The sequence below is a fragment of the Cottoperca gobio genome, chromosome 24, assembly GCF_900634415.1.
Source record: "Cottoperca gobio chromosome 24, fCotGob3.1, whole genome shotgun sequence".
NCBI lineage: Eukaryota > Metazoa > Chordata > Actinopteri > Perciformes > Bovichtidae > Cottoperca > Cottoperca gobio.
The window spans coordinates 7,989,118-8,059,647 of record NC_041378.1 but is presented as its reverse complement, the minus strand read 5'-3'; the positions used below and the strand labels follow the sequence as shown (position 1 = coordinate 8,059,647).

General features: G+C 42.2%; 5 protein-coding genes across 8 annotated transcripts in view; all 5 read left to right on the top strand.

Annotated features, from left to right (window-relative positions):
• The window catches only part of LOC115003788 (F-box only protein 30-like), a 5,371-nt gene extending 1,195 nt beyond the window's left edge, over positions 1-4,176 (top strand). The window contains 4 exon segments of the mRNA XM_029425707.1: positions 28-97; positions 931-1,485; positions 1,487-3,061; positions 3,372-4,176. Of these exon segments, the coding sequence (XP_029281567.1) occupies positions 988-1,485; positions 1,487-3,061; positions 3,372-3,566 (2,268 nt within the window). The 5' untranslated portion in view covers positions 28-97; positions 931-987 and the 3' untranslated portion in view covers positions 3,567-4,176.
• Positions 4,177-5,685: 1,509 nt separating this feature from the next.
• Positions 5,686-10,249, top strand: LOC115003520 (hydroperoxide isomerase ALOXE3-like). 3 transcript variants are annotated; one of them, XM_029425342.1, is made up of 15 exons: positions 5,686-5,880; positions 6,042-6,201; positions 6,431-6,635; positions 6,733-6,814; positions 6,926-7,048; positions 7,146-7,249; positions 7,326-7,498; positions 7,593-7,736; positions 7,821-8,024; positions 8,156-8,242; positions 8,512-8,678; positions 8,890-9,011; positions 9,219-9,319; positions 9,730-9,900; positions 10,003-10,249. In XM_029425342.1, the coding sequence occupies exons 1-15, from the start codon at positions 5,873-5,875 to the stop codon at positions 10,180-10,182; spliced, it is 2,031 nt and encodes a 676-aa protein (XP_029281202.1). In that variant the 5' UTR covers positions 5,686-5,872; the 3' UTR covers positions 10,183-10,249. The 3 variants fall into 3 exon arrangements, with proteins under 3 accessions (XP_029281202.1, XP_029281201.1, XP_029281203.1); XM_029425341.1 differs by lacking the exon at positions 5,686-5,880 and having other exon boundaries at positions 5,907-6,201; XM_029425343.1 differs by lacking the exons at positions 5,686-5,880; positions 7,593-7,736; positions 7,821-8,024 and having other exon boundaries at positions 5,907-6,201.
• A 1,473-nt stretch (positions 10,250-11,722) lies between these two features.
• Positions 11,723-23,112, top strand: LOC115003908 (hydroperoxide isomerase ALOXE3-like). The gene is made up of 14 exons (XM_029425849.1): positions 11,723-11,869; positions 12,534-12,738; positions 12,873-12,954; positions 13,028-13,150; positions 13,337-13,440; positions 18,604-18,776; positions 18,938-19,081; positions 19,463-19,666; positions 20,110-20,196; positions 20,365-20,531; positions 20,664-20,785; positions 20,921-21,021; positions 21,872-22,042; positions 22,175-23,112. Exons 1-14 carry the CDS (start codon positions 11,723-11,725, stop codon positions 22,352-22,354), a joined length of 2,010 nt encoding a protein of 669 aa, XP_029281709.1. The 3' UTR covers positions 22,355-23,112.
• A 21,005-nt stretch (positions 23,113-44,117) lies between these two features.
• LOC115003907 (hydroperoxide isomerase ALOXE3-like) lies at positions 44,118-51,704 on the top strand. Its single transcript, XM_029425848.1, has 14 exons — positions 44,118-44,264; positions 45,002-45,206; positions 45,341-45,422; positions 45,496-45,618; positions 45,801-45,904; positions 47,482-47,654; positions 47,816-47,959; positions 48,340-48,543; positions 48,986-49,072; positions 49,240-49,406; positions 49,539-49,660; positions 49,836-49,936; positions 50,742-50,912; positions 51,045-51,704. Exons 1-14 carry the CDS (start codon positions 44,118-44,120, stop codon positions 51,222-51,224), a joined length of 2,010 nt encoding a protein of 669 aa, XP_029281708.1. The 3' UTR covers positions 51,225-51,704.
• A 5,414-nt stretch (positions 51,705-57,118) lies between these two features.
• On the top strand, positions 57,119-65,476 carry epm2a (EPM2A glucan phosphatase, laforin). Of its 2 annotated transcripts, none has more exons than XM_029425962.1 (4): positions 57,119-57,557; positions 59,237-59,411; positions 62,383-62,627; positions 63,549-65,476. In XM_029425962.1, the coding sequence occupies exons 1-4, from the start codon at positions 57,311-57,313 to the stop codon at positions 63,830-63,832; spliced, it is 951 nt and encodes a 316-aa protein (XP_029281822.1). In that variant the 5' UTR covers positions 57,119-57,310; the 3' UTR covers positions 63,833-65,476. The 2 variants fall into 2 exon arrangements, with proteins under 2 accessions (XP_029281822.1, XP_029281823.1); XM_029425963.1 differs by having other exon boundaries at positions 57,322-57,557; positions 59,241-59,411.
• The last annotated feature ends 5,054 nt before the right edge of the window (positions 65,477-70,530 follow it).

Here is a 70,530-nt window from a genome sequence, read left to right as displayed (position 1 = left end):
AATTCACCTAATTGTTTTGTTATTAAGGTCATTCTGGAGGTGTCTCACAACTTACTATTGTAAGAAAGAAAACGTTTTGACCTTCGTGATATCACAGGTATTGGTATGATTCAGCCTTTTAGCACTTTTACTACAAATCACAAAAGATTAATTTCAGTTACATCAGTGTTAACATTTAACGGTTAAATACTAATCACTGTAATGTCATTTAGTCTTTTTCTCCTGGTATCTGAGAACTCAGAATCAGAAATCCTTTATTCGTCTCACAACGGGGACATTTATCTTGTTACAGCAAAAGAACAAGAAGGTAAAGTAGCGAGTACAAGAACATGAAATAGAATAAAATAGAGTAAAGAATAGTATAAGTACAAAGTGGTTGAACTGAACTGAAATGTGTGCTCTTTTTTTATAAATTCATTGGTGGCTAGAAATTTCAGCAATATATTTTATCCCATTTTCTTTTATTTCAACAGGACAGCTTGTGGCGCAAGATGACAATAAATTCTTCCTTGATATTTTTTTCACATTACTCCCTTTGAGCTACCCCTTTTGCTTTCTTATCTAGTCTATCTTTTGGTTGGACAAAGCCTTAAGAAGTTTTGGAGGTTTCTTCCTGCTTGTGGCGAAATAATCTTTGAAGCTTTGGAGTCAGATCTCAGCAAGCACATTGACTGACATCTGGTGGTTTGCAGTAATTATAGCAGCCATTTACAACTGGGCCAGAGCTCTAGTACAACACCCGAGGATTACATAGAAGATCAAACATCAACAAAAATCTAAGAACGCTACTCATCAATCACAGACTTCGGTGCCTCTGAAGTCCGCCCAACACTACTAGTTCCCCCTGGGTATCACAAAAGTTTTGTTTTGTCTTGTCTTATCTCATCTTTAATACACTGACATTATTTGCTCTTTCTGCTTATTTGGCAGGACAGTGGATTTTCTGACAGTCGCCCTCAGAAGCTCTCCACCCCTTGAGGTCTGAACATGGAGGAGGACCATGTTCACTGTATGTCCTGTGTTAATCAGAGATGCATGGTCAAACCTCAACCAGGCATTTCTTGTGATCTTATGACCTGTCCTTTGGTGTGTGGAGCTGTGTTTCACTCCTGCAAAGTCGATGAGCACCACCTTATGTGCCCGCTGCTGAGGGTCCCCTGCCTAAACAGTGGCTATGGCTGCCCCGCCACCCTGGTGCGCAACCAAATGTATGCACACCTTGAAGTGTGTCCAGCTGGAGTGGTGTGCTGCACTATGGAGTGGAACAGATGGCCTGTTAGCTGCCTGGACTATACGTCCTATGAGAGCCTGAGCCGTGGGGTGGAGGAGGTGGAGCAGCTGGACATGGCACTTGCTCTTCAGGACCAGCGAACACTTCTCGAGTCCCTCAAGGTAATTGCTATGGCACCTACTGCAGACGGAGAGCCGGTTGTCACTGTTAGTAAGGAGAACAGGGCAATAGACTCAGTGTTGATGACATCTGCTTCCTGAGGCCTCCACCGCTATTGAGTCACCTTCACAGTCATCGTCCTCACGTCAGCCACAACCTCCCCCACCAGGCTCGGCAAAGGAGAGAATTGTCAGTGGAATTAATGGCTTGAACGAGGAGCACTTCAGTAAACTCTACGAGGCTACAGTGGAGACTGCAAGAAGCTTAGCTGCTGCTTTGGACTTTGTCAGCAATGCCAACTCTGGTGAAAGCAGTACAGAGTGCGTGAACAGAGGAGCTGCTATGCAGCAGATTAGATTGAGCAACAGTGGAGACTTTAAGAATGGACTGGAAGACAAAACACCTGTAGCTGCTGAAGGCTTGAATAAAAGAGAGATGGAGGAGCAAAGTGTTTGTTCTAGCTGTTTGAGAGGAAATGGTGCTCTGAAAGGAACAGATCCAAAGACTTTAAAAACAACAAATAGACCACTGTCTGGAGCAATGGAGGCCGGTCCTGTTGAGGTGCAAGATGACAAGAACGCTGGGGGTTCTCAGGAGCCAGTCACCCCTCCAATGGCATCTCCGGTGCCTGTCAGCCAGGGTGTGGCACAGAGGGCTGGTCATGTGGTCCTGGAAGATAGGGGGCTAGCTCTTTTAGAAAACCATGTGCCTGATCGCAAGTTTCACAACTACCAGTTTTTTAGGGGCCAGGGCCAATGTTCATTACCTAATGGACGGATAGGTTACATCCCCGACAGGTCACTGTACAGATTGCGACCGAAAATGGAGGACAAGGCAGTAGATACCTCAGATTTGGAGCAGGATGAAGACCCCATGGGTCTAGGAGAAATTGATCTGATCACAGCAGCACTGTTCTTCTGTTTAGAGGAGTCCAGAGAGTGTAGAAGGATCTCTGACAAAGTCTATGTTGATGGCTACCGTGTTGACTTTGGCACACAGACTTTCACTTTCCCTGCAGCAATCTTGGTAACCAACACTAGAGTGGGGGAGATTGCCTCTGCATCTGCCTGTGACCATGCTGCCCCCCAGCTCTCCTACCCCAGCCCTTTCCGCACTCTTCGCCTCTGTCTTGTCCTGGAAGCTCTGGAGGTCGAGGCCGTCCCACATAACCGCTACCTCCCTCCCAACCCCCGCTACCAGCACATGTTCCCTTTCGTCTGTGGTCAGTCATTACGCCGGGACCAGTTTTCTTCCCATTTCATAAATGTCCATGGTGACATTCACGCTGGTCTCAATGGTTGGATGGAGCACCGCTGTCCACTGGCATATTATGGCTGCACATTCTCTCAGCGGAGGTTTTACCCATCCACCCAGGGGGCCAAAGTGGTTCATGACAGGCACCTCAGGTCCTTCGGGGTTCAGCCTTGCCCTAGGGCAAAACTTCCAAGTGACTTCCAGTCTGACCAATTTAGTGGGCTTCCCATCGAGATACTGTGGCACATAGCTGGGTTCCTGGACAGTTTCAGCCTGTGCCAGCTGTCACTGGTGTCACGGACTATGAGGGAGGTGTGTGCCAGTCTCCTCCAAACCAGGGGCATAGTGGAGCTGCAGTGGGAGCGAAGACGATGCCCTGGTACCCCTGGCACTGTGTCATGGCAGATAAAAAATAGAGTGAGTAGAAAACCTGTAGTGTAAACTTACTGTATGTAATGGTTACAAAGATGCATGTGCTGATGTAGCTCTACAGTAAACACTACAATATTATTTTTTCATTTAAACTTACGTTTTTGTACATTTTTATAAGCAGTGAGCTAGAAGAACACTTTGGATTTTAGGGTGCTGTAACAAAAGCAGGGAGTGTAGCTTCACACAATGAGTATATGGGAATTGCATTTAACAAATAAACAGGAGCCCTTCTAAAAGTCTTTTTATATGCAATGCCCTTTTCATTCCAATATGTTTTTTTTATTTACTGACGCAGGTGTGGAGATTCAGCACCGCCTTCAGCCCAGTGTTGTCGTGGGGTTTCACTGATCTCCCCAGCATGTCGAACCACCTTAAGAAGTGCCACTTCAACACGGTGGAGCACAAGACAGAGCCAGTACCCCTTCCTGCCATGTGTACTGCACGAGATGGACAGTCGCTGCGTCGCGTCCTGCGTCACGTCAACACCTGACCAAACAAAACTTGACTTCTCGTAGCTGCACGAGAGTCACTGGTATTATGTGGATGTTGCAATTACAGATTTTATGTCTTTAAAACGAATAACTCTTCCTATATTACACTTATGAAGAAGCCTTAATGAAATAACACCCTTCTTGCCATTTTGAAGGTTTGTTGTTGTGGGTGTCCCTATGTGGAGAAAAAAAACGTTTGCATGGATTTGTGCTGAAAATACGTCGTATTCTGGTCAAATGGAATATATTTTCTTGAAGACAAATATGCACAATAGATTTATATTATTCTATGATATCCTGTATAAATGTTTTCACTATTTTTGCCTTTCCGTAGTAGCCATGGGGGGAAATGCAGATTGTTGGGTTATATTGCATTATTTCCGTGTGACAGAAGCTTTGCCAGCACTTTACACAAGATGTGCTAATCCCTCCGATGTTGATCTGTCCAATCTGACCAGTCTTTCTGATCCGTGTAGCGAGTGTCAAAGCAAGTCTGCTGTGTGGGTTTGAAGGATGTCAGGACATGAGTCAAAACAGATAGATTATAATGTGAGGATAGCCCAATAATGCATGCGATTTGCTACCATTTAATAAAGTCTTTACAGCCTTTTATGTATTTGTTTGTCTTTTAAAGCTCTCCTTAGTTATTCAATATGAAACGCCATTGTTGTTCTGCCTGGATAAAAGGAAACTATCTTAACTTACCTTTTTTAAAATGCTTTTTTCTTCTGTTTTGGAAAGACTGAAATAATTAAATATGTATCCTATTCAAATCCAAACCTACATAGAAAAATGTACAGGACCTCCGCAGATGGTCACTTATCATGAAGTCATTCAAGATTTTTTTTAATAATATCCTAAATAGCAGATATTTACAAGTCTCCCAACACTTAATGTTAATCCTTAAATAGCCATCGAAAGTAACCGGTCTGGCATAGGGAAACCCCTATGTTGTTTACAAATATATTTTATTAATTATAAGCATCCTATTCACTAAAGACACAGAGAAAATGGGATATAAGCTGTCCAATGTAGACATTGAACATTTAAAAAGCAAGACAAATATATTTACACTTCATAATTAAGCATAAGTAAGAGAGTTTTTTACAGCCTTGCAAGTCTGACTAAGTTAATGATGGAAAGTTATTGAACTATGATCTCACTGGAATTTATGGTGGCCCAGATCCAGTTATGCAAAAACAATTCTGCAGATAAGAATTATGATACGTAACTTATAACTGCTCCAAGTCTCTGTTAAAAGACGGCTTTGCTGAGTCCTGTCACCATAACAGATGCACAAGTTCTCAGTTGACCGCCACTGGTTAAATAAAGGTTTTAAAACATACATTGGCCACAAGCACTACAGTTTATTCTGTGTCTTCAAAGAAAGGGACATGGGGCTAAAGGAACATCAGTTCTTTGGAACAAAGGATGAATTCGTTCTGAGTTTACCACCACTTTCAATGAACAGGCGACTTGGAGGAGCTGGAACGCCGCACAAATCATTCACCGAAAACATCTGCTACAAGTTTTCTCCTGATAATTTCAATGTTTTATTTGTGAGCAGCCAAGTCAGTTTGGGGCAACTGAAAACAAATAGGAATACACGTCGAACAAATCTACTCACATGTCAGTTTCAATATCAAATGATAAAATACCTGATCTCAGCTGGGCACATAAAGATATGTGCTTCTTCTATAAGTTCTACACAACATCAGTACTATATTCATATATTATCATCCTAAACATGGGTAGTTTTGGTCTACTACATATATTATCAGCCCAAAAGGACAGTGGTTCATAAACCTGGATTCTCTGAAAAGTTATTTTCATTATTTAAAAAAGAAAACACCTCATAACAAATGTGGTAAATGTGAATATTTGCAAGAATAATGCTTAATCCATCATAACTATGTTGCATAGGAGTGTGGGTGTGGAGACAGATCTTGTATCTTTTATTAATGTATCATTCTATTAATCATTTCCAAGCTATGGCAGGTGTGTAGCTGCTGCCTCTGCTGGTCACTTCTACCTGACTTAGGAAACCCCTGGTGCTCTCTTAAATAAATTAGGGGCGTAGACCAAATCTTAACACTTTGGATCATTGATGAATGGCACTTATTCTAAATGTTGAAAATTAGAGCACAGTTACTGTTTTGATGCATTCAAGACCAAAATATTACTCTGGGCCTCTTTCGATGGACTGATCACCTCGTAGAAAAGAACTCTCTCACTCTCAGTCCTTGTAATTAGGGAATGTCAAACACCTGTGATTTCTCTTGGGATTTGGGGTTTGGTGGTTCAAATGAAAAGGTGTGTTCTCTCTCCATGAAGCTTTATCTGTTTTTACCCAGAAGAGAACATGCTTGTGCATGTTTGATGCTATCATATTTAACAGGTTCAGGGTGGAGAAAACTATTTAATGCTTGTAATCAGTGTTGTATTTTTTTATTGTGTGTCTCTACCTGTTGTAGCTTGGCAGGCATTATGGTGGAGTACACGCTGGAAGTGACTACAGGAAGCATGCTGCATGCTGGCACATTTCATAACTTGTATGTTACCCTGATCGGCTCTGAGAGGCAATCTGAACGCACTCAGCTGACCAGTTTTGGATTGGATGATAAAACTGGAAAGGTAATTTTGTAAAACTATACTAATTGTTCATATTTTATTTTATTTTATATAAACATCAATCATTCATTAAGAATTGTGTTTGTCACCACTTGATGGGAATTCAGGACAACTTCAGTGTGGGAATCATTTTGTTTACTTAGGAAAAAAGCTTAATATATACACGCGTATAAAAATTGAGCCATTTGGTCTATGTTAACAATCATGATTGCATCTTCCTCTCCAACCACAGGTGGGAACGTATGCTGTGACTACACTGTTTTCTTTAGGATGTCTTCTCCTCCTCAAGTTGGAGAAAGATCCATTCCATGATTCTCCAGAAAAAGATTGGTTTTGCTCCACAATAGTGGTGAGGACACCTGAAGAGGATGACATTTTTTTTCCCTGTCACAGTTGGCTTTCCAGGGGGGACTCTGTGTTGTTGAGAGGGGGGCGAGGTTAGTGAAGTATTTCCCCACTTGTAAGGAGCGATGTCATGTACATATTTTTTTTTATTTTTTAAGCATTTGATCAGTTTATTTTTAATCCACACAGCGACAAAGGCTTTCGAAGATCTCCATCCTCGACTAGTAAGCCAACGGAAAAAAGAATTGGTCCAACAAAAATTAATGTACAAGTAAGTTTTGGATCAATATCTATTTACAAAGTGTAACAAGGTTCACCTCCCTATAAATGTTAACTGGGATTCATTACTTCTGGATGTCTTATTTCCGGTTTTCCTCCGCAGATGGTATTTGTATGCAGAAGGAATGTCGTACATCTTAAACATCAATGATCCAAAAACTGTTCCTGCAGAAATCCGCTTCTCCTTCTCAAAAGCCTTTGAATTTAGATACAAAGGAGAAGAAACGTTGGTGCTTCAACCTAACATTATTTTAAAAACTAGCGCTGCAACACATATCTAGTGCAATAAACAACTTTTTTTTTTCTCCCCCTGCTTTATCCAGATCAGCTGAGCTCAAACTGAAAGGTCTGACCGGTTCTACTGAGCACTTTGAAAGCTTTGAGGCCATGAAGGCGGTCTCATGGTTTAACAATTCACCCGTCTCAGGTAGGATCTGAGTATAGTGTGTTTTTCTACTCTGTAAAACATCTCTGTAAAAATAAGATCATTTATTATGTCCCAGAGTATGTGGCGGAGCACTGGAAGGACGACGACTTTTTTGGATACCAGTTTCTTAATGGAAACAACCCCTTTATGATCCAACGTTGCTCAAAGCTGCCCACCAACTTCCCTGTAACAGAGGAAATGGTGAAACCTTTTCTGGCCAATGGCAGCTCTTTGACTGCAGAGATGATGGTACGAAATGTGCATTACTTGTGATTTTCGGAAGCCTTTTCACTTGCCACTCATCTGTTTATAATGCCTCACATTAGTCATTTCTATCCTACAGAAGGGCAACATATTCATTGTTGATTATAAGATGATGGAAGATCTACCAACAAGAGTTATTAATGGTAAACCGGTAGCTATGACTGCTGCTCTCTGCCTGCTGTATCTAAATCCAGAGGAGAAACTACTGCCCATCGCAATTCAGGTTTCTCTTTATATCTAGTGAATTAATTCTCATATTTTAGTGTTTTTGATCACCTACTGCAAACTTTAATATGCCTCCTCTCAGCTGGGTCAGCAACCCTCAGAGGACACCCCGATTTTTCTACCTACTGACTTGGAGGCTGACTGGCTGCTGGCCAAGATATTTGTGAGGAATGCAGATGCCCTCTATGCCATAATCCGCAGTCATTTTCAGAAAATTCATCTACTGGCAGAAGTTTTTGCAATGGCGACACTTCGCAACCTCCCGATGAGTCACCCCCTATACAAAGTAGGCCGTTATTTATATTTTGTTCTAAATTGTACTGCAGGTAAAGGGAAGACTTGTGTACAGTTCTGTGCTCAGCTCAATGTTATTTAATTCATGAATGTCACTTGTGTCCCCTTTCGCTTCCTTTACAGCTGCTGATGCCCCATCATCGACATACCCTCCATGTAAACATCCTTGCTCGTACATTACTTCTTGGCCCTGGTAGATTTCTTGCAAATGTATGACTATGTTTCAAAGATTTTATTTTAAAATGGAAATTATACATTTTAACACTTAAATAACATATTAAGATGATAAATTCTACAACTGATCAAATATTGTGATTATGACCATTAACATGTTATCGTGTCATTCAGAGTCAAATTTGTATGTAGTTTGGAAATGTTGTAAATTAACGTAGAGAAGACTAAATTCATATTTGTGTATTTAATGTGTTTGGAAGCCATAAAAAGCCAAAGTAAAAATATACCCGTCATTTACTTTTCAGACTTCACTTGGAGTTGACGGAGTAACAGAACTATTGAGAAGGGGGTTCTCCAAAACGACCTACACCTCCCTCTGCCTGCCTGAAAGCATTGCAGCTAGAGGACTGGAGTCCATCCCCAACTATTATTACAAAGATGATGCACTGAGCCTGTGGAGCATCATCAACAGGTGAACTTCTGCTTGATCACATTCAACCCTGCTTTTATGAGGATTGAATATATAGCATATTGGATGCATGAATTGGGGAACAAACACTAAAACTATATAAGCATTAAGATTCTGGAATATAAATTGTCTTTTTAAGCAAAAATATTTAGTTTCTTATTAGTTATTGTAAATAACAACATTCTGATACTAGTACACTTATTGTTGTCCTCAGCTTTATCAAGGCAATGGTGGCATATTATTATCCATCTGATCGTGAAGTGTCTGCAGATTATGAGCTACAGGAATGGATCAATGAGATCTTTTACTATGGATTTCTGGGAAATGATGACTCGGGTATGTCACTTGTGTCTTTTATATTCTGTTTTTTTTTATTATCTGTATAACTATTCTGTATGGAGTCTCTTTTTCTAAGAGACAGACTATATATATCATATCTTCAAACCTTGACAGTTTTGCACAGGTTTGAAATGCAGAATGGTTTTGTGAAGAATGTGCTCTTATGTGGTGGTAGACTTATTTTCACACAAACATTCTTTACAGGAATCCCTTCAAGCTTTCAAAAGGTGGAGGAACTTATCAAGTTTGTCACAATGGTGGTCTTCACGTCATCAGCTCAGCATGCTGCAGTGAGCGGTGGACAGGTAAACATTTTTCTAATGCTAAGAACTAACATGTCATTTCAATGGTACATTTTAATTTAATTCTTTTTCTTTTTCCTTTTTTATTAAGTTTCAAAAATTATTTTTAAGTTCCTGTGAATTGTAAAACAAAATGTATTTTATTGCCAATAAAAATGTATTGTACATTTATTTTGAAAACTAGACTTGGGGGCGAGGCATACATTCAATGATTATATTAGTTATTCAACATGCGTATTTACCATTATAGAAATTAGTCGTAGCAATCATCTGATCCACTTCTATGCAAGATAACATTAGATACAGCAGATCAGAATAATTGATCAAACTATTCCTGTAATTGTACAACTCGAGGTCAATAGTGCTTGTGCTAATGGCTGCATGTCTTTTTTTTTTTTTTTTTTTTTCTTAAGTTTCACTTTTATGGTTGGATTCCCAATGGTCCACTCGTGCTTCACCAAGATCCTCCAACAACAAAGGGACAGTCGAGCATGGAGGCCATTTTGAAATATCTGCCAAAAAAATCCTTTGCAGGATTTTCGACGTCAACTTTGTGGCGGCTCAGCAGGAAGTACAGTGATTTTGTAAGTTTGATGTGTAGTTTTCTTAATCAAAATGGACCGCAATTCTCCCTTTCATAAATTACCCATTCCCTTACATGACTTTGTGGTTGTTGTCTTTGTCAGGTACCTCTGGGTACTTATCCCGAGCAACGCTTTGATGAGCCTGCAGCCTTACAGATGATCAAGGATTTCCAAGCAGAGCTGTCCTCCATCAGTGTGGCTATTACCAAGAGGAACTCTGAGCTTGAGCTGCCTTTTAATTACTTGAACCCTAAAGTAATAGAAAACAGTGTAACTATTTGACCAAGATTATATTTTCAACAATGGTAAACATTAAACGAGCTGCCCTAACTTTGTTGTCCCATGTACTGCAAATATTGTGTGTCAGTGAGTGCTTCCTGTTAGCCTAAGTATTGCTATGCTTAGGGTACATTCTGACAGTGCAGCTAGCGTGTCTGTGGAATTTTGGGACCTTCCCATTTTATATCCTTTTTTGTAGCCTCTTCTTCTCCTCTCATCTTAATCCCGCCAACGTGAGATGCTAGCAGAGGAGAGGAGGAAGAGGCACTAGGAGTTGAGGCAAAAGGCATTTGACTAAATGAGACATCCTTTTATGATCTGGCAGGTGAGCATAACAGTGTTTATGACAACTGTTATGGCCTAAGTTTACTTTTAAGCCAAATTAGTTGAATCTACAATATGCTGCTTTACAGCTGTGGTTAGTCATTTCTCTTTTTTTCAGAGTGATTTGTGCCACAGACAACTTCCCATAAGCACCATCAAATACATTTTTAGTAAAATACTGTGAAGCACAGAAGCTACCCTGTGATCATGGTTTGGCATGTTAACATGCTTTTGTGTCACATGCTGCACGAGGAGAGGATAAAGTGGGAGAGGTGCTTCTCACCTACGCAGTGGCTCTACAAAAGGTTTTATAGCGTGGAATGGTCATCAGTTGTCATTTGCATTTAAAGTGCATCAGTGTGTTAGTGTTGATGGAAACATAAAATACTTCACATTCCAGCTGAATCTCCAACCTACGGAGCAAAATCCTCTTTCTGCCGAGTGACCCAGAGACGGACTGACTGCGAGATATACTGGAGTCTATCCCCAACTTCTAAGACAAGAGACTGCTGTCATTTTTCAGTTTCCAAAGGAGTCGTTATGTTTATTTTGTAAAGCATGACCACAATCGTTCCGTAACCCTAACCACGTGTTTATTATAGTGACTATAAAGGACTGAGGTCCAACATTTCTATGTATTGTTTTAACAAATGTCAAACATGTTTTGTCATTTAATTTGAAGCTTGTTTGCAAGAGGAAAGCATTTAACACCTATGCCCAAGCACTAGTGAGCCTCTGAATGATAATTATATACAGCTTTTATACTTTAATTCAAACAAGTTTCATAAGCACATTTATAAGGTCCTAAGGTTTTTGTTAGTTTGATGTTCCTGTTTCAGTCTCTCTGCTCTTGTGTCCACACGACAGAATCACATAATCTCAGGTTTACTCCTGCCGGAGAGGAAAAAGATTAAACTTCATGAACGGCAGGATACTTGTATTAAGGCCCAAACACATGTTGACACAAGTTATTACTGTTCATCTGGTTTGGGCTTTTTTTAATGGCCTGGGTCCATAATGGGTGTTATGGCATGTAATGGTATGTAATGGCACTCCTCCCCAGCTGCATGTTCAGAACGATAAAAAACAGAAACGCAACATTCAGTAGTTGTCTCACCTCTTAAGTTTTCTGTAGCAGAGTGTCGGAGCCTTCACTCTGCAGTTTAGAGATTGTGATTTTTAGAGTGTTTATTTTTCTTGACGTTTCCACCCAGTGACCATGTCTGAGTACAAGCTAGAGTTGACAACAGGTGACTGGCATAATGCAGGAACATGGGACCACATATATGTCACCTTATTTGGAACTCAAGGGCAGAGTGAACGAACCGAGTTGGACAACTTTGGCATCGACTTTAAAACTGGGACAGTAAGTTTTTTTTTATCTAATTACTAATTAGAGAAAATTACATTCACCTTGTATTAATTTTTCATTAAAGTTCATTTTGCTGACGCTTTTGTCCAAAGCGACTTACAATAAGTGCAAACAATCATGAGGATACAACTCCGAACAGCAAGAATCTTGCAAGTACATTAGCTTCAAATAGGTGATATCCTGTGCAGAAGTGCAATATACAGAAACAAGAGAATAGAAATTCAACTATTAGCCACAAATAAGCCAAACAAATGTGAGTGCAACATACAAAGAACAGGTTTTCTTTTTTTTTTTTTTTTTCAGCCAAATTCGCAATAGAAACAGGTGAGTTTTCAGTCTGCAACGGGAGGTGTGAAGACTGTCTGCACTGCACTAAATTATAAATAACAGATAGCATCATCAAGTGAACACTTCAAATTTAAATCATAATTTAAGGGCTGTGGAAGCAAAGGCACAGGAGTACGTTTCCTGATTTAATGAGCTTCAGGGTGTGACCAACCTTTAAGTGCCATAACTCTTACACACACTCTCCAACTGCAAGTAAAAGGAAATTAGCTTTGTTTCAACATGCACAAATAGTCTTCGGCTAAACTAAAACAACCTGTTTAACAGATATTTCACTTCTTTGTTTATATTTATAATCATTCTTTTTTCCAAGACAGGGAACTACACCCTGAAATCCAAATCGTCTCTGGGGAAACTTCTGCTGGTCAAGGTGGAGAAAGATCCTTTTTTTGTTCCCCTAGAAGATGAGTGGTACTTCTCCAAAGTAGTGGTGACGACTCCAGAAGGAGACGTCCTTCTTTTCCCCTGTTACAGATGGATCTCCAGGGGAGAACTGGTGGAGCTGAGAGGAGGAAGAGGTCTGCTTTTAATTCCCCAGATAATTGATATATAGATAATTAATATGAATATTTCTGGATATCACATTTCTGACAATTTTTGTTAGTTTTGTCATTTTAAATGTGACAGCTGTAATGCTCTTTTCATGTCTCAGCCTTGAAGGTTTTTGAGGAGGAACTTCCCCTGTTGATTGAGCACCGGAAAAATGAGATGATACTTAAAAAGAGCTTTTACCAGTAAGTTTTCATGCTTGCATTTATCTGGAGAAATGTCTATGTGCTTTTCAATAACTTTGTTTGGTTTTTTTAGATGGAAGAATTTGGCTGAAGGACTACCCCACCACAGCGATTTCAATAAAACGTCTGAGCTTCCAGCTGAAGTCCGTTTCTCAAAGTCCAAATTAACTGAATCAGATGACACAAATAAGATGATGTGGGTCTATATACATATATGCATACATACATACAGTACATATATATATATATACACACACACGATGGACACGGGTTCCAATATAGTTATATTATCTATGTTTTGAGTCAAAAGGTAAATTTGAAGCATTAATATCAGTATGTTGTTTCATCCTGTATTCTGTTTCCCCTTGTTGTCTTACTTCAGTGGTCTTGAACTCAAGTTTAAGGGGCTGCTTGGATCTATTGAAACATGGGAAAGCCTTGAAGAGATGAAAGGAATCTTCTGGTGCAAAAAGACAGCAATGTCAGGTAGATTCTTTTCCCATTTTGCAGCTTAACTCACCACAACAATGTCATTGTCATAGCAACAGATAGATAAATGATTCATTTTCTACAAAGTTCAAATCTTTCAGGAACAAACCAACAATCTCGCTTTTAGTTAAATGACCATCATCATCATGTTGTACTTCAAACCTGAAGAAAGAAAAACATAGGATATTATATTTAAGTCTGTCGAATTAGCGCGTTGATTTCGATTAATTAATCATTAATTAAAAATAACGCGACAAAAATATTAATGCAGATTAATCGCACTCTTAGATGCCCCTGACTTTTGCGCTTTTGAGCTCCGACACCACCCCCAGTGGCGGTTCTGGGGGGGGGGGGGCCAACAGGGGCCAGTGCCCCTGTAACACTGAGCCTGGACCCACCTGTGGCCCCCCCTCCGAACGAAGATTGTACAATATACAAAAAGTACTGATTTTGCGACGGTCCAGGCAGGGACGGGACTTTATTTTGATGGGCACACCATGCGGTCAATCACATGCGAGGACAGACTAGGATCATACGCTCCAAAGACAGCAAGTGTAGTGGTACAGGCCAGATACACACAGAGCGACAGAGAGACGGGGGATTTAAATGCAACAGGTCGGGAGAAAGTGAAGAAATGATCAAAAAACGAAAAAGAAGCACTGCACTAAAGACTTTATTATTATTATTATTATTATAATAATAATAATAATAATAATAATAATACATTAGACTTGTATAGCGCTTTTCTTGTAACTCAAAGATGCTTTTATCTAAAGTGTCAATAATAATAATAATAATAATAATACATTTTATTTATAAGCGCACTTTTCATTTGCGTAAACAAAACTGTGCTAAAAAATGTTAAGACTTTAGCCTTTATTTATTTGATTTGTTTGCTGTGGTTCTGTTAAGTTATTAATTTAAAGGTTTGATTAAATGTTAAACAATAGTAACTGTGTATTTTTTTTGTTACGAAAATAAATTCATATAAATAAGGCTTTTATGAAAACATCCATCCATCCATCCATCGTCTACCGCTTATCCGGGATCGGGTCGCGGGGGCAGCAGCTCCAGTAAGGAACCCCAATCTTCACTTCTCCGGGCCACATCCTCCAGATCCGACTGGGGGATCCTGAGGCGTTCCCAGGCCAGTGAGGAGATATAATCTCTCCACCGAGTCCTGGGTCTTCCCCGGGGTCTCCTCCCAGCTGGACGTGCCCGGAACACCTCCCTAGGGAGGCGCCCAGGTGGCATCCTTACTAGATGCCCGAACCACCTCAACTGGCTCCTTTCAACGTAAAGGAGCAGCGGCTCTACTCCGAGTCTCTCACGGATGGCTGAGCTTCTCACCCTATCTCTAAGGGAGACGCCAGCCACCGGTCTGAGAAAACCCATTTCGGCCGCTTGTACCCGTGATCTCGTTCTTTCGGTCATGACCCAGCCTTCATGACCATAGGTGAGGGTAGGAACGAAGATCGACCGGTATATTGAGAGCTTTGCCTTCTGGCTCAGCTCTCTTTTCGTCACAACGGTGCGGTAAAGTGACTGTAATACCGCCCCCGCTGCTCCGATTCTCCGGCCAATCTCTCGCTCCATTGTCCCCTCACTCGCGAACAAGACCCCGAGGTACTTGAACTCCTTCACTTGGGGTAATGGCTCATTCCCTACCCGGAGTAGGCAATCCACCGGTTTCCTGCTGAGAGCCATGGCCTCAGATTTGGAGGTGCTGATCCTCATCCCAACCGCTGCACACTCGGCTGCGAACCGATCCAGTGACTGTTGAAGGTCACAGACCGATGATGCCATAAGGACCACATCATCTGCAAAGAGCAGCGATGAGATCCTCAGGTCACCGAACTGCAACCCCTCTCCTCCACAACTACGCCTCGATATCCTATCCATAAAAATCACGAACAGGATAGGGGATAAAGCGCAGCCCTGGCGGAGGCCAACATTCACGGGAAACGAGTCCGACTTACTGCCGAGTATCTGGACACAACTCTCGCTTTGGGCGTACAGGGATTGGATGGCCCTCAAAAGTGACCCCCTCACCCCATACTCCCGCAGCACCTCCCACAGTATCACCCGGGGGACCCGGTCATACGCCTTCTCCAGATCCACAAAACACATGTAGACCGGATGGGCGTACTCCCAGGCCCCCTCCAGGATCCTTGCAAGAGTAAAGAGTTGGTCTGTTGTTCCACGACCAGGACGGAATCCGCATTGTTCCTCTTCAATCAGAGGTTCGACTACCGGCCGAACCCTCCTTTCCAGTACCTTGGAGTAGACTTTACCAGGGAGGCTGAGAAGTGTGATACCCCTGTAGTTGGCACACACTCTCTGGTCTCCCTTTTTAAATAGGGGAACCACCACCCCGGTCTGCCAACCCCTAGGCACTGTCCCAGACTTCCAAGTAATGTTGACGAGGCGTGTCAACCAAGACAGCCCCTCAACACCCAAAGCCTTCAGCATTTCTGGACGGATCTCATCAACCCCTGCGGCTTTGCCACTGTGGAGTTGTTTGACTACCTCAGTGACTTCCATCAGGGAAATTGACGATGATCCCCCATCAGCTTCCAGCTCTGCCTCAACCATAGAGGGCGTGTTAGTCGGATTCAGGAGTTCCTCAAAGTGCTCCTTCCAGCGGCCGATAACCTTCTCAGTTGAAGTCAGCAGGGTCCCACCCTTGCTGTACACAGCTTGGATGGTTCCTCGCTTCCCCCTCCTGAGGTGCCGTTTGGGTTTACCAGGTCTGTCCAGAGTCTTCCCCCACCCCTTGATCCAACTCACCACCAGATGGTGATCAGTCGAAAGCTCCGCCCCTCTCTTCACCCGAGTGTCCAAAACATGCGGCCTCAGATCAGATGATACGATTACAAAATCGATCATTGACCTTTGGCCTAGGGTGCTCTGGTACCACGTGCACTTATGAGCATCCTTATGTTCGAACATGGTGTTTGTTATGGCCATTCCATGACTAGCACAGAAGTCCAACAACAAACGACCGTTCGGGTTCAGATCAGGGAGGCCCTTCCTCCCAATCACGCCTCTCCAGGTGTCTCCATCGTTTCCCACGTGTGCGTTGAAGTCTCCCAGCAAGACTATGGAGTCCCCTACTGGAGCCCCCTGCAGGGCTCCATTCAGGGTCTCTAAGAAGGCCGAATACTCAGAACTGCGGTTTGGGGCATAGGCACAAACAACAGTCAGAGTTTTCCCCCCCATAACCAGAAGGCGTAGGGAGGCGATCCTCTCGTCCACCGGGATAAACTCCAACGTAGCGGCGCTCAGCCGGGGGCTAGTGAGTATCCCCACCCCGGCCCGACGCCTCGCACCTTGGGCAACTCCGGAGAAGAATAGAGTCCAACCCCTATCCAGGAGTACGGTTCCAGAGCCAAGACTGTGCGTGGAGGTAAGCCCCACCAGATCCAACTGGTAGCGATCCACCTCCCGTACTAGTTCCGGCTCCTTCCCCCACAGAGAGGTGACGTTCCACGTCCCCAGAGCCAGCCTCTGCTGCCCGGGTCTGGTCCGTCGAGGTCCCTGACCATCACTGCCACCCGTGTGACAGCGCACCCGACCCCAGCGGTTTTTCCCATGAGTGGTGGGCCCACAGGATGGATGGATGGGAGGCACCACGTAGCTTCTTCGGGCTGTGCCCGACCGGGCTCCGTGGCAAACCCGGCCACCAGGCGCTCGCTGTCGGGCTCTCCCTCTGGGCCTGGCTCCAGACGGGGGCCTCGGGCTTCCTCCGGGCAGGGTCTCTCCTTTCCTTTCCCTTTCTTTCATGAAGTCGTTTTTGAACACTGAATGAAAAATTATAATTGTTAATTAGGCTAAAATTAGAAGTCTCTGAGTGATACTAAATGAAGAGCCATTTGACAAAACACTAGTTCAATACCAGGCTGCCACCTGAGCAAGGTACTTAACTCTGAGTTGCTCCAGGGAGACTGTCCCTATACTTAGTTCAATGTAAGTCGCTCTGGATAAGAGCGTCTGCTAAATGACCTGTAATGTAATGTAAAAAAAGGCTTGAACACTGCTTCCTCTTTTGTCCCGAGTTGAATGTAGCTCGGGTTGAATTGGCCCCTCTGACAAAACACTTGGCCCCAGCCAGGCTATGTAACAATCTGCTTGTTCTTTGGTGTCCTGTTTTATGTTGAAGTGGTACTTCCTGTCTGTGTATTTACCCTCCCCTTCTGATTGTTAATGTGTTCTTCCTGTGTCCATTTACTCTGCCCTTGTGTTTCTGACTTTCTCCCCAGCTGTGTCTTGTTCCCTCATTTAGTGTCTGTGTATATATCCCTGTCTGTCTCAGTGTTCTTTGTCGGATTGTTGTTCATGTTACGTGACTGTTATCTGCCCGCTCGTGTCCTGCTCGTCCCCTGATTGGTTAGTGTTGTTTTGTTACTTTGTATTTTGTTTGTTTCGGCTTTGTTTTCAATAAAGCTTGTGTTTTTGTTAACGTCATCGTCCATTGTACTGCATTTGGGTCCTCATCTTCACCCGACCGTGACAGGCCCCCCCAGTGATATTGGTCTAGAACCGCCACTGACCACTGTAGTGATAAAAATGAAGTCGGAGCTTGAATGTCGAATCAATCCAGTATACTTCTAGTTTAAATCAAAAGTGTTTATTAATGTGATGTGACCGCATGGAAAGTACACACAGAGCTGTGGACAATTCAGTTTCACCAATACACAGACAACATTTAAGGAGTTACTGTCTCTCAGCTCTACTAGAATTGTGTCATTTTTCAAGTTTTACATTTCCCTACTCTACTCTCTTCCAGTGGTCGTTGTTCTCTCTTCCGGTTGGCTGGGGTTAGGTCCTGTTAACCCCTTGTTCGTGCATTGAGCTTGTCCTCGCCCCTTAGTGCAGATGCCTTCATTTGGATTTCTTCAGTCGCCCCTTGTGGAGGGGCGTACTTATAACATTCACAGTAACATTTCCTTCCCTTAGAAGTGTATACATTAAGTACGTAGAATACTTTTCCAAAAGTACAACTAATACAATCAGTTGTTAGAAACACAAATTACAGTAAACAAATAGATATTATTACATTCAGGAGTTCATTATTTCATTATTATAATTAGATTCATTTTTTTAATCACTTGACAGCCCTAATTATATTGTTATATGTATCAATTGCTATTCTTCCAGAGTATGTTGCAGAGCACTGGAAGGAAGATGACTTTTATGGATACCAGTTTCTGAACGGAGTCAACCCCAATGGGATCAAGCGCTGCTCAGCGCTTCCCAAAAACTTTCCAGTCACAGAGGTGATGGTGAAGCCGTTCTTGGAAGAGGGAAGCTCTCTGCAGGAGGAAATGAAGGTATGGAAAAAAGAGTAACTTTAAATGTGTGATAATCTTTCCTTCAGGAGACAATTTGTGCTTTTATCATCCCACTATCATAGTGCCTCGTTTTATTACAAATCTGCCATACCTCTTGATGTCTTAAACACTTATTTCTTCTGTCCTACCCTCCCCTACAGAATGGCAACATATTCCTCCTTGACCAGAAGAAGATGGATGGAATAGCCCCGAGAGTCTACAATGGTCAACCTCTGCATGTGACTGCTGGTCTCTGTTTGTTCTACTTGAACCCAGAAAACAAACTGATGCCAATTGCAATACAGGTAATGTAAAACTTAAATTAAAAGCCGAGTCGCAATTAGACGGCGAGTCCACGTTTTGGCAAATAAACGCAGTTCTGAATTAGATGCGGGGTATAACCTCGTCGCTGACAAGCAAGTGGGTTTTAAGAGGATAATGAGAGGTGTTGTGAAAGTTTCTCAGTGAAGCCAAAATCGGTCAACTGCCGATTCCCTGAATAATCCGGTGATCTTCTGCATCTATGGGCCGATAGAGCAATAGTGTTTTCCTATAACTTTTAAGACCTAATCATTTAAATAAGGTCTACATAAGTGTTCGTACTGAGAAGTTGATTTACCTCAAAACTATTTTTTTTTACAGCAGTCTCTTATCCAATGTATAAAATATGTTTTATCACTTTCCAGTTGCATCAACAACCTTCTGAGCAGAACCCCATCTTTCTGCCCAGTGACCCGGAGGTTGACTGGCTGCTAGCCAAGATGTTTATTAAAAATGCAGATGCCATGGATCATCAATCCGTCCATCACCTCATGAACACTCACTTCCTGGCCGAGGCCTATGCTGTTGCCACTCTCCGCAGCTTCTCTGCGATTCATCCTCTTCACAAGGTAAAAGTACAGAGCAGAGGTAGTGCACTTTTTTTCTATTCCCTTGATCTGAACGAATGATCTCACTTCTTATTGATTGATTTTCAGGTATATTTTGTTGCATATGTCTTTATTAGAGTTGATAGTAGAGCAGAGACAGGAAATACAGGGGGGAAAGAGACGAGGAAGTGTGAGATGAGGAATATTTTAGTTTGTTTTGTAACTTATTTTTCATTGATCTACTGTGGCAAGTGGTTTTATGATTTTAAAAAAGTTAATAGAAAACATTTTACAAAAAAGTGACATAACTTGTTAGGAGATCAAGCATTGTCTATCCAAAGAAAGCCTGATAAGCATTTTGTTTGCTTGTGGCTTCTTTTGTTCGACACATCAAAGATGTGCTGCCTGTTTGCTAAAATAAGCATCTTATTTTGACATTTTAAAATTCTTCCCTGTCTGTACAGCTGCTGTTCCCACACTTCCGGTATACTCTCTACGTAAACACTAGAGTCCGCAATGGTCTTTCTGGACCTGATGGGGCTTTAAGTATAGTATGGCTCTTTTTAAAATACATATTTCTGAATATACAGACTATTCCAATTATATTACACCATTGAAAAACTAAGTTTTAGCCTTTGATTTTTTTTTTTTTAATGTGGAGTTTTGTTTTTACTTCAAGAAATGTGTCTGATTGTATTTGTGAATTATTGATTTATCAGAGTTCACTTGGATATGACGGAGTGACAGAGCTCATGAGAAGGACTCTCTCTGAAATTACCTACAGCTCCCTCTGTCTGCCAGAGAACATCACTGCACGAGGACTGGAGTCTATCCCCAACTTCTACTACAGAGATGATGGCCTGAAGCTGTGGGACATCATCAACAGGTTAACTTTGAATAAATAATACAACTATCCACACTTGATTTATGTTACAAGCAACAGCTTAGAGTATTTCTGTCTTTTCCACATACAAAGGTAAATATATATATTTAAATGAAATTGTTTTGTGTTCACCAGCTTTGTGAAGGCAGTAGTGGAGTACTATTATCCCTCAGACAGTGAAGTGTGTAAAGACACAGATCTGCAGGAATGGATCGGTGAGATATTCACACATGGCTTCTTAGGAAACAAAGCCTCAGGTATTAAACCCATGTTCTGAAGTCATTTGTAAACAGTGTGTGTGTGTGTGTGTATAAATGTGTGTGTATGTATATAAATGTGTGTGTGTATATGTATATATTTATATAAAATCTTAATAGTAGCCTATCAAACAGGGTTTCCAGAAGGCTTTCATACTGTCGAGGAAGTGATCAAGTTCATCACCATGGTGATCTTCACAGTGACGGCTCAACATGCTGCAGTGAACAATGGGCAGGTAAATATTTGGGACAATGGAATATGTTGTAGCTCTTTCCAGTTATGAACAGGCCGAGGTCATGTTTTAAAATACGGGGTTTTATTTTCATCCTTAACATCCTAGTCAACCCGTGAGAACTGGGTTAAAACAGAAGTGAACAATAAATAAATATGTGTACATATGAAATGGATATCAATGCCGCTAAATCACACAAACGGCACACATCTAACACTTAGCACAAGCTAACACATACAATCATGTAGCACGTGGCATGTAGCATTCATATACACACATAACATTCAACTCAAACGCAGTTGCCCAAACATCATACAAACATACCTCGTAGGCTGCTTGTCATCTAGAGGGGCTGATGTCTTAAACTGCATTTATTGAGCTTTATACTTGAAGAGATCGCAAACTCACGCTGTGCTGCATTGGTCTGGAGCCGCGATCACCAAGTGCGTCGCTTAAATAAGGCATGTTACACAAACACCGCAGATTAGCTCTGCCTCTATGAACTTGTACTTTAAAGGTAGGAACCAAAATTAAAGTGCAGTGCACTTTAATTTTAATTTAACTTTTTTTATAATAAACATAAACAGGGAAAACGTGAAGACAGTTACATATGTATTGATGTTTGATCAAGTATAAGTTTGTTTCTACACTTCAAATGTATGGAACATTCTGCTTATTTTTCCTTTACAGTAACACTTTAGCAGGGCATTATCTGAACATTACAATGGTGCAAAAGTTGTGTTTCCTATGTAGGTTTACATGCTTTTTTTTTCAATAATGTTCAACATTAGAATCAGTTTATTGAATTTGTTTTTCATCCAAGTTGATTATTGAAGGTTTTTTCATGATTTAGTTTGACTACATGTCCTGGATGCCCAATGGCACGTTGCTGCTGCGCAAACCTCCTCCAACCATTAAGGGGAAGTCGAGCATGGACACAATGTTGGAGGCCCTCCCAAATGTTGACGAGACAATCAAATTTGCAGCACAGTTTTTGGTGCTTTCAGAAAAATACGAAGATACTGTAAGTTTGGTGTTAATGAATACTTACAGTGAGATCATTATGGCCTATCAACATTTTGAAAATGCTTTTATTTTTACCACAAACTTTGCTTTGTCAGTCTAATTTTGTGTCTTGTTTTTGTCCTTTTGGCAGGTTCCCATGGGTACATACCCCGAGGAACGATTCGATGAGCCTGTCTTAAGGCAGATGATTAAGGAATTTCAAGCAGAGTTGTCCCTCCTCAGTGAAGCAATAGCAAAAAGAAACTTGCATCTTGAAATACCTTACCCATACCTGAACCCAGCTGAGATAGAGAACAGTATCACTGTTTAAGCAGGTCTGAGGGATCCATTCTGCACTAGGCGATTGTATCCATGTATTTCTCATCACCTATCTTGCATGCTGGAAGTGTGTTATACTTTTTATTTAGTACATAGAATAGGTGGGGTTATAGGTGAGGTCTTAGAGACAGTTAGTAAGGTGTTGCATGCTTGGGAATTACAGTATATCTTGGTTGTGTCATGATGAGCAGGCCTGGCCATACCAGGAGTGGTATGATAAAATATGGACCAACTGTATACTGAGCAGAAACTTAACTGATTAACACAGGAAGTAGTAATTTAAACATTACTCTGGTCCCTATTGATCAATTAGAGTAGAAACAGCTAAAAACATATTGAAACTATTTTTAAAGTTTTGAATGTTCTCTGCATTAGTTGGGATTTTTCTGTGACTGATTTTGTTCTCTCAGATTTCTACAATTGCATAATCTTAATTTCTACATATCATATATGGGGTGGTGATAGTCTATTGGTCTGGAGGTACGCCTTCCAAACGAGAAGGTCGTGAATTCACCCTGAGCAAGGTACTTAGTCTCCCTGAGTTGCTCCAGGGAGACTGTCCCTGTACTTAGTTCACTGTAAGTCGCTCTGGATAAGAGCGTCCGCTAAATGACCTGTAATGTAATGTAAAAATATAAATTCTGGAAGCAGTTATTGTGTTTTCAACGCCAGTCAAGATGATTTTGAACGAAATGAAGTTCCTCTTTTGATTTTCTATCAGAAATAAAATAAACAGGTTGTGATTCTGTTCTCATGTGTGTCCTACTTCAAATCCGGTAAAGTTATTTAGTTGTCCAGATCTGCAACCTCCATATAGTTTTACTAAATTACTTACCTTAAAAACTGTGAGTTGACATGAAGCCACCAGAGGGTAAATCCCTCAAAATGTAACCACTGGGTGTTAAATTGGATTTTTAAAGAGTAGTTTACCAATTAATCCAATTATGTTTTCACTCCTTTTACCATACTATCAATTGGTCCTAGGCCCATTCCATAGTGTTAATTACAACTAAAGTTGTATTAATATGTCCCCTATAAATCTGTGGACCATCTATTACATCCCTTAGTACACCAAGCCCTAAATTGACAAGGCCACATCACCTAATGTAGTAGTAGAGAGTCTTCTACTAAATTATAGAAACGCCTAACAATATAATGCAATGCAATTCCACAACCCTCTATTGATCTAGGTCTATCTATATCTATCTACCTACTACTAAATAGTCCATTTCATTGATATAACCCAATATGACAAATAATAGAAACATCTGTCAATATAATGCAATGCAGATCCACAGCACTATCTATCTAGATCTGCGGATCTATCTATCTCTATCTGTGTGGCTGATTAGTGCGCAGTAATTCTAACAGAGTGGGACTTCATTCTTTCTAGCTCCTCTTTGCTCCAAACTACACTGTCCAAAAATACGGTCCGATTAATTTTAGACAGTCAATGGGGCACGCGGACTTAATGCACAAGTTATAATAACCCACGCTCGCCACACTTAACGATTGAGGACATGTCATTTAGTTAAGGTTGCACACAATGTTGTTCAGGTTCGGTGTTATTCTCACTCCGGAGTCTTCGGATGTAAAGGTCTTTGTTTTGGGTTCGCGTGCAGAAATGGGCCACTGGGACTTGAGCGGAGCGGTTCAGATGAAAGCCTCACAGAAGCTCCTGTCAACGCACGAACCGGGTCTATGGATCGGCGACGTGCAGTTGGCAGAGCCGTTTAAAGACACACTGTGGTTCAAGTTCCTCAAGAGTCAGCGGCGCTTATATCTGGGAAGGTATACATCCATACTCTGAGGTGGAACATCAGATTCAGCAGCGTACAACTGTATATTTTTGAGAATTCACACAGATTAAATGTAATTCCCATCGAAGGGTAAACGTTTCAGTAAAAAGACGAAAATAACTCGGCCATGTTTGGTTTATATTGTGTCATGTATTCTTACTGCCACATGATGGCGGTAAAGTGACACTATTTAGTAAATGCTCAGTTGCTCATCGATCTCAAAGCACTTGTACACTTTACTGACGTTTTAGCAGTGGCGGGCCGTGCATTTCACACCTAGGCCTTCATTGATGTCCTACACAGTCCTACCTGAATTATTCCACCTCCTAATACCATTATTATGACGCCTGGGCTCTAGAAACTATACATTTAGACATAAACGCAGTATAACTTGGCGTTGCATCACCTTAACATAGTCAAGTACAACAGAGTTATATTAACACTCCGGTGTCCCCAAAGGTTTTCAAAAGCAACGTTGCTTGCAAGTGCCCAGCCATGCTTTGGTGTCTTGTTGCTGCCTTGGTTAGACAACTCAAGTTTGCAAACCCAGTGTGGCTCCAAACACAAAATCGATTAGTTGTAAATAGCAGGCATTCCCAGCAGTACAATTTGCAGTGCCTCTCGGAGGCTGTGAGCCAGGGGTACCGCTCGTAGTTAGTGATTTGAAAGTGGCAGACAAACCCTTTTCTCAGCTGTGATAGGCTCGCTAGCGTCGGGGTTGGCCATTCTCTTCTCACGATGTCTAGTTTTTCTTGAAAAGCTTGTCTTGAAAATTGTTGTTGTAATTATATCTGCGACCAAATCGATCTCTTCTCCTTCAGCCATTGTGGGTTGAAAAAAAACAGCTTGTAGAAATCTACACAAATTAGCTTGTTCAAGTTCAGTTTTCTAGCTCTGCATAGCTCTGCTTCTCAATAGTGCGTATCCAATCAAAAGACGTTGACGCTGACGTTATCGTACGCCTGCTAGCTGGACCTGGTGTCGCCAACTCGAAATCTGATTGGTTGACGCCACAGTTTGTTTCCGTTCACTTTAAGCTACAGGCACCCGCGCTGTTGATTCTGAAGGCCTAAGGGCAGATTTCTTAGACCCTGGCAACACATTATGGCTGAAAAATGATTGAATAAAAGCTCTAACATAAAGGCAAGCCCTCCAAATCTCGATCTGAGGCTGGAAGCAGTGCAACCAAGAGGAAAGCTATGAAATGTAGAGAATAGACTATGGGGAATACATATTTGTGGAAGAAATATATCGAAATTAAATTTATATTCTGATGATGTTTAGGCCAGCAGAGAAGGCCTTACTGGCCCTGACGGCCCACCACTGCGTTTTAGAAAGTCATTTCACAGTGTAAACATATTACATTACAATTGAAAGTCCTGCATTGAAATATATACCTAAATATAATTTATAACAGTACAAAAGTATTAACTACAATAGACCGTACATATACTCCATCCATCGTCTACCAAGCGGTAGTTGATACTGCAGCTGCTGCCCCCGCAACCTGGGGTCGGGTCGCGGGGGCAACAGCTGCAATAAGGAACCCCAAATTTCCCTTCTCCAGGCCACATCCGCCAGCTCCGACTGGGGGATCCCGAGGCGTTCCCAGGCCAATGAGGAGATATAATCTCTCCACCGAGTCCTGGGTCTTCCCCGGGGTCTCTTCCCAGATGGACGTGCCTGGAACACCTCCCTAGGGAGGCGCCCAGGTGGCATCCTTACTAGATGTCCGAACCACCTCAACTGGCTCCTTTCAATGCAAAGGAGCAGCGGCTCTACTCCGAGTCTCTCCCGGATGGCTGAGCTTCTCACCCTATCTCTAAGGGAGACGCCAGCCACTCGCCTGAGAAAACCTATTTCGACCGCTTGTACCCGCGATCTCGTTCTTTCCGTCATGACCCAGCCTTCATGACCATAGGTGAGGGTAGGAACGAAAACCGACCAGTAGATCGAGAGCTTTGCCTTCTGGCTCAGCTCTCTTTTCATCACAACAGTGCGGTAAAGCGAATGCAATACCGCCCCCGCTGCTCCGATTCTCTGGCCAATCTCTCGCGCTATCGTCCCCTCACTCGCGAACAAGAACCCGCGGTACTAAAATGCAGGACAACAACAAAAACAACAACAACAACAACAACAGAGTCGGTGGCCTGTGGAGCCCCCAGGTGTTCTGGGAGGGAATTCCACAGGTGAGGAGCGGCTGAGCAGAAGGCCCGATCGCCCATGGTGTGGAGCTTGGTCCTGGGGGGATGGAGCAAAGTTTTTTTAGAGGAGCGGAGGTTGCGTGTGGAGTTTTGTTGGGGGAGGAGTTCCTTGAGATACAGATGAGCATTTCCATGTATGCACTGATGGGTGAGTCAGGAGATTTTGTATTCGATCCTGAATGCGACAGGAAGCCAGTGGAGGGAGTGTAGAATGGGTGTGATGTGGTTACATTTTCGCACGCTCATCACGATCCTAGCGGCGCTGTTCTGGATATAATGGAGCTTATGAAGGCTCCCGCTTGGAATCCCGATGAGGAGAGCGTTGCAGTAGTCCAACCTTGAGGAGACAAAGGCGTGGACGAGTTGTTCAGCATCTGACAGGGAGAGTGTGGGGCGGAGTTTTGCAATGTTCCTGAGGTGGTAGAAGGAGGTCTTGCACAGATGTTTGATGTGGGTGTCAAAGGTCAGATGAGGTCAGAAATCTTACACCTAGGTTGGTGACTGATGGTGATAGGGGTATGTTTTGACCAGAGAAGGTGATGTGGGTTATGGGGGAAGACTGGACCTGGTGTGGTGTGCCAACTAAAATAGCCTCTGTTTTTGAGCTATTTAATTGAAGGAAATTGTCTTTCATCCAAGCCTTTATCTCCTCAAGGCAGGTGTTCAATGATGATGATGATGATGATGATGATGATGATGATGAAGATGTCGACAGTAGGGCTGCATGTGGCATCGGGTCGGTTTTTATATATAGCTGTGTGTCAACAGCGTAGCAATGGAATGGTATTCCATGCTGGCTGATGACACGGCCAAGGGGCACAGTGTAGAGGGTGAACAGAGTGCGGCCAAGAACCGACCCTTGAGGGACACCACAGGTTACTGGGTGTATCTGCGAACTTGCACCTCCCAGGTTGGACATGGGCCTGTAGTTGGTGAGGACATTCGGGTCTAAGGTGGGTTTTTTGAGAAGAGGTCTGATGACGGCAGTTTTTAGAGAAGATGGGACATGACCAGTCTGGAGCGAGAGGTTAATGACTTTGGTGATCAGGGGTTTAGAGCATAAATGTTGGATTTTACCAGGGCTGTGGGAAAAGGGTCCAGTGCGCAGGTGGAAGGTTTCATCCTGCGGATGACGTCCTCAACCTCTTGCTGAGAGATCTCCAAGAAGACGCGAAGAGGAGGGAAAATCCCAGGCTGTGGGTTGACAGCAGGGACAGACTGAGCGGAGGAGCTGGAGAGAAAAGAGCGGATGGTGTCGACTTTAGTCTTGAAGAAAGTAATAAAGCTATTGCACTGCTCTTCTGTGGTGTCGGTGTGTGAAAGAGTTTGTGGCCTGAGGAGATGACTTATGGTGGAGAACAACTGCTTGGAGTTTCCAGGGTTCTTATTGATGATATTGGAGTAGAACTGTGTCCGTCCGTTTTTGAGTGACTCTGAGTAGGCTTTTTGGTGTTCTTGCAAGGCTACTCTACGAACACTGAGTCCAGATTTTGTGAAACGCCTCTCCAGTACACGCCCAGCTGCCTTCATGTTCCGTAGCTAAAGTGAACCAGGGGGCTGAGCGTTAGAAGGTGACTGTCCGAGTTTTCACCGGAGCATGGAGATCCAGGATATTGCTCAGTGTTCTATTGTAGAAATCCACTGATTCACTGACTGTTGTGAAGTTTGCAGAGGGGATTTGCTGGAGATCCAAAGTCATGATGTCTGTGTTGATGTTTTTAAGATTTCTGAAATGAATTTGGCGTTTGGGATTGGTCTGGTGAGACAATTTCAACTCCATTGAGATGACCTTGATCAGACACTCCCAGATCGTACACCAACAGATTTTTAATGGGGACTGAGTCAGTGATGACCAGGTCGAGCGTGTGCCCCCCGGTGTGTGTGGGGACATCAACATGTTGTTTTAGGTTGAGAATGTCCAGTAGTTGTAAGAACTCAGCTGCAGGGTGGCGGGAGGGGGTGTCGACGTGAATGTTCAAATCCACAAGTATGACAGTATTTGCAGATGTGGTACAGAGTGAAGTCAGTAAGTAAGTCAGTAAGACACATATAGTCAATCCCCTTGTCTTGGATGTGATCATGTATGAGACAGGATTTATTTGTGAGAGATTGTGCATTAAATAGTTCTATTTTGAGGCTTGACAGAGTGGTTGACTGTAGAGGCAGGAGTAGGCTGACAGTGTTGGGTTTTGAAGCCCAAAGGGCGCTGTGATTGCCTTTCAAATGAATCCAGTAAACTTCTAGTTGATCAAGATACTTATTTATTTAAAGTGATGATGACAGCATTTCAAAAATACCCTCAGCCGAGGACACTTTTCACACACCAAGTCCACAGTCCGAATCAATAAAGAGCCAGTTAGCTGTCTGTTGGTAAAAGTGAAAGTGGTACAAAAACATCATAAACATTTTGCTATATTCTCTACAGAAGGGTGTCGTCGTCCCTCATTGGTCCATGTTGGCGTGGTTATGCACCTTGGTGGGCAGTCTTGTTGTGACGAGATGGAGGTAGACCTGAAACTCTTTGAAGAGAACCTACAGTGCTTCACATTCATAACTAATATAGTGCTCATTATACATTTGTGCAGAAATACATGTGCAATAATACATTTTGATTGAGGTGGACGAGTACATGTGATAATCATTAAATGTGACACAATACAATCAGGAGTTTATTTACTTCACAAATTCCCTCCGTACACACCATTTATGGTGTGTATATCATTCAGTAAATATAAAGCACCAATTGGTGCAAGAATACAGCATATGGTATGAAATAATACATTCTTAGTTGTTTGGTTTTTATTTCAATCAAAAACGTACCTGAATTAGAGAATGACTATAACATAGAGAATACCTCAATCAAATAACATACCTGAATTTAGAGAACAATGACTTATAAAAATAAGAATAAAAAATACCTTTGGTAATGTGGCTTTGTCTTTGATAAAAAATACCTTTAGTAGCAGCTTTGTCTTTAATAAAAAATACCTTTAGTAATAGCTTTGTATTCTAGTACAAAAATCTCTTTTAGCTTCACCTTTTATTCCAGTATAAAAATCCCTTTTAGCTTCACTTTTTATAAAAACACTTTTGGTATAAGACTGTAAATTTCAGTACACTTATAACATCAATAAAAAACATTAGAAAAACAGTAAATCTCAGTATACCTGGAACATATAGGTAACTTGCAATGTCTATGTAAGACTGAGGTAGCTGTATTAGACTGTACCTACAGTGTGAGACTAACTACAGTAAAATCAGTAGCTGAGGCATGGCAGGAGTGATCATTTAGTGGAATTTATTCACACGAAAGCATCTACCTGGCTTTGTAGTTCCTCCTCTGTGAGATGATCTAAGAGGAACTCGCCTTCTCCGTGCATCAAAAACTGACCTGCTTCAGCTCTCTCTTTGGTCAGGGTGGTGGTGATCAGCTTAGTGGTTAGGGTGCGGATGCATGGGATGCAGCAACATCCACACAGCATTAGTATACCTATCATTATCGGTACGATCAACAGAATGCTCAACACCATCATCTTATACTGACCAAACTAACGCTCCATGGAGCTTGTGAAGTAATTCTCTACCCCACTGTTTGAGGCTAGCTCTTTGCTAGGTGCGCTGAGTCCTTCCAAGGCTCTGGTAATGGATCCATCAGGGGCTGTGTTATTTGGGATGAAAGTACAACACATAGATCCAAACAATTTGCAGACACCCCCTTTTTCAGCCAACAACATGTCTAATGCAATTCTGTTCTGATATGACATCAGGCTAGTCATCCCTAATTGCTCATGCACTCCAGTGAAAGCATCTACGGTGTTGTTTACAAATCTCTGCTGGTTGTAATAAAGGTAATTAATCCAAGCTACATTTTTGTTGACAGTCACTCGAACGAAAATGGACTCAAAACCCCCTGCAATTTCATTTCTAGCTTTGAATTCGTCAGGGACACCACGTGGTACTCCCATGGAGTCCATGTAAATTGAGGAGCTGAAACTTCCACTGGGAATAGAACGTTTAGCTCGACTCAGGAGCTCATTCCCACTAGACAGACCGGAGAGTTCTTCAGCAGAGATTAGCAGGATGTAGAAAGGCATTACCAACTGTACCAATGTACAGGTACCTACCCAGTCTGGCGGTAGGGCTGGATACAAAGTGTTTGTACCACAGTACCACCATACGTCAGCTCTGGCAAATTCCATGACAGACATCTTTGCTCCAAACAACATCCCTCCGTGGGAAACCCTTAGAGTGGAATTACACCATTTCAAATGCCCTACCTGAGTGCCTGCGCCACTGGTCTTGGTGATACAGTCATAATCGCCTTCATAGGCCGAAAAATGAGGTGGACTGAAGTCAATTCTGGTCACTCGATACAACAGGGCCAGAGAGGTGCATCCTGCGGGACTGACAAGAGTGTACAAAGCATACATACACTGGAGACCTGCTGGGTCATTACTCAGATTCAATGGAAATGGAATAGTAGCTAAACTAGGTCTAGCAGCGGCGCATGCAACACAGTTTGATTGACTACTCTGTTCAACGGAGTATCTCACCCAATCCATCCATGCATTTCTGTCCTGATATCCTGTCTCCACTGCCACTGTTTCTTTAAGATTAGTGATGTTCAAATAAATCACACTCATTTTCTTCCTTGCTAGTCCGGTGTACGTTTTCTGGGTCTTTTTCTCAGGATTAAGCTTGGCTCTATTACCTTCAACCAAAAGATGAACAGTGGGTCTTTGGGATTCTTTGATATCCCTAAATAGTACAGGCCAGAATCAAAGAGTTCAGGGTGGAAAACTGTGATGACCACAGGGTTACAATTTGTCGGATGCCCATTACCGGGCAGAGTTCTTGGATCAGGATTAGGATTAGGTGGTTCACTTTCACCGCATTTACATGGGCTTCGTTTAATGATTCTCCATTTTTCAACCAAGGGGTGGTCTAGATTAATCCATCCCCCGTTTGAGTGTGCAAACACATTGGGATAATGACAGGGAGGCGTACACAGATACTTGGCTTTGTTGGAGTCGCAATGTGTGTTCCATTCTTCACCGTTAGCAGACATCATGGTGTTTACATCAAATTCAAACGAGGTGATCTTGTCTCTCTCTACTGTAACGGTAATCCCACCTTCCTTAATATCTACGGCTTCGTTGTTTTTCATGCGTCTCATGCGTCTCACTCGTCGCGTGAGTATGGTGTTTGGGGGTGCAGTCTCATTACGGAATCGTTCAGTCACATCTTGGATTTGTTTAGTTGTCAGATTGTCTGGTGTGTAGTAAGCTTCATTTGAGCAAAGATTAGCTACTCTATTGCTTGGTTCCTTACTTCCTACGCTCAGGCAAAACTCCCACCATGTCAAGGGGAGCACGATAACAATTGTGAGCAGTGCTAACCCAGCTATCATCCGAGGGTCTCCCCACAGAGAGATTTTCTGGTACACTATTACCTTCGCTTTTTTGTCTTTTATTGGTGGCATTTTTAACTGGTTTTATCTGCTATCTGCTCACTTAGACGGACAAACAAATAATTGTGACAAGTGAAACTTAGATTAATCTAAGGACAATTTATCCTCTGGTGCTGATTCTAGATTCACAAATCAATTAGTCAGTACTGTTTTGTTCCAGCAGGTTCAAATCTTGACTAACTTCTGCTAAACAGCGAGAAGGCGCCAGTGCAGGTACACAATGTGTGAGGTGGTGCCAATTAGCTCCTGTTTTACCTTTTACCCGGAGCGCGTGTGAAGTACGTTCTGTCACCTCCCACAGTCCAGTCCACCTAGGTTCAGACCACTTTCTTTTGTGGACCTTGACCCTTACCCAATCACCTGGTCCAACAGGAGTCTCTGGTGGTTCGTCAGGTTTTTCTGCTGCTGCTTCCACCTGTGTAGACAAAACTTCGATGATTTTAGCCAAAGCCTTGACATATTCATCTGCCTCAATCTGCCATAGATCTAATACAGGACCGTGCCCTCCTTCACGTGGAGGGCCAGGCATTGGTCTACAAACACATGTGGAGACAAATGTGTTTGACTGCTTTGTGAGGATCTCATTGACATGAGTGCCAAAGGTAGGGCATCTACCCACTTTAACTTGTTACCATAACATGTTTTAGAAAGTTTTCTTTTGAGTGTTTGATTAGCTCGTTCTACCAAACCCTGTGATGCCGGATGATATACTGACCCAAATTTGTGTGTTATGCCAAAATACTTTTCTACTTCTTCAAGCTTGTGGCTCGTGAAGTGTGTCCCATTATCTGATCGTATGCAACGTGGAACTCCATACCTTGGTATGAGTTCATTTTTTAACCATTTGATTACAGAATTGGCATCTTTTTTTTTGCAGGGAATTGCTTCAATCCACTTAGTGAAACGATCAACCATTACCAAAACATATCTGTACCCTCTTACCACATTTTCTGCTCCCATGTCTGTATAGTCAATACATATCTCTTTGAATGGTGTGTCTGGCACTGGAAAACGACCCATAGGACACTTGTATGTTCTTTTATTGTTAAATTTACAACAGGTATCACATTCTGTTACAAAGTTTTCAACCATCTCTTTCATAAATGGGTGCCACCATTCTACCTCTATGTCCCTTGTTGTTCTTAGTTTTCCAACATGCGTGGGGCCATGGGCTTGTTTGATCAACAGGTGACATAGTTTAGCTGGTGCCACGAGTCTGCCATCATGAGCTCTCCAGATTCCTTCAGTCTTGGTGGCTCCCTTATGAGCCCATTGATTATGCTCATAGACTCCTGCTTGTGCTTGCATTTCTTTGATGCTCTCCAAAGTGAGTTGCTCTTGATTTTCACTGTTCAAACAAATCATTTGCTGAGTGTAGCCGCCTGCTACTTTAGCTGCCTTGTCTGCTGCATCATTTCCTTTTGCCACTGCTGTATCAGTTTTCTGATGACCTTTGCATTTCATTATAGCAACATGTGATGGCAGCAGTGCCGCTTTCAGTAGGGCTCTTAATGCTTCAGCATGTTTGACAGGATTTTTGGATGAAGTCAGGAAACCTCTTCTCATCCACTGGGGGCCGTCAATATGGACAGCGCCATATGCATAAGCAGAGTCTGTGTGTACATTTATTCTCTGGCCTTCTCCGTGTTTCAATGCTTGTGTCAACGCGACTATTTCTGCAAGTTGTGCAGAGGCTGGCTGTGGAATGATGTGTGCTTTCAAAGTTTGTGTGTTTTCTCCACTTTGTTGCACTACAGCATAGGAAGCTACATTTCCTTCATCTCCTTTGTAGCAGCAGCCATCACTGTATAGAATTTCATCTGGATTATTCAATGGTTCGGTTTCCAAATCTGATCTAATTTTAAGATCTTGTTGTGAGACAAATGCACAGTCATGTGGGTCATGGTTTTCTGAATTCAGTCCTGTTGCCATGTTGATTGTCCCTGCCACATATGTGATGTGGGGCTTAGTTAGTGTTTCTTCTATCTTTACTTTTCTGACTGGAGAAAAAGTGAACGCTTGTGAGTTTAGAAACGCCACTACACCATGTGTAGTGTTTACTTTGAGAGGGTGGCACATCACCACGTGTGCAGTCTTTTGAATTGTCTTTGCTAGAGCAGCCAGGTGTCTTGCACAACCTGTTTGTCCTTGTTCAACATTGTCCAATTTTGAGCTGTGGTACATCAGTATATGTCTTTCTCCCCCTTTTTTCTGAAACAGGACTCCATTTACCATCCCTCCTGTTTCAGAAACATCCAAATGAAAATCATCATTGTAGTCTGGGGAGCATAGATGTGCAGCTTGTCCCAAGGCTTGTTTAGTCTTAGTGAAAGTTTCTTCGCCTTCTGTAGTCCAGATGAGCTCAGCAGTGAGGTTTCTGTTTCCTGCTTCTGAGAGCATGTCTCTGAGTGGTTGAGTCAGATTTCCATAATCTGGTACATGAGTCCTACTGTAACCAGTCAATCCAAGAAATGCCAACATGTGTTGTACTGTCTTTGGTTTTCCATGTGATAGGATTGAGGTCCTTTGTGCATTGGTTAGAGTCAGGCTGTTTGCAGAAATGAGTCTTCCCAAGAAAGTGACCGATCTTCTTGTAACTTGAGTTTTTTCTTTCTTGACTTTGTATCCTGCTTCTGCAAGTAGTGTGAGGAGAATTGCTGTAGCTTCCAGGTAGGATTCAGCAGTAGTGCCTGCGAGCAGCAAATCATCAACGTACTGTATCAGAGTTACACCTGGTGGCAGTTGTAAGCTGCTTAAGTCTTTTTTCAGAGCTTGATTGAACAGTCCTGGGCTGTCTTTATAGCCTTGTGGCATTCTGTTGTAGGTGTATTTCTGTCCTTTATATGTGAAAGAAAATATGTCTTGTACTTCAGGGTCCAATGGTAGACAAAAGAAAGCATTAGCCAGATCTATGACTGTGAAGTATTTGTGGTCAGGATTCAGATTTTGAAGTGCCACATATGGGTCTGGAACAGGTATATTTTGTGACACCGTAGCAGAGTTGATTTTTCTTAGATCATGAACCATTCTCCAGCCTTTGTTGCCAGCTTTTGGGACTGGTAAAATGGGTGTGTTCCAGATGGAGTTTGAGTGTCTGATTACTCCAGCTTCTAGGAGTCCATTGATTATTGCTCCTATTCCTTCAACCTGCTCTCTTTTTAGGTTATATTGCGGTAACCAACATGATGATTGTTCTGTTTTGAGAGTCACTGAGACCTCATGATGAGGCACAAAACCTACATCTTTCTTCTGTGTCAGGATGGTTGGTGTGTTCTCTTCCATGGTCTCTTTCCAATTCTTGTTCTTCCAAGATGCCAATATCCATACTGTGGTGAGTGATTTTCCACATTGTCTCATCTTCTGCTCTCCATACGCAGGCAATATTGGTTGGGAGCCAGTTGATTGACAAGGCTCTCTTTATCATGGGACCTAGGGACCTTGCTTCAGATCCTACTGCCAATGCCAGTGTGATATGTGGCACTGCTTCAGCTGATAATGCATACCATTGCAGTTGTTCTTTAGTGAGAGCACAGAATGCAGCTACACCTTGAGGTCCCACGTAGATGTCCTTGACTTCTATTTGCTCCTTTGTCATGTTTCTTTTTTCCTCCCAGGCTTGTTGATACTCATCAGGTTGACGCAAGTAGTTATAGGTGCAGTGTAAAGGATCAAGTGGAGGTCCATATGGAGCTAATGTGTTGATCCAACGCTTCCATTCCATGTAAGTCTTCTGGACTCCTGGAGTGTCTTGACCTTCTGTCAACAGGCGGCTCCAATACACTGTTGTGGTAGTTTCTTCAATGTCTTGGGTAGGGCTTGATGTCATCACCAAGATCCTTTGATCTGTTTGATACTGTCCATGCAGAGGTATTTGTCCAGGAAACTGTAGAATCAGTCCATCACTGGAACATAGAATTCATGCTCCAGGTTTAACCAGCAGGTCTCTACCCATCAGGTTTACAGGACACTTTGGGGAGAAGAGGAAAGGGTGTAGCAGGGATTGTTTACCAAGTACAGTGACCAATGGCATGGTGTACTTTTGTTCTTCCCGAGTATCCAACGGTTTGAAGGGTCTTTGTGGAGAGAGGTGGTGTTTTTCCTTTCAAGGAAGTTATACTGGACGCTGTTGCTCCTGTGTCCACCATCAGTTCCATTTTTTCTCCTTCTATCGCACAGGTGACCATTGGTTCATTCTGAGCTGGAATAGCTTCACCTGCAGTTGGATCCTCTGGGCATCCTCATTGTGAGGAGCCATCCCATTCCTGGGAATGTTCCCATGCAGAGAGAGGCATTTGGTGAGTGTTGGGAGGATTTCTTCCTCTTCCTCTACCAAAACTTTGCTGTCCTCTTCCTCCTGCAGGACCTTGCTGTCCTCTTCCTCCTCTTCCATAGGTGGGATATCCTCCTCCTCTACTGTTAGGGAATCCTCCTCCTTGGTAGGAGTTTCCTCCTCCTTGTTGCCCATACTGGTAGCAATCTTTGACCCAGTGAGATGCGCTTCCACAATTAAAGCATCCCTGTGGCGGAGGTTGTTACCCCCTCTCCATGCTCCTCTGTTTGGTACTTGCCATGGAGGTCCATTCTGAGGAACTTGTTGCTGTGTATGAGTCTGTATTGTTGTTTCTGGGAATTCTTCAGCATCGTACTGTCCCATTAACATCTGTCTCTTATCTTTCTTATTTCTTGAAGCCTCAGTGTCTAGTCCCACCACACTCTTCAGACAGTTTTGGGCATGAGTAGATAGGGCCTTTATCACTGCATTTCTCCACAACATGGTAGCTGATGCAGAGGAGTCATGTCTTTCTCCAGTGCTGTCTAACCAGACGCCTTCGCTTCTCTTCAGGAAAGCATGCATTTCTTCATCATTTCCTTTCTTTAGGCCTGTCACTGCAGTTATGTGGGAAAAGCGTCTCTCATAGCATCCCAGTAATGATTCCTGTGAGGATTGAAGGATTTTTCATCGTCCTCGTTATTGCATCCAGCGGTGAGATCCATGTCTAGCATCCTCTTTTTTCCTTCCAGTCTGCCCATGAGAGTCCTCAAATCTCCCACACACACGGTCTCCTGCTGTGTATTTCTCAAATTCATTAATCCATTTCTGTCCTCCTGAGGTGAGGGGAGGCAATTTGGCCGCCAAATCACGATGACTCCAAGCGTGGTATATCATGTGTCCTCCTGGTGTTGCCATGAGTGGCATCTGTTGTGCTGCTCTTTGCTATTCTATCTTATTTCTGGTTCTAGTCGAAATTGACTGTTCTTTCATCTTCAGTCGTCCTTCTACAAAGTATGTCTTGAAGTCACTCTTTTCTTCTGGGGAAATCGTGCTGAGACTCCTTACAGAATTCCTTGAGCTTCTTCCAGCTTGTTCAAATTCTTCTTCATCCTCATCAGTTTTATCTTCTTCATACTCTGGTCCCTCCTCGCTTGTTGCTTCTTCCTCCAGTTTTTCCAGGCTGTCATAGCCCGTTCTTTGGCGTGTACCATCATGTTTGATGATTTCTCCCCTTCTTATTGCATCTTCTTTGCGTCTTTCATCCATTCGTACTGCTTCAGCTACCAGTATTTGCTGTTTGTTTGAAATGGTAAACTGAGTATGAATCTGGGGTGCGTAGTACCTCTTTATGTGGATTTGGAGCAGGGTGAGCAGCAAAATGAGAGGGAGAGTGGGCGTTGAGTAGCTTTTCCTCTAATTTTTCCTTGAGTAGTTGGACATCTTTCATCAGGTGCTCTAGTCGTTTCTCTGTTTCTCCCTCCTCTACTTCCAGACATCCTCCCTTTATGCCCATCATGGGTGCCTGTATTGGAGTGGAATTAACAGGATTGTGACTGGGTGCGTATGGTGGAGGGGCGGAGGCTTGTGTCAAATCTGGGTAGAGTTGAGGTGTAGGCTGGATAGGTGTAGTTTCTTCATGTTTGGTGCCTTTTTCTTCTTCTTTTGCTTCCCTGATTACACAAATTGTCTCAGGTGCGGTCTGAGGTATGTTCTTGAAGAGTAGAAGGAGATGCATAGCTCTGGATTTTCTGTTTGCAGCTTTCAATACGGCTTTCTTTGCAGCTCCAAATCTTTGTTTTTCTCCTGTCTTCTCCCATGCTGCCATCTTTTGTTGATATTCGCCATTTTCAAAGTCGTAAACTGCCCTTCTTTGGTCCTCACTTGGACCTGGTTGATCATCAGTTGGAAACAATCCTCTTTCTTGCCATGCGAGTAGTAGCTTTTCTGTCTTTGCTTGAACCTTCTTTCTTTCACTCGGTTTGGTGCAGGCATTCAATCGTTGGTACATTTGTTCTTTGTACCGTGCTGTGGACACAACCTTGACTTGCTTTGAGCTTTCAGATGGATCCATCATGTTGAAAATTTGAAATTCCTCAAAATGTTGTTCAGTCAGTGGAGATACTCAAAATTCAAATAAATTGAGCGCAAAATGAAAATAAAAATTAGAAATAAAGTTCAAAATTAATTGAGCGAGAAATAAAATTAAAAATCTAAAAATGTTTACGTTTAAATCTGAAATAGAAAATAAAAATTGGAAGTGTAAATCTCCTAAGTTTAAATCTGAAATCAGAAATAAAAAGAAAACATGGAAATCAAAACCATAAAATGTAAATCTGAAATATAAGTATAATCAAAGGCAGGACTTATTCAAACTTTTTCTTTAATGGGCAATTTATGACAATTATTATAATTGTAACTCTTAGTAGTTATTTGAATTTTGGGTGTAAATTCAATTTTGTCCACCAGATGGAGGCATATATCCACAACAAGAGATTCAAAGTTCAACTTAAGTTTACTCGGTCAAAGGTCAATAGTACAGGAAACCAAAAAACTTTTTACTCCTTGTGGAGAACTTACGGAATTACAAAAACAGGAAATGGACTACAAGTCAAATCAATGAAACTACAATTTTTTCTTGCGGCTTTGTCCCTTTGGAACTCCTAGTGGAGAACTTACTGTATTACAAAAACAGGAAATGGACTTCAAATCAATGAAACTACTTTTGCAGGGAGCACATTCCTTAGTAGGAGTACATTCCCTGGAGCTGGAGCTTTGTATTCGTTACTTTTTATCAATACACAAATTCTTCGTTTTAATTCCCACCCCCAAATGTTTTCAGCGTGAGACTCAAGGTTCTGTTTGTTCCGAGGTACTTTCCACAGTCCAACAGCTTCTTGGCGTTTTTACACGCTCAAGTTGCTGGCCTTGTTAAGCACTCGTACCAACTAGTTCCTTCTGGTGAGACTTTTTCAACTTTTAATAACACCAACACCTTCCCGTGATTCCCCTTAATCTATCGATAGTCAAACAGTCAGTTTGCACGGTTAATTCTTCCGCTACAAACGTAAATGTATCACCAAACAAGCGTTAGCTCCACGTTAGCTTCAGGCGGGCGCCCGGAGCTGTATAGCCGTTGGCTCTAAAATTGCTTGACTTTAACGCCTCAATTCATTCACTTACAAACAACATTGCTTTTCAACAACTCACACACACATTCATCAACATATAGTTTCCAAACCACACTGCATTGATACTCGTTTTATGCCGTTATTGTTGGATTAAATAGGGTTTTCATAGCCCCCGCTAAGAGAAGCTCACTCTTCTCTCACACAGCCGAATTCCGCAATCTTTTTAAACCACTTCAAAATGCTTTACTTACTTTAATTATGTGTCTATGGTCGTCTACGGAAGATGAATAAATATATAGTGAGACAATGGGGAATTCGTCAACCTCCACCACGCAGTCACATCAAAATATTCACTGTTAAGGCTCTCTCTTTTTAGCCAGAACAGGCCGCTTTGGTCTTTTCCTCCACAGACTCCCACCAGTCGCTCAGAATGCGCTTTCTCCCAAAGACTTGATATTTTAACTTACACTATTAAATCGAGCGCTACTCGAAAACCTTATTTCTTACACCGGTGTCACTTTTAAAACCTTTTCTGTGCACAGTTTCATGTAGTATTTTTCAAAACTTTGTCACCATCACTTTATCATATGCAAACTTAGCATGGATAGTATATTTTATGAGACAGCGTTCAGAGTGTGTTCTTTGATACTTACAAGTACTATTATTCTACAGTAAACTAATGCAATTTCGTTTAAAACAGGTTTGCTCACCTTATCGTTTGTCAGGCCTGTTGTAAGTACCATTGAACGCTCTCCTCTGGCTTCTCTTCCAGTCGCCCTCGTGTCCAGAACTTTCAGATCATCGCAGTCGGGGTCACCAGGGTTTTGTTGGGTTTTGAAGCCCAAAGGGCGCTGTGATTGCCTTTCAAATGAATCCAGTAAACTTCTAGTTGATTAAGATACTTATTTATTTAAAGTGATGATGACAGCATTTCAAAAATACCCTCAGCCGAGGACACTTTCACACACCAAGTCCACAGTCCGAATCAATAAAGAGCCAGTTAGCTGTCTGTTGGTAAAAGTGAAAGTGGTACAAAAACATCATAAACATTTTGCTATATTCTCTACAGAAGGGTGTCGTCGTCCCTCATTGGTCCATGTTGGCGCGGTTATGCCCCTTGGTGGGCAGTCTTGTTGTGACGAGATGGAGGTAGACCTGAAACTCTTTGAAGAGAACCTACAGTGCTTCACATTCATAACTAATATAGTGCTCATTATACATTTGTGCAGAAATACATGTGCAATAATACATTTTGATTGAGGTGGACGAGTACATGTGATAATCATTAAATGTGACACAATACAATCAGGAGTTTATTTACTTCACACCAGCTAGCGTTAGTTGTCTGGGAGCTGTCGATAGCAGTGGAAAGTGCCAGCAACAGGTAGCAGCGGTTATCCAAACATGGTTTGTAATTCAGTAGAAATGCAGTCAGCAGAAGATATAAGTTAGATGTTTAAAGGTAACATCTAACAACAACGACAACAACAACAGACTTAAACTAGACTTAAACTAGAACTAGCAGGAGGAGAAGCGGCGAACAAGCAGCGCCAGCGTCCTCTCTCTCATGCAGCAATGAATGATTGTGGTTGTGGTGAATGAGGTAAGGGCTCATTTCCTACCCGGAGTAGGCAATCCACCGGTTTCCTGCTGAAAGCCATGGCCTCAGATTTTGAGGTGCTTATCCTCATCCCAACCGCTTCACACTCGGCTGCGAACCGATCCAGTGACTGCTGAAGGTCACAGACCGATAACACCATCAGGACCACATCATCTGCAAAGAGCAGCGATGAGAAGTATCCGGACACAACTCTCGCTTTGGGCGTACAGGGATTTGATGGCCATCAGAAGTGACCCCCTCACCACATACTCCCGCAGCACCTCTCACAGTATCACCCGGGGGACCCGGTCATGCGCCTTCTCCAGATCCACAAAACACATGTAGACAGGATAGGCGTACTCCCAGTCCCCCTCCAGGATGCTTGCGAGAGTGAAGAGTTGGTCCGTTGTTCCACGACCAGGACGGAATCCGCATTGTTCCTCTTCAATCAGAGGTTCGACTATTGGCCGAACCCTCCTTTCCAGCACCTTGGAGTAGACTTTACCAGGGAGGCTGAGAAGTTGTTGTGGCGGATTTTATTAGTATGTGTTTATTAAATAGGTTCTGTAATAGGTTTTATTAGTACACAATTGTAGTAGGTTATACTAAGTATATTGTTTGTATTGTAAATATGTGTAAATGTGTAATGTTCAAGTATAATCAATTTAAGTGTGGGAGTACAGCCTTGGTAAAATATCAGAGAGTAGTCCTGAATACAGGCATATAGGTGAAAGGTGAGGCATCTAGGTGAAAGGTGAGAGTGAAGTGCTAAAATGGCAGAGCTAACTGGAGAAGAGACCCAGAGATACGTGTAGGGGACAGAACAGGCAAATTCCAGGTAAATGAGTCAAAGGGCGTAGGTCAGAATATGTCAGGTTGATTTACCGGACTCAACACACACACTGAAACATTTCATCCCCTCCCCTTGGTTTCGCCATGTGAACTAAGGTATAAAGAGGGGAGCAGGGTACTCAGAGTTTGTTATGTACTTATTTGTGTAATAAACTCCACATGTATCTAACTTTGGACTTCTCCAGTGATCTTTGTTTTTTCTGACTAAGTATTACTTTAAAGAGACTGAGTTATACTAGATTTGCAGTAGTTGAAATAAGTTAAAGTAAATATTAGTGGTAGGGATCCAGTCTTCTTCACTGGCCCAGAGGACAGATTCCTGCTACAATAAAGTGTGATACCCCTGTAGTTGGCACACACTCTCTGGTCCCCCTTTTTGAATAAGGGAACCACCACCCCAGTCTGTCACCCCCTAGGCACTGTTCCAGACTTCCATGCAATGTTGACGAGGTGTGTCAACCAAGAAAGCCCCTCAACACCCATAGCCTTCAGCATTTCTGGACGGATCTCATCAACCCCTGCGGCTTTGCCACTGTGGAGTTGTTTGACTACCTCAGTGACCTCCAACAGGGAAATTGACGATGGTCCCCCGTCAGCTTCCAGCTCTGCCTCTACCATAGAGGACGTGTTAGTCACCAACTTTTACTTCAGTGTGGCAGGTCAGAAGGCCATTAATTTCTCCAGGTAATACAGTACACTACAAACAAAGACAGTGTAATGTTCTTCTTGAGTATGATGCTACAAGCTTGGCACACCTATTTTGGGGTAGTTTCTCCCATTCTTCTTTGCAGATCGTCTCAAGCTCCCTCAGGTTGGATGGGGAGCGTCGGTGCACAGCCATTTTCAGATCTCTCCAAAGATGTTCAATCAGGTTCAAGTCTGGGCTCTGGCTGGGCCACTCAAGGACATTCACAGTCTTGTCCCGAAGCCACTCCTTTGTTATCTTGTTACTTATGGTCGTTGTACTGTTGGAAGGTGAACCTTCGCCCCAGTCTGAGGTCCAGAGCGCTCTGGAGCAGGTTTTCATCAAGGTTCTCTCTGTATATTGCTGCATTCATCTTTCCCTTGATCCTGACTAGTCTCCTGTTCCTGCCGCTGAAAAACACCCCCACAGCATGATGCTGCCATCGGAAAGTCCTTTAAGTGCCTTTTGGCAAACTTCATGCGGGCTGTCATGTGCCTTTTACTGAGGAGTGGCTTCCATCTGGCCACTCTACCATAAAGGCCTGATTGGTGGAGTGCTGCAGAGATGGTTGTCCTTCTGGAAGGTTCTCCCATCTCCACAAAGGATCTCTGGAGCTCTGTCAGAGTGACCATCGGGTTCTTGGTCACCTCCCTGACCAAGGCCCTTCTCCCCCGATTGCTTAGTTTGGCCGGGCGGCCAGCTCTAGGAGGGGTCCTGGTGGTCCAAACTTCTTCCATTTGCGAATGATGGAGACCACTGTGCTCGTTGGGACCTTCAATGCTGCAGAAATGTTTTTGTACCCTTCCCCAGATCTGTGCCACGATACAATCAGATACAAGTTGTAGAAATATCTCAAGGATGATCAGTGCAAACGGGATGCACCTTAGCTCAATTTTGAGTGTCACAGCAAAGGGTGTGAATACTTATGTACATGTGATATTAATTTTTTTATTTTTAATACATTTGCAAAACATTCAAAAAAACTTTTTAACTTTGTCATTGTGTGTAGAATGATGATTTTTTTATTTTATTTAATCCATTTTGGAATTAGGCTGTAACATAATAAAATGTGGAAAAAGTGAAGGGGTATGAATACTTTCCGGATGCACTGTATAAGGTCCTAAAGTTTGTGTTAGTTTGATTCCTGTTTCAGTCTCACTGCTCTTGTGTCCACACGACAGAATCACATGATGTTCTCAGGTTAACGCCTGCCGGAGAGAAAAAGCTTCTTTTTTTTTTTGATACCAACAGATTAGAAGTTTTAATTCATAAGCAATGCCACATCTTTTAGTTCTAGAGAAAACCACAATGCATGTTGATATTGCAAAGCCTCTGGCTGTACAGAATCCTCTCAATCCAAGTTAAACGCCTGGAGAGAAGATTTAAGAGTGAAGATTAAACTTAATGAATGGCAGGATACTTGTATTAAGGCCCACACACAAGTTGTTATGATATAACAAATTCCTAATTTGCTAAAACAAACTTTAGCTAATGCCAGGATTCCTGTTCATCTGGTTTGGACTTGTTTTAATGGCCTGGGTCCATAATGGGTGTTATGGCATGTAATGGTATGTAATGGCACTCCTCCCCAGCTGCATGTTCAGAACGATAAAAAACAGAAACGCAACATTCAGTAGTTGCCTCACCTCTTAAGTTTTCTGTAGCAGAGTGTCGGAGCCTTCACTCTGCAGTTTAGAGATTGTGATTTTTAGAGTGTTTTTCTTGACGTTTCCACCCAGTGACCATGTCTGAGTACAAGCTAGAGGTGACAACAGGTGACTTGCATAATGCAGGAACATGGGACCACATATATGTCACCTTATTTGGAACTGAAGGGCAGAGTGAACGAACCGAGTTGGACAACTTTGGCATCGACTTTAAAACTGGGACAGTAAGTTGAATCCAGTTGAGTATAGCTCATATAGTTGTTCTCAAATTATGTTTTCAGGCTTTTGTTTGGGAATTAATATGTTGTAATAGAATTTTTTTTTATCTAATTACTAATTAGAGAAAATGACATTCACCTTGTATTAATTTTTCATTACAGTTAATTTAGCTGACGCTTTTGTCCAAAGCGACTTACAATAAGTGCAAACAATCATGAGGATACAACTCCGAACAGCAAGAATCTTGCAAGTACATTAGCTTCAAATAGGTGATATCCTGTGCAGAAGTGCAATATACAGAAACAAGAGAATAGAAATTCAACTATTAGCCACAAATAAGCCAAACAAATGTGAGTGCAACATACAAAGAACAGGTTTTCTTTTTTCTTTTTTTTCATTCGCCAAATTCGCAATAGAAACAGGTGAGTTTTCAGTCTGCAACGGGAGATGTGAAGACTGTCTGCACTGCACTAAATTATAAATAACAGATAGCATCATCAAGTGAACACATCATAATTTAAGGGCTGTGGAAGCAAAGGCACAGGACGTTCCCTGATTTAATGAGCTTCAGGGTGTGACCAACCTTTAAGTGCCATAACTCTTACACACACTCTCCAACTGCAAGTAAAAGGAAATTAGCTTTGTTTCAACATACACAAATAGTCTTCGGCTAAACTAAAACAACCTGTTTAACAGATATTTCACTTCTTTGTTTATATTTATAATCATTCTTTTTTCCAAGACAGGGAACTACACCCTGAAATCCAAATCGTCTCTGGGGAAACTTCTGCTGGTCAAGGTGGAGAAAGATCCTTTTTTTGTTCCCCTAGAAGATGAGTGGTACTTCTCCAAAGTAGTGGTGACGACTCCAGAAGGAGACGTCCTTCTTTTCCCCTGTTACAGATGGATCTCCAGGGGAGAACTGGTGGAGCTGAGAGGAGGAAGAGGTCTGCTTTTAATTCCCCAGATAATTGATATATAGATAATTAATATGAATATTTCTGGATATCACATTTCTGACAATTTTTGTTAGTTTTGTCATTTTAAATGTGACAGCTGTAATGCTCTTTTCATGTCTCAGCCTTGAAGGTTTTTGAGGAGGAACTTCCCCTGTTGATTGAGCACCGGAAAAATGAGATGATACTTAAAAAGAGCTTTTACCAGTAAGTTTTCATGCTTGCATTTATCTGGAGAAATGTCTATGTGCTTTTCAATAACTTTGTTTGGTTTTTTTAGATGGAAGAATTTGGCTGAAGGACTACCCCACCACAGCGATTTCAATAAAACGTCTGAGCTCCCAGCTGAAGTCCGTTTCTCAAAGTCCAAATTAACTGAATCAGATGACACAAAAAAGATAACGTGGGTCTATATACATACATGCATACATACATACAGTACATATATATATACACACACACGATGGACACGGGTTCCAATATAGTTATATTATCTATGTTTTGAGTCAAAAGGTAAATTTGAAGCATTAATATCGGTATGTTGTTTCATCCTGTATTCTGTTTCCCCTTGTTGTCTTACTTCAGTGGTCTTGAACTCAAGTTTAAGGGGCTGCTTGGATCTATTGAAACATGGGAAAGCCTTGAAGAGATGAAAGGAATCTTCTGGTGCAAAAAGACAGCAATGTCAGGTAGATTCTTTTCCCATTTTGCAGCTTAACTCACCACAACAATGTCATTGTCATAGCAACAGATAGATAAATGATTCATTTTCTACAAAGTTCAAATCTTTCAGGAACAAACCAACAATCTCGCTTTTAGTTAAATGACCATCATCATCATGTTGTACTTCAAACCTGAAGAAAGAAAAACATAAGATATTATATTTAAGTCTGTCGAATTAGCGCGTTGATTTCGATTAATTAATCACAGAAAAAATAACGCGACAAAAATATTAATGCAGATTAATCGCGCTCTTAGATGCCCCTGATTTTTGCTCCGACAGCACGGAGCTCCGACACCACCCCCAGTAGCGGTTCTGGGGGGGGGGGCCAACAGGGGCCAGTGCCCCTGTAACACTGAGCCTGGACCCACCTGTGGCCCCCCCTCCGAACGAAGATTGTACAATATACAAAAAGTACTGATTTTGCGACGGTCCAGGCAGGGGCGGGACTTTATTTTGATGGGCACACCATGCGGTCAATCACATGCGAGGACAGACTAGGATCATACGCTCCAAAGACAGCAAGTGTAGTGGTACAGGCCAGATACACACAGAGCGACAGAGAGACGGGGGATTTAAATGCAACAGGTCGGGAGAAAGTGAAGAAATGATCAAAAAACGAAAAAGAAGCACTGCACTAAAAACTTTTATTATTAATAATAATAATAATAATAATAATAATAATAATAATAATAATAATAATAATAATAATAATAATAAATTAGACTTGTATAGCGCTTTTCTTGTAACTCAAAGACGCTTTTATCTAAAGTCTCAACAATAATAATAATAATAATAATAATAATAATAATAATAATAATAATAATAATAATAATAATAATAATAATAATAATAATAATAATAATGCGTAAACAAAACTCAAAGTGCTAGTCAATGTTAAGACTTTAGCCTTTATTTATTTGATTTGTTTGCTGTGGTTCTGTTAAGTTATTAATTTAAAGGTTTGATTAAATGTTAAACAATAGTAACTGCATTTTTTTTTTTTTTTACGAAAATAAATTCATATAAATAAGGCTTTTATGAAAACACTGAATGAAAAATTATAATTGCTAAATTAGGCTAAAATTAGAAGTCTCCGAGGGATACTAAATGAAGAGCCATTTGACAAAACACTAGAAGGAGTTCAATACCAGGCTGCCACCTGAGCAAGGTACTTAACTCTGAGTTGCTCCAGGGAGACTGTCCCTGTACTTAGTTCAATGTAAGTCGCTCTGGATAAGAGCAGTCTGCTAAATGACCTGTAATGTAATGTAAAAAAAGGCTTGAACACTGCTTCCTCTTTTGTCCCGAGGTTGAATGTAGCTCGGGTTGAATGTGCCCCTCTGACAAAACACTTGGCCCCGGCCAGGCTCTGTAACAATCTGCTTGTTCTTTGGTGTCCTGTTTTATGTTGAAGTGCATTAAGTACGTAGAATACTTTTCCATTCAGGAGTTCATTATTTCATTATTATAATTAGATTAATTTTTTTAATCGCTTGACAGCCCTAATTATATTGTTATATGTATCAATTGCTATTCTTCCAGAGTATGTTGCAGAGCACTGGAAGGAAGATGACTTTTATGGATTCCAGTTTCTGAACGGAGTCAACCCCAATGGGATCAAGCGCTGCTCAGCGCTTCCCAAAAACTTTCCAGTCACAGAGGTGATGGTGAAGCCGTTCTTGGAAGAGGGAAGCTCTCTGCAGGAGGAAATGAAGGTATGGAAAAAAGAGTAACTTTAAATGTGTGATAATCTTTCCTTCAGGAGACAATTTGTGCTTTTATCATCCCACTATCATAGTGCCTCGTTTTATTACAAATCTGCCATACCTCTTGATGTCTTAAACACTTATTTCTTCTGTCCTACCCTCCCCTACAGAATGGCAACATATTCCTCCTTGACCAGAAGAAGATGGATGGAATAGCCCCGAGAGTCTACAATGGTCAACCTCTGCATGTGACTGCTGGTCTCTGTTTGTTCTACTTGAACCCAGAAAACAAACTGATGCCAATTGCAATACAGGTAATGTAAAACTTAAATTAAAAGCCGAGTCGCAATTAGACGGCGAGTCCACGTTTTGGCAAATAAACGCAGTTCTGAATTAGATGCGGGGTATAACCTCGTCGCTGACAAGCAAGTGGGTTTTAAGAGGATAATGAGAGGTGTTGTGAAAGTTTCTCAGTGAAGCCAAAATCGGTCAACTGCCGATTCCCTGAATAATCCGGTGATCTTCTGCATCTATGGGCCGATAGAGCAATAGTGTTTTCCTATAACTTTTAAGACCTAATCATTTAAATAAGGTCTACATAAGTGTTCGTACTGAGAAGTTGATTTACCTCAAAACTATTTTTTTTACAGCAGCCTCTTATCCAATGTATAAAATATGTTTTATCACTTTCCAGTTGCATCAACAACCTTCTGAGCAGAACCCCATCTTTCTGCCCAGTGACCCGGAGGTTGACTGGCTGCTAGCCAAGATGTTTATTAAAAATGCAGATGCCATGGATCATCAATGCGTCCATCACCTCATGAACACTCACTTCCTGGCCGAGGCCTATGCTGTTGCCACTCTCCGCAGCTTCTCTACGATTCATCCTCTTCACAAGGTAAAAGTACAGAGCAGAGGTAGTGCACTTTTTTTCTATTCCCTTGATCTGAACGAATGATCTCACTTCTTATTGATTGATTTTCAGGTATATTTTGTTGCATATGTCTTTATTAGAGTTGATAGTAGAGCAGAGACAGGAAATACAGGGGGGAAAGAGACGAGGAAGTGTGAGATGAGGAATATTTTAGTTTGTTTTGTAACTTATTTTTCATTGATCTACTGTGGCAAGTGGTTTTATGATTTTAAAAAAGTTAATAGAAAACATTTTACAAAAAAGTGACATAACTTGTTGGAGATCAAGCATTGTCTATCCAAAGAAAGCCTGATAAGCATTTTGTTTGCTTATGGCTTCTTTTGTTCGACACATCAAAGATGTGCTGCCTGTTTGCTAAAATAAGCATCTTATTTTGACATTTTAAAATTCTTCCCTGTCTGTACAGCTGCTGTTCCCACACTTCCGGTATACTCTCTACATAAACACTAGAGCCCGCTATACTCTTTTGGGACCAGATGGGGCTTTAAGTACAGTATGGCTCTTTTTAAAATACATATTTCTGAATATACAGACTATTCCAATTATATTACACCATTGAAAAACTAAGTTTTAGCCTTTGATTTATTTTTTTTAATGTGGAGTTTTGTTTTTACTTCAAGAAATGTGTCTGATTGTATTTGTGAATTATTGATTTATCAGAGTTCACTTGGATATGACGGAGTGACAGAGCTCATGAGAAGGACTCTCTCTGAAATTACCTACAGCTCCCTCTGTCTGCCAGAGAACATCACTGCACGAGGACTGGAGTCTATCCCCAACTTCTACTACAGAGATGATGGCCTGAAGCTGTGGGACATCATCAACAGGTTAACTTTGAATAAATAATACAACTATCCACACTTGATTTATGTTACAAGCAACAGCTTAGAGTATTTCTGTCTTTTCCACATACAAAGGTAAATATATATATTTAAATGAAATTGTTTTGTGTTCACCAGCTTTGTGAAGGCAGTAGTGGAGTACTATTATCCCTCAGACAGTGAAGTGTGTAAAGACACAGATCTGCAGGAATGGATCGGTGAGATATTCACACATGGCTTCTTAGGAAACAAAGCCTCAGGTATTAAACCCATGTTCTGAAGTCATTTGTAAACAGTGTGTGTGTGTGTGTGTGTGTGTGTGTGTGTGTGTGTGTGTGTGTATAAATGTGTGTGTGTGTGTGTGTGTATGTATATAAATGTGTGTGTGTATATGTATATATTTATATAAAATCTTAATAGTAGCCTATCAAACAGGGTTTCCAGAAGGCTTTCATACTGTCGAGGAAGTGATCAAGTTCATCACCATGGTGATCTTCACAGTGACGGCTCAACATGCTGCAGTGAACAGTGGGCAGGTAAATATTTGGGACAATGGAATATGTTGTAGCTCCCTCCAGTTATGAACAGGCCGAGGTCATGTTTTAAAATACGGGGTTTTATTTTCATCCTTAACATCCTAGTCAACCCGTGAGAACTGGGTTAAAACAGAAGTGAACAATAAATAAATATGTGTGCATATGAAATGGATATCAATGCCGCTAAATCACACAAACGGCACACATCTAACACTTAGCACAAGCTAACACATACAATCATGCAGCACGTGGCATGTAGCATTCATATACACACATAACATTCAACTCAAACGCAGTTGCCCATACATCATACAAACATACCTCGTAGGCTGCTTGTCATCTAGAGGGGCTGATGTCTTAAACTGCATTTATTGAGCTTTATACTTGAAGAGATCGCAAGCTCACGCTGTGCTGCATTGGTCTGGAGCCGCGATCACCAAGTGCGTCGCTTAAATAAGGCATGTTACACAAACACCGCAGATTAGCTCTGCCTCTATGAACTTGTACTTTAAAGGTAGGAACCAAAATTAAAGTGCAGTGCAAAACGTGAAGACAGTTACATATGTATTGATGTTTGATCAAGTATAAGTTTGTTTCTACACTTCAAATGTATGGAACATTCTGCTTATTTTTCCTTTACAGTAACACTTTAGCAGGGCATTATCTGAACATTACAATGGTGCAAAAGTTGTGTTTCCTATGTAGGTTTACATGCTTTTTTTTTCAATAATGTTCAACATTAGAATCAGTTTATTGAATTTGTTTTTCATCCAAGTTGATTATTGAAGGTTTTTTCATGATTTAGTTTGACTACATGTCCTGGATGCCCAATGGCACGTTGCTGCTGCGCAAACCTCCTCCAACCATTAAGGGGAAGTCGAGCATGGACACAATGTTGGAGACCCTCCCAAATGTTGACGAGACAGTCAAATTTGCACTAGTGGTTTTGCTGCTTTCAGAAAAATACGAAGATACTGTAAGTTTGGTGTTAATGAATACTTACAGTGAGATCATTATGGCCTATCAACATTTTGAAAATGCTTTTATTTTTACCACAAACTTTGCTTTGTCAGTCTAATTTTGTGTCTTGTTTTTGTCCTTTTGGCAGGTTCCCATGGGTACATACCCCGAGGAACGATTCGATGAGCCTGTCTTAAGGCAGATGATTAAGGAATTTCAAGCAGAGTTGTCCCTCCTCAGTGAAGCAATAGCAAAAAGAAACTTGCATCTTGAAATACCTTACCCATACCTGAACCCAGCTGAGATAGAGAACAGTATCACTGTTTAAGCAGGTCTGAGGGATCCATTCTGCACTAGGCGATTGTATCCATGTATTTCTCATCACCTATCTTGCATGCTGGAAGTGTGTTATACTTTTTATTTAGTACATAGAATAGGTGGGGTTATAGGTGAGGTCTTAGAGACAGTTAGTAAGGTGTTGCATGCTTGGGAATTACAGTATATCTTGGTTGTGTCATGATGAGCAGGCCTGGCCATACCAGGAGTGGTATGATAAAATATGGACCAACTGTATACTGAGCAGAAACTTAACTGATTAACACAGGAAGTAGTAATTTAAACATTACTCTGGTCCCTATTGATCAATTAGAGTAGAAACAGCTAAAAACATATTGAAACTATTTTTAAAGTTTTGAATGTTCTCTGCATTAGTTGGGATTTTTCTGTGACTGATTTTGTTCTCTCAGATTTCTACAATTGCATAATCTTAATTTCTACATATCATATATGGGGTGGTGATAGTCTATTGGTCTGGTGGTACGCCTTCCAAACGAGAAGGTCGTGAATTCACCCTGAGCAAGGTACTTAGTCTCCCTGAGTTGCTCCAGGGAGACTGTCCCTGTACTTAGTTCACTGTAAGTCGCTCTGGATAAGAGCGTCCGCTAAATGACCTGTAATGTAATGTAATGTAAAAATATAAATTCTGGAAGCAGTTATTGTGTTTTCAACGCCAGTCAAGATGATTTTGAACGAAATGAAGTTCCTCTTTTGATTTTCTATCAGAAATAAAATAAACAGGTTGTGATTCTGTTCTCATGTGTGTCCTACTTCAAATCTGGTAAAGTTATTTAGTTGTCCAGATCTGCAACCTCCATATAGTTTTACTAAATTACTTACCTTAAAAACTGTGAGTTGACATGAAGCCACCAGAGGGTAAATCCCTCAAAATGTAACCACTGGGTGTTAAATTGGATTTTTAAAGAGTAGTTTACCAATTAATCCAATTATGTTTTCACTCCTTTTACCATACTATCAATTGGTCCTAGGCCCATTCCATAGTGTTAATTACAACTAAAGTTGTATTAATATGTCCCCTATAAATCTGTGGACCATCTATTACATCCCTTAGTACACCAAGCCCTAAATTGACAAGGCCACATCACCTAATGTAGTAGTAGAGCAGGGGTCGGGAACATATGGCTCGCGAGCCATATATGGCTCTTTCGATAATGCAATATGGCTCGTTTAACATTTTTTAACATGATTAACAAGTAATAAATAATTATATTGTGTCATTTTAAAGTAAAAACATTTAGCAGCGGATTTGTTTTTAGTTCTCCCCTCTCCTTTCCTCCGCTCCGTCTCTGGCTGTAGGTGAAGTTATGTTCACACGTGTGTGCGTAGGGGGCAGAGCCCCGCCCTTCGCGAAACCGAGCAGAGGAGAAACTGCACAAAGCAAGCAGTAGACCGGGGGTGTCAAACTCAATCACAGGGAGGGCCAAACACGGTCCACATTTATTGAACAGGATACACATATTGGATAAAGTGCAAAAAGATATGGAACATATTTAAGTCAACTGCAAACGGATTGCTGAGCAGTTCAATTTAAATTTCTGAGCTGCAAAGTCTCTCTGGGAACCATCACCTTATCGTGGTGGAGAGGTTTGTGTGTCCCTATGAACCTGAGAGCTGTGTTGTCTGGAGCCTAGTGCTCCTGGTAGGGTCTCCCAAGGCAAATTGGTCTCAGGTGAGGGGCCACACTAAGAATGGTTCAAAAACGACTTCATGAAAGAAAGGAAAAGGAAAGGAGAGACCCTGCCCGGAGGAAGCCCGGGGCCCCCGTCTGGAGCCAGGCCCAGAGGGAGGGCCCGACAGCGAGCGCCTGGTGGCCGGGTTTGCCACGGAGCCCGGTCGGGTACAGCCCGAAGAAGCTACGTGGTGCCTCCCATCCATCCATCCTGTGGGCCCACCACTCATGGGAAAAACCGCTGGGGTCGGGTGCGCTGTCACATGGGTGGCAGTGATGGTCAGGGACCTCGACGGACCAGACCCGGGCAGCAGAGGCTGGCTCTGGGGACGTGGAACGTCACCTCTCTGTGGGGGAAGGAGCCGGAACTAGTGCGGGAGGTGGAGCGCTACCAGTTGGATCTGGTGGGGCTTACCTCCACGCACAGTCTTGGCTCTGGAACCGTACTCCTGGATAGGGGTTGGACTCTATTCTTCTCCGGAGTTGCCCAAGGTGTGAGGCGTCGGGCCGGGGTGGGGATACTCACTAGCCCCCGGCTGAGCACCGCTATGTTGGAGTTTATCCCGGTGGACGAGAGGGTCGCCTCCCTACGCCTTCGGGTTATGGGGGGGAAAACTCTGACTGTTGTTTGTGCCTATGCCCCAAACCGCAGTTCTGAGTATTCGGCCTTCTTGGAGACCCTGAATGGAGCCCTGCAGGGGGCTCCAGTAGGGGACTCCGTAGTCTTGCTGGGAGACTTCAACGCACACGTGGGAAACGATGGAGACACCTGGAGAGGCGTGATTGGGAGGAAGGGCCTCCCTGATCTAAACCCGAACGGTCGTTTGTTATTGGACTTCTGTGCTAGCCATGGAATGGCCATAACAAACACCATGTTCGAACATAAGGATGCTCATAAGTGCACGTGGTACCAGAGCACCCTAGGCCAAAGGTCAATGATCGATTTCGTAATCGTATCATCTGACCTGAGGCCGCATGTTTTGGACACTCGGGTGAAGAGAGGGGCGGAGCTGTAGACTGATCACCATCTGGTGGTGAGTTGGATCAAGGGGTGGGGGAAGACGCTGGACAGACCTGGTAAACCCAAACGGGTAGTGCGGGTGAACTGGGAACGTCTGGAGGAAGCCCCTGTCCTGGGGATCTTTAACTCACACCTCCGGCGGAGCTTTTCAGCCATCCCTGTGGAGGTTGGGGGCATTGAACCTGAGTGGGCGATGTTCAAAACCTCTATTGCTGAAGCTGCGGTGATGAGCTGTGGTCTCAAGGTCTTAGGTGCCTCAAGGGGCGGTAACCCTCGAACACCGTGGTGGACCCCGGTGGTCAGGGAAGCCGTCCGACTGAAGAAGGAGTCCTTCCGGGTTATGTTATCCGGGAGGACTCCGGAAACAGTTGCAGGGTATCGAAGGACTAGAAGGGCGGCAGCTTCTGCCGTATCAGAGGCAAAGCAGCGGGTGTGGGAGAAGTTCGGAGAAGCTATGGAGAAGGACTTTCGGTCGGCACCAAGGTGCTTCTGGAAAACCATCCGGCACCTCAGGAGGGGGAAGCGAGGAACCATCCAAGCTGTGTACAGCAAGGGTGGGACCCTGCTGACTTCAACTGAGAAGGTTATCGGCCGGTGGAAGGAGCACTTTGAGGAACTCCTGAATCCGACTAACACGCCCTCTATGGTGGAGGCAGAGCTGGAAGCTGATGGGGGATCATCGTCAATTTCCCTGATGGAAGTCACTGAGGTAGTCAAACAACTCCACAGTGGCAAAGCCGCAGGGGTTGATGAGATCCGTCCAGAAATGCTGAAGGCTTTGGGTGTTGAGGGGCTGTCTTGGTTGACACGCCTCGTCAACATTGCGTGGAAGTCTGGGACAGTGCCTAGGGGTTGGCAGACCGGGGTGGTGGTTCCCCTATTTAAAAAGGGGGACCAGAGAGTGTGTGCCAACTACAGGGGTATCACACTTCTCAGCCTCCCTGGTAAAGTCTACTCCAAGGTACTGGAAAGGAGGGTTCAGCCGGTAGTCGAACCTCTGATTGAAGAGGAACAATGCGGATTCCGTCCTGGTCGTGGAACAACGGACCAACTCTTCACTCTCGCAAGGATCCTGGAGGGGGCCTGGGAGTACGCCCATCCGGTCTACATGTGTTTTGTGGATCTGGAGAAGGCATATGACCGGGTCCCCCGGGTGATACTGTGGGAGGTGCTGCGGGAGTATGGGGTGAGGGGGTCACTATTGAGGGCCATCCAATCCCTGTACGCCCAAAGCGAGAGTTGTGTCCGAATACTCGGCAGTAAGTCGGACTCGTTTCCAGTGAATGTTGGCCTCCGCCAGGGCTGCGCTTTATCACCAATCCTGTTCGTGATTTTCATGGATAGGATATCGAGGCGTAGTCGTGGAGGAGAGGGGTTGCAGTTCGGTGACCTGAGGATCTCATCGCTGCTCTTTGCAGATGATGTGGTCCTTATGGCATCATCGGTCTGTGACCTTCAACAGTCACTGGATCGGTTCGCAGCCGAGTATGAAGCGGTTGGGATGAGGATCAGCACCTCCAAATCTGAGGCCATGGCTCTCAGCAGGAAACCGGTGGATTGCCTACTCCGGGTAGGGAATGAGCCATTACCCCAAGTGAAGGAGTTTAAGTACCTCGGGGTCTTGTTTGCAAGTGAGGGGACAATGGAGCGAGAGATTGGCCGGAGAATCGGAGCAGCGGGGGCGGTATTACAGTCACTTTACCGCACCGTTGTGACGAAAAGAGAGCTGAGCCAGAAGGCAAAGCTCTCAATCTACCGGTCGATCTTCGTTCCTACCCTCACCTATGGTCATGAAGGCTGGGTCATGACCGAAAGAACGAGATCACGGGTACAAGCGGCCGAAATGGGTTTTCTCAGACGGGTGGCTGGCGTCTCCCTTAGAGATAGGGTGAGAAGCTCAGCCATCTGTGAGAGACTCGGAGTAGAGCCGCTGCTCCTTTACGTTGAAAGGAGCCAGTTGAGGTGGTTCGGGCATCTAGTAAGGATGCCACCTGGGCGCCTCCCTAGGGAGGTGTTCCAGGCACGTCCAGCTGGGAGGAGACCCCGGGGAAGACCCAGGACTCGGTGGAGAGATTATATCTCCTCTCTGGCCTGGGAACGCCTCGGGATCCCCCAGTCGGAGCTGGAGGATGTGGCCCGGAGAAGGGAAGATTGGGGTTCCTTACTGGAGCTGCTGCCCCCGCGACCCGATCCCGGATAAGCGGTAGACGATGGATGGATGGATGGATGGATGGATGGAGCTGCAAAGTCGGCAACTGCGCTCAGTTTATGAGCAGAATGCTGTCGGGAACACAGCGGTGGAGATGGTTTGTCAGTGTTTGGAAACACGTAGTGACCAAAGTTTCCTTCTGCATCAGAGTCTCCCACAGGCAGCTTGGCTTATAAAGCTCTTACTGCATCAAACATGTCCGTGATCACATGGCAATGAAGCTGCAGGTTTAACAGTGAGATGCTTCGTTATGTCGCACAAACAGGCCAGCTCACATCGTCCCAAAGATCTGTGGTGTGTTTCCCTTTGCTTTCCAAAAACTTTCATTTCATTCACACATTTAGATACTTCCTCAAATGTCTTTTCCCGTGGTTGTGCCATGCATTGATTTAATTACCAAAACTGGCGGGCCAGTTATGACAGACATATGATATTTTCTCGCGGGCCGGATATAATTGCCTTGAGTTTGACACCCGTGTAAACACTGAAACGTGCACATAAATGAGATAAATAACGTAAGCGTTTAGTTTATTTAATAAAAGAGCACCTGTTCAATGCAACACTGATACTGCTATTAGTAATCGGAGACGTGTTATTCTTAAAAAATGCACGCATAAAGTTGCATTCAAATTTATATATTTTTATATATGGCTCTCAAGGAAATACATAAAAAAATATTTAGCTTTTATGGCTCTCCCAGCCAAAAAGGTTCCCGACCCCTGTAGTAGAGAGTCTTCTACTAAATTATAGAAACGCCTAACAATATAATGCAATGCAATTCCACAACCCTCTATTGATCTAGGTCTATCTATATCTATCTACCTACTACTAAATAGTCCATTTCATTGATATAACCCAATATGACAAATAATAGAAACATCTGTCAATATAATGCAATGCAGATCCACAGCACTATCTATCTAGATCTGCGGATCTATCTATCTCTATCTGTGTGGCTGATTAGTGCGCAGTAATTCTAACAGAGTGGGACTTCATTCTTTCTAGCTCCTCTTTGCTCCAAACTACACTGTCCAAAAATACGGTCCGATTAATTTTAGACAGTCAATGGGGCACGCGGACTTAATGCACGAGCTATAATAACCCACGCTCGCCACACTTAACGATTGAGGACATGTCATTTAGTTAAGGTTGCACACAATGTTGTTCAGGTTCGGTGTTATTCTCACTCCGGAGTCTTCGGATGTAAAGGTCTTTGTTTTGGGTTCGCGTGCAGAAATGGGCCACTGGGACTTGAGCGGAGCGGTTCAGATGAAAGCCTCACAGAAGCTCCTGTCAACGCACGAACCGGGTCTATGGATCGGCGACGTGCAGCTGGCAGAGCCGTTCAAAGACACACTGTGGTTCAAGTTCGTCAAAAGAGTCAGCGGCGCTTATATCTGGGAAGGTATACATCCAACTGTCTATTTTTGAGAATTCACACAGATTAAATGTAATTCCCATCGAAGGGTAAACGTTTCAGTAAAAAGACGAAAATAACTCCGCCATGTTTGGTTTATATTGTGTAATGTATTCTTACTGCCACATGATGGCGGTAAAGTGACACTACTTACTAAATGCTCAGTGGCTCAACGATTTCAGAGCACTTGTACACTTTACTGACGTTTTAGTAAGTATTTTAACAGTGTAAACATATTACATTATAATTAAAAGTCCTCCATTGAATTGTATAACTAAATATAATTTATAACAGTACAAAAGTATCATCCACAATAGACCTCAGTATTCAAAATATAATTTAATAATAAATAGTATATGTTGACCGTCAAAGAGAAATATAGGCGACATATGCCTGTATTTGTTTATATATATATATATATATATATATATATATATATATATATATATATATATATATATATATATATATATATATATATATATATATATGTCATTTTGTGACATCCTGTCTCAAAATGATGCAGAAAAACTAGTCCATGCATTTGTTACTTCAAGGCTGGATTACTGCAACTCATTGTTATCAGGTTGTCCCAAAAAGTCGCTTAAGACTCTTCAGTTGATCCAAAATGCAGCGGCACGTGTATTGACAAGAACAAGGAAACGGGATCATATTACTCCTGTATTAGCTGCTCTGCACTGGCTCCCAGTAAAATACAGAATAGAATTCAAAATCCTTCTCCTGACTTACAAATCAATTAATGGTCAGGCTCCAGCATATCTTAAAGATCTCATAGTACCTTATAAACCAACTAGAGCATTACGCTCCCAGACTGCAGGGTTACTTGTAGTTCCTAGAGTCTCTAAGAGTACAATGGGAGCCAGAGCCTTCAGCTATCAAGCTCCTCTCCAGTGGAACCAGCTTCCAGTTTGTGTTCGGGAGGCAGACATAGTTAGGGCTGGCTCAGGTTTGCCCTGGATCAGCCCCTAGTTATGCTGCTATAGGCTTAGACTGCCGGGGGACACCTCCCTGCTCTCTTCCTTCTCTTCCTCTCTCCTCCCCTCCCTCTCTTCTTCTCCCTCTCAATCTGTATGCATTTATGTAAATGTATGTTACTAACGCATCATCCGGGGCATCATCCCCGGAGTGTCTGTCTCTCATGTGGCAGGTTGCCACTGATAAAGTTTACGTCAGGATCATGAATCGTGGCTGCGCTTGCTGCCCTGGTCCTGCTGGACACCGGGAAGCCTTTTTGACATTTTCCTGGATTCATCCATACTTTCTATTTATTTTTTTTCCAACACAACATAATTTCTGTCAAATGTTGTATTTGTACTATGTTGTTTATTCTGTACACACGACATCTATTGCACGTCTGTCCGTCCTGGGAGAGGGATCCCTCCTCAGTTGCTCTCCCTGAGGTTTCTTCCATTTTTTCCCCTTTAATTTTGGGGTTTCTTTTAGGAAGTGTTTCCTTGTGCGATGCGAGGGTCTAAGGACAGAAGATGTCGTAACCTGTACAGTCTGTAAAGCACACTGAGACAAATGTATAATTTGTGATATTGGGCTATACAAATAAATTTGATTTGATTTGATTTATATAAAAAACATCCTAAAATGGGTAGTTGGTCACACACCTGCAGAAAGGTTGTCTTCCTTGTTGCCAGGTAGCAGTCCGAGCCATGACAGATGTTGTTCATATGATGAGATGAACGTGGTGGATGGAGTTTACTGCCATCCGATTGGTCACTGGATAGAAGAAACAGGACACACAGATGAGATGAAACACACCACCAACTTTTACTTCAGTGTGGCAGGTCAGAAGGCCATTCATTTCTCCAGGTAATACAGTACACTACAAACAAAGTCAGTGTAATGTTGTATGGGAATGCTGTGAATGTCTAAAAGTAAAACACATCACCGTTTCAGTTGAAAGATTGAACAAATCGGTCTCAAAATGTTGGTAGCATGACTTCAGAGTGTTAGAATTGGGCAGCATGGGTGACATACTTAAAATCAGTCCTGCAACCTGCTGATGTACTTTACTTTAGCAAGATGCCCACCAGCATCAGAGCCTCAGGGTGTTTGTTGTTGCTGTTGTTGCTGAGCTTTACCTCTAGGATCTCCCAGTTGAAGAGAACATTTGGTCTGTGTGGGTAAACTAAGTATTCAAACAAAAAACAGTTTTGAACTATTACTTTAAAGGATTTTCTGTCGTTTGGACATTCATATATTCTTTACCTTGTATGTAAAAAAAAAAAAAAAAAAACCTAAACCTGCAAACTGCCAAAGCACTCTTGTATGTAGCCTGTAGCAAGTAGAAATAGAGATCTATCATCCCCCCCCCCCCCCCCCCCCCCCCCACACACACACACACACACACACACACACACACACACTTTAATGAAATGTGATGCTCGTTGAAGGTTTTCTGCCTTTCTGATGCGACATCCGATGTGTGTAGCACAGTTAATAATAATGAAAATTAATGAGGTCCCCTGGGGCCAATCAATTCTCATGCTGAAGTGTGAATGCTTCTTAAACAACACAGAGGGTCACGTCAGCTCCCCTTCTCTTATCTTCCTTACAGTTTTCAAACACAACCAATCTTTTAAAGTAAAGATCATGTATTACTCTGTAGTCTCAGTGCAAGTTTGAATTCTGTTTCGTCATGATACTACATCTGTTAGAGAAAATTAATCTTCAGTACGTTGTCCTGCGAAGAGGCCAGAGCAGTCATGTCACACTGCCCTTTGTTGATTAAAGTTGTCGCTCTCTTACAGGGCAGACAAAGCAGCAATCACCCTCTTAGGCCTGCTCACTCCTTTGTTTTTTAACCTTGCTCTCTCCCATTTAGTTATAAATGCCGTCTGTCACTCGCAAATTATTGTTCTTTGAAAAAAGTTGCATCATCAACTCATATGGTAAATATGAGGTATTTAAGGTATTTAAATAACTTTCACAAAGTCTATTAGAAAGATATAATGAGTTGTTTGTGTCAGCTCATAACATCTCAATGACAGGTTTGGCTGATTTAATTAATTTACAGCTTCCAGGCTCGATAGTAATAACATTAAAATCAGCCACTCTATGCTCCAGTCAAAATAAAGCTACATTTACAGACGGATCCTAAACAGATACACGTACTCTGTTCTATTATTTCTCACACATAAATGTAAATAAATCTGTCAAAATATGCACTGTTACCCTTAACACTTTTTCCAATCTGTCTACATGATTCTTGATTCTACATGTTTTCAAGAGTAACAAAGTATTAAGTATTTCAGCAGCCAAGTCTTTCTTTTCTCTTTTTAATGTGCCCAAAAATGTATAATGTATATAACGCTCCATAGCTAAAACTTGTATTCATGCTACAACTTGGGTCTTGCGAGGGCTATGTCTGTTGAAATATCTCAACAACTTGTACATGAGTTGCCATGAACTTTGGTGCAGATATCCGAGATGCCCAGAGGATGAATGTCTGTCTCCACTGGGTTTGACTGTTTTATGCAACGTTACACCCTCTGAAGTGCCTGACTCAAAGATAATTGACGGTTTGGAGAATACATTAAACCTGTATATTGGGCTCAAATTGATGAGAAAATAGTCACACACACACACACACACACACACACACAACACCCAGCATACACTTAATCATAGCCTGCGACCCATGAGGGAGTGAGCACATACCTTGCATGACAATGAGCAGGCTTGTTTTGTGCCATCAGGTTTTAATTTGTGTCCGAAGACCTTACAAGGCTTATGTCAAGGACCTGTGTTCAGTAGTAAGAACTGTGCCCTTGTGTCTTTCCTATTAATAGCTTTTTCAAATTAGTCTCTCAGACCTTGCATCCGTGTAGCCCCAAGTATCATACACACACTCACCTATGCAATAACTCATTATATGATTCAAAGAGATTTTAAAGGCGCTGTCTACCAGGTGCTTCGTCTCTCACGCTGATATTCAGGGGGGAGGAGGAGAGAAATTGTTATATAGTGATACTGTCTGTGAGGGTTAGAACAAACAGGTGTATCATTCTTTAGTAGCAAAAAAGGGACAGTTGTTTCACCTACAACAAAGCCATTTAGCAGGGATGTGTGATATAAAGAAGAGAGGCCATCTGATAACAGCAAGTCGACCAGAGACTTTCACTGCAGAGCCACTCTGGGACATCACAGATTAACAGCGTCCTTTCTTCTTTTTAAGCTTCACCTCCTCTGGTTGTTGACTTCATGCATGCTAATGAGCACTAAATGGAGTGTGCCCCAGACCGTAGTTGTCTCGAGGAGAATTAGAGGGACAAGATGTCAACAAAACATCACAGCTATGAGGGAGAGAGGGAGGAGAAACAAACAAACAGAGAGAGAGAGATGAACCCTTGTGCTTGTTATCTTACTTGTTGAGGTCAGCTTTCCTCTGATCTGCCTGTTGGACAGTTTTCAAAAAATAACGTGTCATTTTGCTCAGGAGTAACTTGAGATTCTGTGCTCATACCCATCACTATAGCCATCAGTCTCTCTCTCTCTCTCTCTACCCATTTCTTTATTTGCTTTCAGTGTCTGAGTCTCTATTCAAAGCATTTAGGCCATGTTATCCTATAATATATATACAGTAAAGCTGTCATTTATCATCACTTTTCTGTTTTCTTTATCTCCTCTTTTCATCCTTTGTGCCTTCATTTAAACACGACTCGCTATCTGATCATATCCACCTGTACAGGTTCAGCATATGTAGCATATTATAATGACACATTATTTATTATAATTGCATACATAGAAACGGTTAATGCATTCCTGTTTATTTCACTAGGGTGCTGCCACGTATTTGGCTGGGCAGCTGCCCTCGACAGGTGGAACATGTGACCGTAAAGATGAAGCAGGAATTGGGGATTACTGCAGTGATGAACTTCCAGACAGAGTGGGATGTGGTGAACAACTCCAGTGGCTGCAGGCACAACCCTGGGGAAGCCATGACCCCGGAGACCATGATGCATTTGTACAAAGACTGTGGCCTGGTGTATGTGTGGATACCCACACCTGACATGAGCACGGAGGGTAAGGAGAATTCTGTAGACATACACGAGTAAATGGAGTAATAATAATAGTATTTCGTCAAATCAGAGTGAGGTGACAGATACAGCTTGGAGCTGTTCGGGACTCAATGTCTTTCTCAAAGACACTTTGGCCGTGTATATACAGCACAGCACAGCACAGACAAGTCAAGTCTTAATCGTCCGGCTGAAAAGCTCCTAACTTATTCATCCTTCGTCGCTATTTGTTTTTCTACCTTGGAAAGCTACCTGAGGGTTCCAATTCAAGTATTTCAAGGTATGAAAATCAGCATGGATTATTTATTTTATTTACCGTTTCTAGAACAGGATGAATGCAAGAGATAAACGTAAAGGATCTGCGATTGGTGCATTTATAGCGAAACATAACCATCAGCTCCCAAGGTGTCCTTTAACCAGAATGTTACAGTGTGTTGCGTCACTCACAAAACAGTTCGAGCAAAAACATATTTGCAAACCCGAAATAGAGATCCTACTATATACTTGTCAATATTTGCAGTTTATTCCTCCTGACAGTGTGATCTTTTGCTATAGACTCCAGCAACCTGCAAAAGGATTGTGATAAATGTGCATTTTAAGTATGCATGGGTTGCTAACAGTCAGGACATATTTCTTCAGCAGTCAAGTTTCTTCTCCAAAGGTGATGCAAAGTAGTTCCATATTCATAGTTAATCTATACAGGTCATTTATATACTAGATACTTGCACTATATACACTTCTGTTTGAATAATGTTTGTTAAAAACTACAGTGCCCAAAAAATGGTGCCACAAACGGAGCAGGGAAAGTATTGAGACAAACACATTGTTGGATTTTGTCTTTTTATGGGATTTATTGAGATAAGAAAAACATAGAATATCGCAAGCCTTCTGCTTTAAATGTATTATGTGTTATTGTTTTCTTCTGCAGGTCGGATCAGAATGCTTCCCCAAGCTGTTTTCTTGCTCCATGGTCTCTTGGAGAATGGCCACACTGTCTATGTTCACTGTAATGCTGGAGTCGGCAGGTCGACCGCAGCTGTGTGTGGACTGCTCATGTACATCCTTGGCTGGAGCCTGAGGAAGGTGCAGTACTTTGTTGCAACCAGGAGGCCGGCAGTGTACGTAGATGAGGAGGCTTTAGTCCAGGCTCAGGCTGACTTCATCCAGAAGTTTGGACAACTGCGATCATCCATCTCTTACCCAGAGACATGAGAATTGAGTGTGCTCATACTGAAGTCTTGACATTTGAAGCAGAATTTACATATATGTAAAGCTCCACTGGACTGGACTCTTGGAAACTAAAATTATTCCTGACAATGTGTGAAAAATATACGTCAGCATGAAAGGAGCCAGAAGGTGAAATAACCTATAGCAATTAAATTAACTTATTTCCACTTCAATCTAATTCAAGTAAATGACCCACTTCAGCTGAGTGGCTTTCGAAATCTGGTTGATCCCCAAGTATTTGGAGAGAGTTCTGCTGGCTGACAGCATAGATGTTCCAAGCAATTAATCCTACTGTGATGTGTTAGCTTTTAACTTCAGGAATTACCCTCTGCCATTTAGCACACACAGTTGGAAATTGTGCACTTGGACTGAGCTTCATGACACTGTTAGTAGTTTTCAGTTAATGTCTGCAGGGGGGCTTGGAAAGACCTTTTCTTTTAGCCTTTTTTGTAATGATCAATACATAGAGTTGACATTTCAGAAGGCAATGTTTAGCTGATGTGTTGGACAACAATGAATATGAATATACAGCAAATAAAAAATATCACTATATAACAATACCGCTGTTTGCTCTTATCCAACACGCTGTGCTCCTCGGTAAAGGGTTAGTCCACATTGCTATTGCATGGTTGTGTATCAATTTACCCTTTTTAATTCAGAACAAAAAAAGAATCTCTTTTTTTTTCCTCAAAAGGTCTTAATGCTCGGTCCTTCTTGCCAAAGCAACAAATCAATTCCAAAAACCTAAAATAAGGACAATGCCTGTCCCTCTCTGTGAGAGAGGTATTCCGATCCCAGACATTGAAGAATGCAGCGCCGCCCCATCTCTCTCAGAGAGCTTGACAGCATTTCATCTTTATTTATTAATCCGACAGATGCTATTCCGACCCATCTCCTAAATAACGAAAACAACATGCCTGCCAGACCATTTTAATGCATACATAATAAGAAATTATTGGAATACTGTTTTGTTGTCAATTCTGAATGTGTGCCTAGACTCCTATTAAGGATATATTGCTTTTTTTGATAGAGTGTTTGTGTTACTTGTCCCTGATTTAAGAAAGTTAGTGGAGTCGGGAGGAGGGAAGAGTTTTCTCCTTAAGCATAATTGATATTCTCATTACCTTTCAGTGAGTCCCTTCAGCAGACAGCACCTCGTGAGGGTGTCAGCGGGGATGGATGGGTGGGTGGAATGAACCATGCACGTGTGCTAGTGGAAGAAAATCATTGTGGATTTTTAAATGCTCTTAAAAATATTCACAATAACTGAATATGAAATGAGTGACATGCTTTTCTTCTTCTTTTTGACCAAGCAGAGTAATTACTGCATTCAGGAAAAGTAATGTGATTACAGTGCAGTTTGTGCTCTGTTCTAGGGTTTGTCACTTAATGGATGCCCATGTAATTGGTTTCCAACATGTGGCATTTATTCCACAAATGTATTCCCAGTGATTCATTTTATAAAGTATGTGTAGTTCGCAGGATCTGCCAATCACCTACACCGGTTCCTCCAGATCACATTAGCGTAGGCATTAGAGAGCATTTGCAACTGTCACATAGGGGGCTTTTTATGATGTAGATGAATAAACAAGAACCATTCAATCCAGAATGTGCAGAGAAAATACACTGTGTTCCCGTGTTCAGCCTATTCGTGCTTACAATGTCCCTGCAAGCCACCAGCTTGTATTTATTCCTTCTGCTCCTTCTTTAACAGGCACATTCATTCTGCTAATTTAAAGCAGCACGCACCCATTTTTCAAAAGTGCTTCTGCAGTACACCTTCTCTTTTATTCATTAATGGATCCATCAACTGAGACAAACCATTTCCCTACTGTAAAGTGAAATAAACCCTGAGGAGGAAAAACTTTTTAGGGTGTAAATCACACTGAATGGTTTAATCCCACCATCAAAGCAGATGGGTTTGGTGATGGTAATGCATTTGTATGAAGGGTGACCGTATCTGAATAAATCCAATGTCCTGGCATTTATGCCCAAAGGTGAAGATTTTACTATAACAAAGACATTTTTAGTATAGTCCTCAGTATGCACGTCCTCTATATAAAGTACCCAAATGAACTATATAAAACAGTCAACTGTGTGCAGATTACAATAACGTTCCACAGCAATGAGCATATTACATTTATTTTGAAAAGGTAGCACATTTCACATTTCCAAGTCAAGAAGCACCAAATACTCATGTGTCACAATCACAAGTGTATAGTTACTACAGCAATGTTAAAGATAACATTAACCTTGTGTTGGTCCAAAGAAAGCAGTACTTTTATTGTATAAAATACACACACAAAGATATAATACATTAATGATTTCAGTCGTGTTGGGGATATTAATCAAAAGGAAGGTTCAGGTAACACAAGGATACCATTGCAGTAAGAACAAGGCAGGTATTAAAACTAATAGGACACATATTACAATAGTTTGTGTATTTTAACAGGCTATATTGATCTTCTACAGATGCTATGCTGTTTGAAATGCTCTGTGTTTCAGGTGGCATGACAGTGCCAGGGTCTGATATCCGCTCAGAGACGCCAGCTAAAAGGAAAACAAAATACCAGCTGAGCACAGAATGTCTGAGATGGCAAATCTCACCCGCTGTGAAAATTGCATCATCATTGTTATCAGTGGGAAAAAATGCCCTTCAGTGTATCAAGGACAACAAGTCCTCCCCTGCATCCCTGGGAGCCTCTGGATTAGCACTTTAGACAGTGGCCGTGACACACAGGTGCAGCATGTCATAAAAAAGATCCACCTGAGCTGCACAGGCAACCAGGATGATGCTATAGACTGGAGGCTGATTCACTGTTCGTCACATTAACCTGAGTCATGCTACTGCTGGACATTACTATCACGATGGAAAAGAGTTGGTCCATGTCAACTCTATCAGATTGTGTGTTGTGACTATTGTATCTGATAACTGTACTTCCCTAAATATTCAAGTCATCGTCTAACTCCATGTCTCGTTGGTGCTGCTTGCACATCATTGAAAAACAGGACTTGTGCAGTAGGGTTGGGATGACGAATGATCGCCCATGGCTGACAGTCATTTACCACTGACATTTGCAAATGAACTATGAATTATGCAAATACATGTCAGCGATATTTACTTACTGAATTGAACACTATTATGAACTTCAGATTATGTTACACGGTAAAGTGGGTGATACATCATGTAACTAATTTCCTGAACAGGTTGTGCTACACAGCATCTCATGTTTACCAACATCATGGATATCAATGTAAACATACAATTATGTACTGGGGTGCACCGGTAGCTCACCTGGTAGAGCCTCCCCATCTATGAAGGCTGAGTCCTTCCTGCAGCAGCCCGGATTCAAAACCGACCCATGGCTCTTTGATGAATGTCGTCGTCGTCGTGGTCGTCGAAATATAAATGTATATATTCTATGTCTATATATATATATTATCAACCATTGCCTCATTTTATCCAACAGTTTAGAAGCAAAGCTGTTTCCAATAACAAGCCAGACACTCAGTCCACGTATTGCAAAGGCTCATTAAATGTCCCTCTGCGTTATTAAGAATATCTGTGAGATGGATGAGCAGAGCTATTTAAAGTGAGTAAGGCACACTCACAGGAAGACATTATTTGTTTACTTTCTGTATTAGATTTTATTATCTAAACATAGCCAGGCAGTCTATTTCAGCTTTGGAGAGTGAATTGTGTTTTGTCCAATAAGCCTTTGATCCTCGGAGACGCATGATGAGGATTTTGATCATGATCTCTGCCTTTTGAAACGTTTACCATTCATCTTCCATGCAGTTCTATTAGCTAGACCAGCCTGCACTGGGCATTCATTCATCATAGAGAGCTAAAGCCTTTTTCACATCCACAGACAGTCCCACAAGTTCCACATACAAAGAGGCACAAATGATTTATATTAATCACGTCAGTCTAGGCGTCCCTGGTCAATTTACTTAATAGATTCCAAGTCCAGCTATACCATTTGCATGGTGTGGGTTCACTGTGTGGCTAAGAAAAACAGCAGTGAAGACATTGCTCTCGACTTTGGTCCTGGGCAGAACTCCAGCCACCCTGGCAGGTACTGACTGTAGAAGCAAAAATGAAAGGTTTCACCAAATAGATCTACATCTACAGCCTGTTTCTACCATGTATGTTTCAGTCTCTTGCAGCAGCAGCCCTAGGAGGGAGGTGTATCTATGCAGTTCAAAAACATCTGACTATGACACAGTTTGTGGAATATGACTAGGCATCAGTAATCTCAGACAGTTGAAAATACAGAAAAAATATAAATAAATCTGTGAGGCCGCAGTGTTGAATAATCAATACATCTGAGACTGACTTTGTGAGGCTGAATAGAATGTGTGTGTGCCATGTGTTCCTCCAGACACACCACATGCAAGACTTAATAAACGTTAATTATGTGAATGCATTATTTGAGTCATTCCTGGAGCAGCTAGTGGCAGTGCCCCACTGATATTCAATAATCTCCATCCGTTGTCCCTTGGGGACCGTAACAAAGAATGGGCCGATATCTTCAGACTTGATATTTCTCATGCAAACTGTGCGAATACAATCTGAATATTCTTTATTGCTATAATACGTTAGCCGTACACCCGATTAATTAAAGTAAGTTACGGAAACACTTGTGCAATATGCATTTTATTTTGACAGATTTATTATTCCTCAAACTTCTATAAAAAAATAAATGCAAAACCCGTGCAATTCATCTTAACTTTTGCTTCTTTATGGATTCTTTTTTATAGTTAAGAATGGGCATCATCTTTTAAAGCAAAGATTGCTTATACTCTCATTACATGCATGTCTGAAAACAAAGCCACACCGCAGCCGTTCACTGTGTGACTGTAGGGACCGGCTTCCTGTAAAATCCATTCTTGCTGTCAATACGTCTGTTGTTCTCTCCATCTTCCACGTTGGCACTGCCATTGATCAGTGTAAACCCTGATGAGTGTAAAGGTTTTGTGTTGTGCACAATCCCTGATCAAAATACTAATGTCTTCATGTATACTCTGCAGTGTTTCCCCTACCATTGTATTGGACGGGCGTTGCAGCCCCCCCAACGGAGCCCCGCGCCCTGAAATTGAAGGTGTTATTTTTTTAAAATATATATTCACAACTCACTTTTCACATTGACAGATGCTCTTTTATTAAATAAACTAAACGCTTATGTTATTGATCTAATTCATGTGCACGTTTCAGTGTGTACTGTCCACGCTGCACATTCTCTCCTTCGCTCCGTTTTGCGAACCTGACACACACACCTAGTCAGTGCGGAGGAAAGGAGAGGGGAGAATGAAGCCGTTCTCACATTGGAATTCAAGCAAAGATCTTGAGTCATATAGAGGTTGAAGGAAACATTTGAGGAACCGCCGTATGACTTTGGTAAGTTAGGATCTGTCACTGATTGTATGTTTTGGCCCAATAACTACAAACTTCTACAAGCCATCCACCATGACAGTTAACATGTGTAAAGCTTTATACGGTTGTGAAAAGTTATGTTATTGTTGCAGGCAAGAATCATGTTAGTTTGCCTCTAACTAATTGAGTGGGTTTTAATTTGTTTTATCAATATCATACCTGCTTTGTTTTTTCGTGTTCTAATCAAAAACTAAAAGGCTTTTGATTAGAATATTTATTCAAATCGGGACCCCTGAATGTTTTTGCATGAATAACAACAGTGACGTGTGAAGAAAGAATCAGATCCATCTGAAATATATATGCGTGTATCTGTATAAACTGTAATCCTGCTTTAATAAATATGACTGGACAGGTATGCATTACTTTGTGAAAGGCGTATGATTGAATACGTTTTTTAGCACGTAATTAAGCCAGCTAGCCATCAGAGAAAGACAATAGAGATTGTGTGTCCATGCATGATAATTATACCTGCTTTCCTAGTTTCTTTCCCCCTTTCTGAATCAGTGATGCCAGATGCCAAAGCTGACAGCTTAGTTAACATGGTAATCATGAGATCAATGAGCGCTAAATGATCCAATGAAAGACATGTCCATCATTTTAGCGTGACTCTGCAGGGAAAAGGCTGCTGTGTGATATGTATCAGTGGTTTCTGAATCTTTTTAACATTGACTTTTATTTATTGTCCTTTGGCTGACAATTGAATCACTTCTGCATAAAGATGAATTATGCATTGACAAAAAAAATGGAAATCAGATACAAATGTGCTTCCTGTATGTGCACAGGAAGTTGTCATGGTTTTTATATTTAATTTATTTCACTCACATCTTCACCAACTTGTGTTGTTGTATCAACAACTTGGCCACTGCAATATAACAGTGTCCTTTAATGTCCCTGTCCGATTACTAATCTCACAAGAGGCTGCTATTCCAGTTCGAAACAAACAGATCCAACATGGCTGCCCTGACCTCTTCGGATGTACCCGTATGCCTGAGTTGTCCATGATCACAGAGACCCAGCAGGCCACTGGGGGAAGGAGGGGGACCTGAAGTCGGTTGACAAGGGACAGAGCATGACCTGCTTCGTCACCGTCCTCACCCTCACACCATTTGACATGGACTCCCTGCCAGAACAGATAACATTTACTACAGAGCAGCGAACAACCCAGCACAGATGGACTAGAGTGCAAAATACACACACACAGGCGCGCACACACACACACACACACACACACACACACACACACGCA

Bases quoted from the DNA above. Each gene is read 5' to 3' on its own strand.
- LOC115003520 (XM_029425341.1), top strand. From the start codon at position 5,947: ATGCTATCATATTTAACAGGTTCAGGGTGGAGAAAACTATTTAATGCT. The intron at 8,025-8,155 runs GTAGGCCGTTAT...CTTCCTTTACAG, and splicing joins TGAGTCACCCCCTATACAAA to CTGCTGATGCCCCATCATCG. The intron at 9,320-9,729 runs GTAAACATTTTT...TTTTTTCTTAAG, and splicing joins CTGCAGTGAGCGGTGGACAG to TTTCACTTTTATGGTTGGAT.
- LOC115003908 (XM_029425849.1), top strand. From the start codon at position 11,723: ATGTCTGAGTACAAGCTAGAGTTGACAACAGGTGACTGGCATAATGCA. The intron at 13,441-18,603 runs GTAGATTCTTTT...CTATTCTTCCAG, and splicing joins CAAAAAGACAGCAATGTCAG to AGTATGTTGCAGAGCACTGG. The intron at 19,082-19,462 runs GTAATGTAAAAC...ATCACTTTCCAG, and splicing joins TGATGCCAATTGCAATACAG to TTGCATCAACAACCTTCTGA.
- LOC115003907 (XM_029425848.1), top strand. From the start codon at position 44,118: ATGTCTGAGTACAAGCTAGAGGTGACAACAGGTGACTTGCATAATGCA. The intron at 45,423-45,495 runs GTAAGTTTTCAT...TGGTTTTTTTAG, and splicing joins CTTAAAAAGAGCTTTTACCA to ATGGAAGAATTTGGCTGAAG. The intron at 49,407-49,538 runs GTTAACTTTGAA...TGTGTTCACCAG, and splicing joins CTGTGGGACATCATCAACAG to CTTTGTGAAGGCAGTAGTGG.
- epm2a (XM_029425962.1), top strand. From the start codon at position 57,311: ATGTTGTTCAGGTTCGGTGTTATTCTCACTCCGGAGTCTTCGGATGTA. The intron at 59,412-62,382 runs GTAATACAGTAC...TTATTTCACTAG, and splicing joins AAGGCCATTCATTTCTCCAG to GGTGCTGCCACGTATTTGGC. The intron at 62,628-63,548 runs GTAAGGAGAATT...TTTCTTCTGCAG, and splicing joins ACCTGACATGAGCACGGAGG to GTCGGATCAGAATGCTTCCC.